Source organism: Urtica dioica, chromosome 7, assembly GCF_054948205.1.
Source record: "Urtica dioica subsp. dioica isolate 48M chromosome 7, U.dioica_male_clone48M_v1_H2, whole genome shotgun sequence".
NCBI classification, from domain to species: domain Eukaryota; kingdom Viridiplantae; phylum Streptophyta; class Magnoliopsida; order Rosales; family Urticaceae; genus Urtica; species Urtica dioica.
Genome location: NC_142762.1, coordinates 46,092,707 through 46,150,786, shown reverse-complemented (window position 1 = coordinate 46,150,786; position 58,080 = coordinate 46,092,707). Strand labels below are relative to the sequence as shown.

General features: G+C 35.4%; 9 protein-coding genes across 9 annotated transcripts; 5 read left to right on the top strand and 4 right to left on the bottom strand.

Moving 5' to 3' along the window:
• Window positions 1-6,359: 6,359 nt before the first annotated feature.
• LOC149392190 (protein OSB1, mitochondrial-like) lies at window positions 6,360-8,302 on the bottom strand. The gene is made up of 5 exons (XM_089620474.1): window positions 7,861-8,302; window positions 7,516-7,654; window positions 7,211-7,292; window positions 6,807-7,115; window positions 6,360-6,731 (listed from the first exon to the last, which is right to left on the bottom strand). The coding sequence occupies exons 1-4, from the start codon at window positions 8,196-8,198 to the stop codon at window positions 6,826-6,828; spliced, it is 849 nt and encodes a 282-aa protein (XP_089476600.1). The 5' UTR covers window positions 8,199-8,302; the 3' UTR covers window positions 6,360-6,731; window positions 6,807-6,825.
• A 4,404-nt stretch (window positions 8,303-12,706) lies between these two features.
• LOC149392189 (mitogen-activated protein kinase kinase kinase 5-like) lies at window positions 12,707-16,582 on the top strand. Its single transcript, XM_089619068.1, has 9 exons — window positions 12,707-13,137; window positions 13,232-13,702; window positions 13,768-13,855; window positions 13,935-13,997; window positions 14,408-14,571; window positions 14,677-14,752; window positions 14,838-15,023; window positions 15,109-15,303; window positions 16,064-16,582. Exons 1-9 carry the CDS (start codon window positions 12,905-12,907, stop codon window positions 16,202-16,204), a joined length of 1,617 nt encoding a protein of 538 aa, XP_089475194.1. The 5' UTR covers window positions 12,707-12,904; the 3' UTR covers window positions 16,205-16,582.
• Window positions 16,583-20,985: 4,403 nt separating this feature from the next.
• LOC149392188 (uncharacterized) lies at window positions 20,986-25,985 on the top strand. Its single transcript, XM_089619067.1, has 18 exons — window positions 20,986-21,122; window positions 21,190-21,249; window positions 21,335-21,450; window positions 21,537-21,800; window positions 21,879-21,976; window positions 22,069-22,231; window positions 22,357-22,467; window positions 22,559-23,521; window positions 23,605-23,757; window positions 23,835-23,934; window positions 24,009-24,103; window positions 24,299-24,484; window positions 24,569-24,625; window positions 24,707-24,778; window positions 24,895-24,993; window positions 25,149-25,280; window positions 25,381-25,551; window positions 25,634-25,985. Exons 2-18 carry the CDS (start codon window positions 21,228-21,230, stop codon window positions 25,754-25,756), a joined length of 2,925 nt encoding a protein of 974 aa, XP_089475193.1. The 5' UTR covers window positions 20,986-21,122; window positions 21,190-21,227; the 3' UTR covers window positions 25,757-25,985.
• A 1,893-nt stretch (window positions 25,986-27,878) lies between these two features.
• On the top strand, window positions 27,879-34,720 carry CTC1 (conserved telomere maintenance component 1). Its single transcript, XM_089619651.1, has 16 exons — window positions 27,879-29,077; window positions 29,190-29,308; window positions 29,471-29,545; window positions 29,650-29,728; window positions 29,837-29,908; window positions 30,006-30,080; window positions 30,276-30,440; window positions 30,680-30,784; window positions 30,950-31,225; window positions 31,347-31,811; window positions 31,929-32,537; window positions 32,628-32,719; window positions 32,817-33,018; window positions 33,173-33,272; window positions 33,772-34,109; window positions 34,544-34,720. The coding sequence occupies exons 1-16, from the start codon at window positions 27,980-27,982 to the stop codon at window positions 34,718-34,720; spliced, it is 4,047 nt and encodes a 1,348-aa protein (XP_089475777.1). The 5' UTR covers window positions 27,879-27,979.
• Window positions 34,721-35,171: 451 nt separating this feature from the next.
• Window positions 35,172-36,196, top strand: LOC149392186 (uncharacterized). The gene is made up of 2 exons (XM_089619653.1): window positions 35,172-35,358; window positions 35,611-36,196. Exon 2 carries the CDS (start codon window positions 35,711-35,713, stop codon window positions 35,999-36,001), a length of 291 nt encoding a protein of 96 aa, XP_089475779.1. The 5' UTR covers window positions 35,172-35,358; window positions 35,611-35,710; the 3' UTR covers window positions 36,002-36,196.
• A 929-nt stretch (window positions 36,197-37,125) lies between these two features.
• LOC149392185 (Thioredoxin superfamily protein) lies at window positions 37,126-38,833 on the bottom strand. Its single transcript, XM_089619652.1, has 3 exons — window positions 38,646-38,833; window positions 37,870-38,327; window positions 37,126-37,526 (listed from the first exon to the last, which is right to left on the bottom strand). Exons 2-3 carry the CDS (start codon window positions 38,266-38,268, stop codon window positions 37,368-37,370), a joined length of 558 nt encoding a protein of 185 aa, XP_089475778.1. The 5' UTR covers window positions 38,269-38,327; window positions 38,646-38,833; the 3' UTR covers window positions 37,126-37,367.
• An 838-nt stretch (window positions 38,834-39,671) lies between these two features.
• Window positions 39,672-43,073, bottom strand: ASP5 (aspartate aminotransferase 5). Its single transcript, XM_089618983.1, has 12 exons — window positions 42,958-43,073; window positions 42,769-42,841; window positions 42,574-42,645; window positions 42,285-42,479; window positions 42,170-42,208; window positions 41,991-42,080; window positions 41,791-41,899; window positions 41,584-41,693; window positions 41,298-41,441; window positions 40,743-40,909; window positions 40,388-40,652; window positions 39,672-39,997 (listed from the first exon to the last, which is right to left on the bottom strand). The coding sequence occupies exons 2-12, from the start codon at window positions 42,838-42,840 to the stop codon at window positions 39,866-39,868; spliced, it is 1,395 nt and encodes a 464-aa protein (XP_089475109.1). The 5' UTR covers window position 42,841; window positions 42,958-43,073; the 3' UTR covers window positions 39,672-39,865.
• Window positions 43,074-44,904: 1,831 nt separating this feature from the next.
• LOC149392183 (large ribosomal subunit protein eL39x-like) lies at window positions 44,905-45,572 on the bottom strand. Its single transcript, XM_089618984.1, has 3 exons — window positions 45,491-45,572; window positions 45,253-45,356; window positions 44,905-45,159 (listed from the first exon to the last, which is right to left on the bottom strand). The coding sequence occupies exons 1-3, from the start codon at window positions 45,491-45,493 to the stop codon at window positions 45,111-45,113; spliced, it is 156 nt and encodes a 51-aa protein (XP_089475110.1). The 5' UTR covers window positions 45,494-45,572; the 3' UTR covers window positions 44,905-45,110.
• An 11,169-nt stretch (window positions 45,573-56,741) lies between these two features.
• Window positions 56,742-57,753, top strand: ESE3 (Integrase-type DNA-binding superfamily protein). The gene is made up of 2 exons (XM_089621335.1): window positions 56,742-57,016; window positions 57,097-57,753. Exons 1-2 carry the CDS (start codon window positions 56,934-56,936, stop codon window positions 57,557-57,559), a joined length of 546 nt encoding a protein of 181 aa, XP_089477461.1. The 5' UTR covers window positions 56,742-56,933; the 3' UTR covers window positions 57,560-57,753.
• The last annotated feature ends 327 nt before the right edge of the window (window positions 57,754-58,080 follow it).

Sequence of the window (58,080 nt, the reverse complement as noted above, 5' to 3'; positions counted from 1 at the left end):
ATTACTATGATATCAACACACATTTGACCATCATTCCATGTTGTACATGTAGGTAAAAAAAATTATTTTTTTTCTTAAGAAAGGGCCAGGAAGCTTCCTGTTATTAGAAATAATATCCTCTCCCAAATGATGTGGTAACTATGTGGCATTATGAATATGAAATGAAAGTTAGATGTTATATCAACTCTCTTAAGTCACCTTTCTCCAATCTAATTACGTATGCAATCACGGAAGCAGAGCTAGAAAGTCAAAACATTCAACGTCTTAAACTATAGAGTCTATAGTATAGACTGCCATATTATTTCACTAGCATGATTTTCTTTAGGCACCCAAAAAAAAAATTAGGCAGTACAATAGATGGAGTTTCGTACTTGGTAATCAACGACAAAAGGGTGTTCCAATCAACCAATTCTACTGATAAGACCTTCAAATAATACCCGATTGATTCGATAAAAAAAGATTATTTGAAAAACTCAAAAGAAGTAAAATAAATTAGACCGTAAAATTTTGTTAATCTGGTTTTGTGGAATGTTAGACTAGTAACACACTAAATTCAATTTGTATCCTTTAAAAAAAAAAAATTCAAAATACAACTCATTGAATCAATATAAGAATTATATACCCATTGTTTCGACTTTCGACCTATCCCGGAAAAAAGAATGGCTGCATCCACTTAGTCATAATTTTATCGATTAGTTTGGTCTATTGAGTCATATTTGTTGTGTTTGACATTTTTGGAATAAAAATAGATTTTAGTGGTATTAAACATTTTTTTTTAAATTATCAATTTATTGCAAGGTTTTAAATGTTGACGAAAATCGGCGACTTTCATCGGCGCCGCCACCACCAGTGGTCTAGCTGCCGACGAAAACTTGTGTCGCCGCTGCCCGTGGTCTAGCGGCCGACGAAGACTTTATTTTTCATTTCACCTTAGAATGTCGTTCGATAATCGCCGAAACGACGTGTCGTTCCGTCAAAAAAATGACTGAACGTCTTCGTTGTATATAAATGATAAAAATTGCATAATCTCGACTAAACGTGGCTTACCGGGAGTTACCGCGCCTCCCGTCCCGCCCCCGCCCGGACTCCCGTTAATTCGCCGAACGGGAGTCCCGTCCCGTTATATAACGGGACGGAGGCGGTAAATGTCTAACGGGATCCGCGGATCCCGTTAGGCATTAAAAAAAAAATTGAAAAAAAGAATTTAAGAAATAAAATGAAAGGATTAAAGTGAAAAGATTTGGAATAAGTGGGTAGAAATGAAAAATATGAATGTTGTTAAATAATTAAAAATGAGTAGAAAAAAACAATAAAGAAGAATGTGAAATTAAAAATGGGCCTCCTAAAAAACCTCACCGACCCCTAAAAAGGTGCGACGGCGAGGAAAAAGAGCACATCTTTCCTCGTTAAATGTTTGAAAATGTATCCCGGACAAGGGCCGGGATATCCCTTTGTTATACACGATACTTTAACCATTTATGTTTACGTTTGCAAAATCAACTTCAAAATCGTCTAGAATATCGAAGCACATGAATGTTTCTTGTGCTCGATTTCGATGTTGAATCCAATCTTTTCCGCACGTCAATGCTTCAACCATCTCCGGTTTCAGGCTGCATCTTCTATCGTCGATGATCCGGCCCGCGCTGCTAAAAGCCGCCTCAGAGGACACAGTTGAAACTGGGATGGTGAAGATGTCTTGTGCCATAGATGACAAGATCGGAAACCTCCTCGCATTCTGCCTCCACCAAACCAAGAGGTCGATGGCTTCGTCGTCCGACCTGACCCAATCGTTCCTATCGTACTCTTGGATCTCCGGATGGGACCGTGCGTCGGTTGCGCTTGACCTCGTCTGACTTGTCCCAGCTTCTTGTTGTTGAGGAGACGGGCTGTACGCGGGCGCGTTGACGAAGACATTCGTGTATTGGTGTCTTCTCGGATATTGCGTCTGTGATTGAGAAGGTTGCGCTCGGTATTGCGGTAGAAGTTTCGCCTCGTAAACCTTGAAAAGATCAAAAAAAGCTTGCACGATCCTCGGAAGATCAAGTGCAACGTAATCTTGGTCCACAAAATGGTTTCTTATGTATTTCAAAAAAAAATTTAAACCTCCAATTTTACATCGGACGTCTAGAATGGCTCCAAAACCGTATAGTAATGGAACCTTTCCAGCCCCCCAATATTTTAAAAACTTTGCTGTCATTGCTTGAATAGAATCTTGAAAAATAGTTTCGTTTTTATTTTTATCAAGATGCACAGCTATTGCGGTCATAGTATGAAGACCGAGAAAAGAAGTGGGAGTGTAAACAGCAGAAAGATAACAAGTTTCTTTATAAAAAATGTCGAGAAAAGAAACAAATGATTCAGCCATCCTAATATCCAAATCAGATATAGCGTTTTCGACATGTACGCTGTTAATGTAAGAAACAATAACATCGACGTAACGCTCGGATAAAAAGTTGGTCAGCATAAGAAAGGTTGAATTCCACCTAATTTTGTTATCTAGGTGAAAGGTGCGTTCTTGAAGGCCGTTTAGTCTAAGCCGTCTCTTAAGCTCATCTACTCTAGAGGTTGAACTATTTATCCAACTTATGTAATTCATAATCTTGTTTATCGAAGGGTCGTAACTAGCGGCTCCGACTTGAACTATGAGGTTGATGATGTGGTAGCACAACGTTGATGTATAAGGGTTTCGTCTGCGTTAAGTTTTTGGGTCAACTCCCTAATCATGGCGTTGTTGCTAGTGGCATTATCTAAGGTCACAGATATAACCCTATTGTTCAAACCCCACTCAGCTAAAACACTAACTATGATATCTAAGATGTTCTCACCAGTGTGAGAACCTTCTATCCTCCTAAACGCTATGATACGTTTGTTCAGGTTCCAATCGTCGTCTATGTTATGGACTACAACGCTCATAAAGTCCATCTTAGATTGACCGGTCCATATATCCGATGTTAAGGCTACGCTATATCTACCAGAGGATATTGAGTCTTTCATTTGTTCATTTTCTCCTAAAAACCATTTTAGGATATCGGATCTCAAGGCTTTCCTAGACATTAGTTGTACGTTTGGAATAAAAGAACTAATGAATCTAACAAAGCCTTGAGATTCGATATGACTAAAAAATTGATCGGTTGATACAAAATATTCAACTAAATCACGTCTAAATCTTAAAGGATCGATGTTACTTACTTGGGTTGTAGAGGCTCCAGATTGTGTCCCCCCCCTGGCAGTGTCTGTGATGACTCCACAATAGCGACGTCCCAACTCTAGTGTTATGAGCGCTAAAGATTTTGCCACAAACGTGACATTTTCCGGCTTTTTCACCGTTGGCAATCACCTCTTCAAAGAACGTCCAGACAACAGACCTCGCTCGACGTCGTGGTGCTTGTGCTTGTTGAGGTTGTTGTTGTTGTTGCGGTGGTTGTTGTTGTTGTTGAGGTGGTTGTTGTTGTTGTTCTTCTTCTCGGGCACGTCGTTGTCGTCTTTGTCGGGTATCCTCTTGTTGCTCACGTTGTCGAGGTCGTGGAACTTGAGTTCGAGGCTGAGGTGGTGGTGGTGGGACGTCTTCTTCTTCATCTTCCTCCTCCTCGTCATCATGTTGTTCATTCGGATCTTGGGTTTCGTCGTCGTCTTCTTCTTCATTTGGATTTTGGGATTGATGATAATGTTGCTCGAACACTTGAAACTCTTGAAAAGCGACTTCGGATGGCGGTATTTGTGCTTGATATGCTTGCTCGGGATCCATTTGAGGATAATATGGCATTTGTGTGTTTGGAATTTCGGTGAATTCCGTATTGTGGAAAGTAGGAGCAACATAATTTGGATCGAAAGAGTATTCGGTGTTTGGGTCGGGGGCGTTTTGAGACAAATGCAACCAATTTTCTTCAAAACGGTGCATTCGTTCACCTCGGGAAGCTCTTCCCCTTCGACCTCCTCGGTTGTGGGATGATGATGCCATGAGAAAATGAAAGCTTTAGAGAGTAAAATTGAGAGAGTTTGAGAGAATTAGAGAGAGAGATTGAGAGAATTTGAGAGAGTTTGAGAGAGTTTGAGTGAAAGGTGTGAAGAAAATGAATGAAATGGGGGGGTATTTATAGATTTTAGAAATAAGTGGGAAAAAAAAAATAAAATAAAACCTCATTTTCGCTCAAACGGCTATAATCAAACGTTCATATTCAAACGGCTCTTTTTTTTCGGCCGTTGGCTCTTTGATCCAACGGCCGAGATTAAAAAAAAAAAAAAAAAAAAATATGCAACGGTCGCTAACGGGATCCGTGGATCCCGTTAGCTTCAGTAACGGGACGGGACTCCCGTCCGTTAGGCTTAACGGGACCTCCCGTCCCGTTACCTCTATTACCGGTAGCGGGGATTCCGTCCCGTCCCGCTACCGGTAAGCCACGTTTAATCTCGACGATGACATAGGCATTTTTTTCCTTCAGTGGGATTGGTTTTTTTTTTTTTTTTTTTTTTGTCGAAGAAAACACTTTTTGTGTTTTAGAGGAGAGAGAAGATTGTCGGCTTTTAATAATTTTTTTTATAATAAAAAATCAATTTTACATAAGTTATGTCTGCGTGGAATGACGACTAGTCTGACCATTTGCTCACAAAAGCCTATAGCTACTACCGTATACTTATTATATATTTATTTTATTTTATAGTAAAAGAATCTATTTTATTTTATATTAAAACAAGTTGTATTTTGTTCAGTTGTATTTTGTTGTTTGGGAGAAAATAATAATAAATTTATGACGTTATGCCAAACCAAGCCAACCAAGCAAATATACAATATAAAAAATTATAGAAAACAAAAAAATATAAATTTATCATATATTATGAATTAAATATAGTAATATACAAATTTTGGACCATATTTACAAATATCTTTCTATTTTTTTATTTTGCAATATTATTTTCATTCGATTTTTCATCGACATGTCGTTTTTTTTTTTTTTTTTTATGAAAAATGGCATATCAATTTCCTACTTTCACATTTTTTCCGTTCGATTTTCCGTCGACGTGTCGATTTTCCGTAAATCATGAGACTCAAAACGGCGTCGAAAACGCTATTTTAAACCTTGATTTATTGTAATATTTGTAATCTTACACTATACATTAGTTTACACACGCAATAATTACATACAAGAGGTCACCCAAGGACAAGGTTTTGTCACCCAAACCAAGTTAAGCCACCCAGGCTTTTTGAACTTCTAACTCCGATGATGTCAAAATTGAAAGATAATATAACAGAAAATTAGACAGACTTTATATCCCAAACTCCTATGATGCCCCCCAAAGACTGAGTTTGTCTAATTCTCTCACCAATCAGTCAAAGCTGTGCGCGAAGTGGCAAGCAAGAATTATTTTAGACCCACAAAGTCGCACACTCGCACCCACACATTTTCATTTGCTTGCCCGTTTCACACCAAACGCCGTGGTCGTATTTCTAAGCCCTACTATGGTTTAACTTTTAAGTACCTCGTCCGAGCAATACCAGCTGTTCTATTTTTTTTTTAAATAACAATAATAAGGCAACTTTATGGAGTCCTTGGAATATAATTATTTACCGAATACAAAATTAATGTATGAAAAAAAAAATCAAGAGGGTTACGGGAAGAGTCAACATCCACCCACTAAAAGAGCTTGCCTCGGTTCTGTGTACCAAGAAAACTTTTGATAACAAACTAATTTGTTACTAGCACACGTTTATGTTCATTTACAAGCTTTTTGTTTCAATATGCTGAGCCAATCAAATGAAACTTTACGTTAGTCAAAAAGAGGGTATTGAGGACACTAAATCGGCTAATTGGTCATCAGCATTTGTTATAAGGTCATAGAGACTTGAGAGGTCAATCAAGAACGTGCATTGACTTAAAAAGTCTTTGCCTTCCTGGCTCTGTACCTTTATATGATATCATTAACAAAGGTGAAAGAAAGACAACAACAACAACAACAAAAAAACTCTCATTGTATACCAAAATATAGAGCATTGGTAAAACTAAAACAGCCAGTCTATTAGCTTAAAAGAATGAGTGAACAAGTGTGATACTAAGACTTTGGTAATCAGAACTGTGAATTTGGATATTTCGGGAGCTCCGGGCAGTTCAAGAGAATAATCTCAATCTAAATGTTCAATGCATTTCTCTCATAGCTATCCCCTATTAAAATATTCTACATTAACCCATAACTATCCATCATTTATTTCAACCACACCCCTAGAATCTTGACATGCAACTCTAAAAAACTGTCAGGAAAATATATTCAGCGCTTGGTTCGACAGTCGATTTCAAATCCAAATATAGTTGCAGAACGAACGACAAAAGGAAGAGCTAGTTATCGGTCACTATCATTTTAGCCAAGAGGTCTCGGGTTCGATTTATGAGGTCTGATTCCCACTAAAAAAATATATATTTTCGAGTCCTTTCCTCGTAAGATTGTAGAGTTTGGCGGGTCAAGTCAAAAAATAATAATGATGATAAGAAAATGGAGAACTACTGTTATCTTCCCCTTTATTCTATCTTTCTTTCACAACTTCTTAAAAAATATTCCATATCAGCAATATATTATACAAAAACAAATAATGTACACAGGTAAAGCATTGAAACGCCATTGAGTGATCCGATAGAATGCAATTTGCTGTCTCACGGGAGCAATGAAACATACCTGGCAGAGATTCAACACAGAATTCATGATATCTTTCTGTACTTGAGGGGTATCCAAAGACCACTGTAACTCTGAAGTATAAAAGAAAAAATTATCCTCCTTTCATGAGACAATTCGAATCACTTTGTATTGACAGCACTACATACTGTGATTCATGGGTTGATCTTATGCATCATCATCATCATAGTCCCAATGAGAGAGACGAGCTCGACGACCTACCGGTTCACCCTCACCTCGTTCTCCCAGTCTTATGTCATGTAGTTCAAGTTGCTTCTTAACCCATGGCGGATCAACTGGACTCAACCAGAGACATTCACCGGTATCCTTGTGCCGAAAATCAGGACTTCTTGAACTTTTTTTACATTTTCTGTTATCCCACCATTCATATGGGCTGTAAAAGAAGACTTGCCACAAGTGTAGCCGATCTCTGTGCTTCTCGGCGATAGTGGACCCACCTGAGAATTTATCAACACTTTATTCAAGCCCGAAGAGTAAATCTGACCACACTGTATGTATAGAACAAAGTAGTACGGATATATTCGCTATACACCTTCAACAGTTCGCAGTTCTTGGGTATTTTGAGGTATTATATCCTGTGTTCTGGTCACATAATTCACTTCATTCACTATTACCTGAGAGATGAAAAGAAGTATGAACAAGACAATTATCTAATTGAATATAAGGCGAGAACAAATACCAGGTTCAAGCAACATCCTAACAGCGCTAGAAATTTTACAAAAACATTTTTATGCAAGATGTTCTGCTAGACGTACACACCGACACGTTCTACCAGAAAGGCAAAGACTCGTGAACAAACATTACAGAATCCTCAAAATCATTTGGCAAGTCCCGAACCTTGTAGAATAATCTTGAGTTCCTCTCAAACTCGGGCTTGACATCAGTTTGGAGACGACCCGAAACATAAATATAATCATTCTCCTTCAGATAGTCGAGACACATTTTTGCCATCTCACCCCTCATCTGTAATACTATCCTGTTCAGAAAAGTAACGTCTTAGTACCAAAACTAGCTTTCCTTAGATCAAAACACACAACCATATTTCATTCAGTCCACTTTCCAAAAAAATTAAAAATTCATGCAATCTGATAATCTTAAAACAATACCACAAACTAACAGAATCTAATGTCTAAACAGAGCTAAATTACTCATCGAAGATCAGACAATACATAGAGCTATTACCGAAAACCTCCTTTGGACTGAGACGATTCTGGAACGCTGAGGACAGTGTAAACTGCACCACTTTCTAAGATCTTGAGAGGTTGAGCAACAGTGCCGATGAAGCTCGCAGAGTTCCACCACTCGCGTCGCCATGGGACCGTACTCGGGCGCTGGAACTTGAGCTTGCGCCTGTAGACCGCGCTGTTACCTTCTTCTTTTTCGCCTTCGAAGTCTGAACTCGAAACCCTAGGATCGGCATACGAAGAAGAGGACAAGCAGGAGAAGGGAGCTAAGAGAAATCGTGGAATCTGAATCTCGAACCGGAGGCTATGACGAATCGCGATCTGGATCGCCCTCATGCTCAGTCGGACATCGCCGCCGTCAACATACCGGCGAGTTGGATTTCGAGCACTTCCTCGCCGCGGTATGAATGAAACGGAGGTTTTGGCGGGTTTTTTTTTTTTTTTTTGTGGATCAATTGAGCCTTTTTGAAGTTGTGAGTCCATGATAACCTATTGGATTGGGCTCAATATATCCGTTGACATTGGGTTTTAGTGGATACTTAGTTGGGAAAAGGACATAAATATTTTAAAGCTAAAGAATTTTCAAATATACAGCAGCTAACTCTTGAAAATTTGAAAGTATCGATTTTGTTTAAAATTTGGACGACTTTATCTTGCCTAAATATCATCGGCGAGCTCTTTGAGCTTCGTAACTCAGCTTCTATAAAGAGAATATGAGACGACATAGATATACAAAATGTTATGAGGAGTATGGAAAATCGGTGTTTCAAGAACTAAAATTATTACGATGGTATTCCTGAAATTGAAGTCAACAATTTAATGATGGAGATTGTTTATACTTTATACTAAACGTGTTATTTTAGATTTCACTTATTTTTGTTGTTAAAAATTACTATTTTGTCATCAGTTGACTGTTGAGTAGGCATTCACAATTTTTTTTTTCCCATGTATTTTAGATTTCACTTTTTTTTTTCTTTTTGTAAAAGTTACTATTTTGTGATGAGCTCAAAACACATTCACAATTTTGTTGTTGTCATTGTTCTGCCTCCTCTTTATTGTTGTCATTGTTCTGCTTCATCGTATTATCCTCGTCCTCTTCTTCTTTCTACTTTTATAATTTATTATTCTAAAATATGGTTTTGTATTTTTATTTTTATTTTTATGGGCAATTAATAATATCTATAATATCAAAGAACATCAAATATGAAGATTCAATGTCCTTTCGAGGGTCTAAGCTTGTATTTATAGCTCCCTCGGCAAACGACATTTGAGTATTATGATGTGGTTGAATCAGCCTTCTCCAGTCAGCTCGTGACACGTGTCCTCCACGACTTGAATTGTGCCCAATGGTTTGAACAATATCTTTCGACTCAGGATGGTCTTCCGTGAAGGCTGTTCTCTTTTTTATTGTGTCCTTAGCTCGTATCTCGAGACTCAAAATATCCAAATTCGAGCTTGGCACACATGGCTCGAGCTTTCTCTTCACGATGAATCAGACTCATCAAGTCTAACTCGGGCTCGCGGGCCTAATTAGATCATGAATTCGAGATTGTAATCATAAATTTTTTTTTTTTTTGGGAGAGGCAAAGATCTACACCAATAATACCAAAAATGAAGATTCGATGCGCTTTTGAAGGTCTAACAAGTCAGCTCGCGACATGTGTTCTCCTCGACCCGGATGCTGCGTAGTGGTTTAAACATATTTTATTTCATCGACAAAGTTTGTTTCTTTATCTATCGTGTCGTTAGCTTATTATCTCGGGACTGAAAACGTCAAAACTTGAGATTGACACTTTTGGGACTAGCTCAATCCTCGTGATAACTTAATGAGTTCAAGTGTGAAACATTTATATTTGAATTTAAGTGTAGAACATCTATGTTTGATGATCAAGCCCGGCTTGATCGCTAGGGAGATCAAACAATTGCTTTAGGCTCCCATAAATAAAAGTTTATATCTTGTAAAAAAATGCATAAATTTAATATATTTTAGGCCTAAATTATGTAGAAAAGACCTAAATTTAATATATTTTAAGCCTAAAATATATCTTTTTTAGGCTCAAATATATTAAATAGTCAAAATAAAAGTTTAAAAATGCCTAAAAAAAATGCGTTAGGCCTCAAAAATCTTAGAACCGGACATGTTGATCGTATGTAGTGTTTATTAGAGTTTTGAACTATATTTACAAGTATGTTTTAAATTGTTTATTAATCATGTAAAATTATTTTCGTGCAATTTTTCATTAGCATATCGATATTTCATGGAAAACAGTAAAAAAAAAAAAATTCAATTTTTTATGATAGTATTTATTGGCTTTGCAATTTTTTGTAAATCAACAAGTGCAAAATGGCGACAAAAATGAAACAGATCTTCTTTGGTTCAAAACTTTAAACTAAAGATTTGAATGATTCACAATATTTTTCTTTTCACGCACGTTGAAAAAAAAAATGGATGCCGTTTGGGCTGCTCTACTGGACATGCCTAATACAGGCTAGGAGTAATAGACTTGTTTCTCATTTATTTTAAAAACTAAATAAAAAAAAAACAGTATAAATTTTCATAGTTCTTAAACTAAACCTAATCATGACAATGACCTTAAAAAAAAAAAAAAAAAAAAAAAAAAAAAAGCGCACACACACATTTCGCATAGTCTTTTTAATTTATTTTACACCCTAAAAAACGCAGTAGCGTCGTATTGGCGCTGCCGTTTCATATCCATGTTTCTTTGACTAAAAGTTAATTGTCAATTGTGTATATAAATTAAAACAGAAATACGTTTATTTCCACACGTAGACACTGTAGGTGTGTATAGCTTGTGGTATACCATATACAATCATAATCAGATGGTCTACGTGTGGTAGTATTCAGGGTTGATTTTTTCCTTGTATATAATTAAATTCAAGGTTAGAGAAAATTTCATTGAAGGTTCCAAATATTGTATTAAGAGTCCAAAACAGCGCGTTGTCAACGGTACGGTTTGGATAGAATTTATAAAATGTTTTATTTTCCACGATCATCATCTCTGATGTTTGCTTCGTGGAGAAATTTTGTTCCTCATTTCGATTATATAGACTTCCGTTGCAAATAAATTCCATGGTACACTAGATATGGCGATTCGCCATTGGCTTGAAATTACACTATAAAGTCAAATAAACATTTTTTTTTTCAAAGATGCCATTTGTCATAGCAGCATATAAATTACACACAAGTTGTTTGATGGTATTTGTAGAAATGGATAAAAAAAAAAAAAAAAATTGCACCGAATCTCATAAGCCAAATATAATGTTTTTCCTTCATGGGAAAATTTATTTATTTATTTGAAAAGCCAATATTGTTAAGATACAATATTTGAGAATTACTCTATTTTTTATTTGAGAAAATATTATAATAGCCATAAATTCAATTTTTTAAGTTTTGTACTTAATTTTCCCAGTTTTGCACAAAATTTCCAAAGTTTTGCATAATATTTCCAAAGAATTGGGTAGTAGTACCATATTTTTGAAGTTTTGAACTATTTTCGCAATGATAAACTATGTTTTGCAATTTTCGAAGTGAAAAAAAAAAATCAAAAGTTTGACAAGCAATGGAAACCACGACCCCAAAAAGAGTTGTTGATGTCAATAAATAAAAACACTTGAATTTTTCTAACGGGTACATAGAATGGTTTGTATCCTAACAACATTCAAGATGATAATTTTACTCACATACTTGAGTGAATGGATAATAGATAGGGTATGGGAATTATATGTTAATAATTATATGAGTATAAAAAAAATATAATTTTTAAGTACTCTACCCAAAATCTTACGCATATTCTATCCGTTTATAATTATTACTATTTTTATAATTGTGTGCATATATATCATTGTGGTTTCTAAAATATTGTCCTTATAATAAACTATTTCTTACACACAATTAAAAAGATACTATCTACAACATAACTTAAGTATTTTCTTATGAATTTTAAGTACATTTGGGCACATGGTTTATTAATTTAATTTTTTTAAAATTTTTATGTTTATTTGATTAAGAAAAAATTTATTATTAAATGAGTAACAAATTAGATTCATAGATTTACCCTAAACTTCTAACGTTTATGTAGAGATCCAGGGGGGAAAAAAGGTCTAAGTAGGATATGATTTTTTTCTTTGGTGCGTAAGTCTAATTTTGTAAGAAACTACCCAAAAAAAAAAAAAACTTGTATTTGGTTTATCAAGTACCCACTATTTGTTGTTTTATAATAAATAAATAAATAAAAAACAAAAAAAACAATAGACCCTCTATGAATAAATTATCCACCCCTCTCTCAAAAAAATAAAAATAAAAAATTCATCCGTGGACCCAGTCTATTCAAGACTCAGAATGTCACTATTCGTAAACTAAATAATTAATTAATTAACAGGAGAGCTTACCTCAACGTTGACCCAAGATCGTTGTCTCTCTAAAGACAAAACTCAGTAAACACATATCCTAGTTATTTTATTCAGCAGATATCAAATAAGCAACATAAATATTCCACCGAGTGGCAATTGGGTTAAGTTTGACAATATCAATGAAAACAGAGATCAAATTACGCACGCGACGTACAGGCAAATAATAATTAAAAAAATGTCAGAACTCAGAATCAATTACCACAAAATCATTAGTGACTATTAGTCTGTGTTGTGTTGTGTCCGTGAGACACGTAACGAGTAAGAAATGCATGTCACGCTAACATTACAGTAAGAAAATATGTATCGTGTTTCGTACTCCCAAACAATCATCAAAATTAGTTAATAATACTGAATACATAGAGAGGAATTATGTCGAGTCTCAATCCCATAAATGTCAAAACTGTTGACTGAGCAACTTTTTCCCACTTCGTTTTTGTTTTTTTTCTTTTTACATATATATTGTGGCTAACTAATAACTTAGCCCATCTATTGGGTCCGTTTCCTGTATTTTTAAGGACGAGGTGGATTGAGAAGCAACAAAGGAATTTCGTTTCCGCTTAATCTTATTTGAATGGGCGAAGAAGAAGAGTAACCACACTGATCTGTTAATTATGGGTGTATCGAAACGATCTCAGCCGTCCGTTCTCTTGCAATCCCAAGTGCCATCTCCGAAGGACTCTTCTTCGCCTCCGTCGTGGAATCCGCTCACCGAGGCCAACGCGTCTCTCGCGCAACGGAGACTCACGCGCGTGCGAAAACTCCGCCACGTCACAGATCACGAGCTCGGCCGTGAAAACTCGTCCTTCTCCGGCTTTCCTCAGCCGCTTCCTCTCCCCGCCGGCAGGTACAATTCACACATTCAATGTGTTATGCTCTTTTTATTCTATTTTAGGTTTTAGGTTTTCTGACATTTATTGTAATGCGTTGACTGGTAACAGTAGTATCAAGAGAGACGTTGACCAAGTCACGAGAACAGCGAGCAACCGATGCCACGTCAGATCACCCGCGATCTCCGTATCCCCCACGATTCGCGTCCGATCGAACGCCGGAGAAATAATCTCTTCTTTTCACGCCGACGAGGAAGACGACGATGAGGAAACGAAGCTAAAAGCGAGCTTTCCCTCCCGGAGCGCTCCGACCAGTCCGCGGGGAGCCTCCGACGCCCCGAAGCTCTTGATATTCCCCGGCGGAAATGCGGCGAGAACCGCCGTCTCCGGCGGAAGAACGCAGAAGGCGATCTCGTTCCCGGTGTGTTACAAGAACTCTTTTCCGGCGGAGCCTCCGAGCTCCGGAGCTCATCCCCTGCCTCTGCCTCCCGGATCCGGAGGTCTTCCGGTGAAAAACCAGTGGCAGAAAGGGAAGCTCATCGGCCGTGGAACTTTCGGGAGTGTTTACGTCGGATTCAACAGGTATTTTCAATTTATTTAATAAATAAAGGAATTTGTTTGTTGACTGAGTCTTGTAATTGTGGCAGAGAGTCTGGGGCTCTGTGTGCGATGAAGGAAGTGGATCTTATTCTCGACGATCCTAAATCCGTCGAATGTATTAAGCAATTAGAGCAGGTTTTATTCTGAAACATCCTTTTTTTTTTTATTATTATAATTAGCGTCACAAATTTCTGAGATTGAAATATTCTCTCAGGAAATTGAAATGCTGCGTCAATTGAAGCATCCAAACATCGTTCAATATTATGGGAGTGAAGTAGTAAGTCAGAGAGTCTTTGGTACCGTTTGGTTTAGTTTTCTAAACTCGTTTTCTGTTTTTAAATTCTGTTTTCTGATTCTAATTTTTAAATTTAAAAAATAGATTTAGAATTACGTTTCGGAATATTTTAAATGTTGTTTGGTTATGTTTTCCATTCAATTGTATAGAGATAAAATAAAAAACAACTTTTCATTGTTTTTTGTTTTCTAAACAAATTTCAAAGAAAACAGAAACATGATTCTAAATCTGTTTTCTGAATTTATAACCAAACAGTTTTTCTAAAACTGTTTTCTAGAATTTAGAATCAGACAACAGGAATGGAAAACTTAACCAAACGGGGCCTTTGATTCACCTCTGTTTAATTTATTGTTATTATTTTTGTGACTGATTGGTGACATTATTTGTCACAGGTTGATGATCATTTCTACATATATTTGGAGTATGTACATCCTGGTTCAATCAACAAGTACGTGCGCGAACATTTCGGAAACGTGACCGAATCCGTGGTTCGGAACTTCACACGCCATATCCTATCCGGACTCGCTTATTTACACACCAGAAAGACTGTCCACAGGTCTGCAATGAAAACGCTTTAATCCCATATTTATATGTGTGTAATTGTGTATATATATGACAACCATTTTACTGTTTTTTGCATTGTTAATTTCTTTCTCTGCAGGGATATCAAAGGTGCGAATCTACTCGTGGACGCCTCCGGTGCGGTCAAGCTAGCCGATTTCGGGATGGCCAAACATGTGAGCTCAAAAACTCAAAAATTGTTTTGTTTTATTTACTTTTTTTTCGGAATTGATGACTCAATTTTTTTTTTTTTTTTTTCAGCTCACGGGACACTCATACGACCTGTCATTGAATGGGAGTCCCTATTGGATGGCGCCGGAGGTAATCAAAGCCGCGATGCAGAGGAACGCTAGCCCCGATCTCGCGTTGGCCGTCGATATCTGGAGCTTGGGTTGCACGATCATCGAGATGATCAACGGAAAACCGCCTTGGAGCGAATTCACTCCCGTGCGTAAATCCAACAGAACTTTATTTGCTCGTTCTAATCAAATGCTAATGTTATCTTCTTCTTTTTTTCTTTTCTTTTCTTCAGCCGCAAGCGATGTTCAAGGTGTTGAACTCGACTCCGCCGATACCAGAGAGTCTTTCTTCGGAAGGAAAGGATTTTTTGAGTTGTTGCTTCCGGAGAAACCCGGTGGACCGTCCTACGGCTGCAAAGCTGCTCGACCACGCATTCGTCCGGAATCTGCACCCACACAACATGTCGCCGACCACACACAGCATCATGGTATATTTTGTTTAGCAAGAGTTTGACGTAATTAAGAAAACAAAAGAAAAAAAATAATAATAGGACCATTATTTTGTTTAGCAAGAAGTTAGACACAGGAAACTTGTCAATTGCATTTTAACTAACGTTAAGTAAATAATTGAAAATTAGCCATTTTGATTACATGAAAAAGTGATAATAATAATAGGAGTGTAAATTAATTAATTTGATGACGTGATAATTTAATCAATAATAAGAGTGGCTAAGTTCTAATTATTAAAATAAATTTTTCATGTTTCAAGAAGATTATATCTCCACAATATAATAGGCGAAAAAATACTTTAATCCTGATTAATTTAATTTGTAGGGCAATTAGCTCAATAGCTCAATAATCCACCATCTTTTTAAAAAATAGCTCAAATTTTATTTTATTAAAAAAATAGCATATCAGACCGAAGTTAATTTAATTAACTTTGAATCGATAAGCTATTTTCCTAATAAAATGAAAATTGAACTAAATCTTAAAAAAAAAAGGTGTAGATGATTGATTATTTACAACAAATAATTGTTAATTTATTATTATAGTTAATTTAATTCATTTAGGAATTTTCTCTTGTCCACACGAAGCTCAGGGGAAAAAAAATCAATCAATACTAATTCGCATGAATTTAAAGTGATAGTTTCGAATAATCATTAGAATATTTCAAAGTTATCAAATAAAACAATGAATTATTATTATTCCCTAACACAGGTGTGTATTTTTTTTTATTTAATTTAATAGGAAAAACTACACATTCAAAGAGACCGCAGAAAAGACGCTTTTGACTTAGCCGTGGCGTCTTCGAGCGCCAGAGTGAGGACTTCAAACGGAAGCCCGCCTTATGGTGTAGACACCTCTGCCACGTGGACACTCTCGCTGTGACCGAGTTTGGTCATCATTTGAGTGACCCAAAAAAAAAATCACAAAAAGTCAATGTGTAAAATGCCTCTGTTAGTCATTGCTATTCCTTGATTAGTCCTAAATAGGCTCTAATTGTGTCCCGTCAAAGAGTACTGAATTGGAGATTCTGCAATTCTGTATTTGCCAGGTTCTCAGTACTCAGTGTTGTGTACATATATCAATTTATTATTAATCCAATGTGGAAGATATATCTAGATTCTGTTGTATTGCTGCCGTGAACTTCTGAAACAGTTTTTCCACTTGTTTTTAGTTCCACATCCCGATTTTTAATTTTTTTTATGTAAAATATTTTTAAAATTGATAGTGAGATTAATTATTAATAGAATGTTAAATTATTGATGATAGTGGTTTGATATTGATTTGTGAATACTCAAATGTTTTTTGAAATTTTGTAAACTTGAGTATGGAAGTTGTGTTATGTCAGTAAGAATCAAATTAACACACTTTTAGCTAAAGATTAAATTACCACTTACTATTTAATCATATCGTGCTTCTGATCATTTCACTCTGGAGGATATGATATACGTTGACGTGGTCTCGACAATCACTAAAAATTACAGTTTGAAGATTTCGTTATATTTATACATGGATGATGGATCTCGATATTTCTTCGTATAAGAATTAAGATATATATATATATATATATATTGATTATAATCATATAAAATGAAATTATGAAATATAAAATATAAGAGTTTGCGATGTGATAGAAATAACAAATGTTATTGATTTGGCAAAATTGTATAATTGGTTGAGCTATGACAACTTGATTATAGAGGAGTTGAGCTAAACAAATAAGCAATATGTTATTCTATGTATAATTGTATGTTATTCTTGTGAAATAGGCTTAATTTACAGGCGATCGAAATCCGTTTCGCCTCATCATTCTCGGCTGCGTGTCATGATACATGTCATCTTGGATATAAGAAACATCGATGAACTAGTGATTAAGTCCTGACGTATACCAATTCTTCCAGATGAATATGTGCGTTACACGGGCTCATTAGTCGAGTGGACCAGCTCGTCTTCGGGGGAAAAACTAGGAAGGGCTTTCAAGCCCAACCAAAATAGAAGGCTTTGACCTCATGGGATTTTTGGTCGAAGGCCCCAGAAATTTAAGTTAAAGTGAGGAGATCGATTTCTACACCCACACAACAATATACAACTGATAATTATCAAGAATACATGTAACATTTATTGTATAAATAAACTACAAAATAAAAAATAAACTGCGAAGTATAATAAACAAATAATAAAAAAATTATATATTTATATATCTTAAATTCTTAATATTGATATTTGTATGAAAAATATAATATATTATATTTACATGTCATTAGTAATTTGCATTTGATAGTTTAAATAAATTTATGATGAAAGTATAAGATTGATGAGTACACTAAAACAAGTCTATAACAGAATTGTTTACTAAATCAATAATAAAAAAAAATGTTACAAAAAATGAATCAATTAATGGTCAACATTGTATATATATTTTTAACAAATTTATTTTATTATTTAGTTAATTAGTCAAATTGAAATTTGAGTTTTGCAAAATAGCCAATATTTGAATTTAAAATAGTCATTAAATAATTGGCAAACTTACAAGTTAGCCATTATCACACGTTATAATTTCAATAGCCAACAATTGAAATTCTTTAATTAACTACCGCATCTAATATCAGTCGCATCTAAACAAACTTCCGCATAAAGGCGCGAGCACCTTATAAACGACATTACATGCGACATCTAGATGCGACAATTGTCTCTCTAAAATCAGGCGAGATGTCTCATCTAAAATTTAGATGCGACATATCACATCCAAAACCTTTAGACGCGACAATTGCCGCGTTTAAATGACTTTTAGACCCGACAATCAGACTTTTAGATGTAAAATGCACATAATTATTTATTTTCATAAATTAAAAAAGAAAGTAGTTAGAATCCCACAAAATAATTAACTGTTTTCCTAATAAACGTAATTCATATTTTCTAAAAATTAAAAAAAGAACTCATTAAACACCACTTTCTCTTTCATTGAAAAAAATTAGAATTGCCACTGCACCAAAATTAGGAAATGTATAAATTTAATTAAAAATAATTAATGAAAAATTAGCGATGATTCAAAAGCAAAAAATCTGAAAGTCATACACAACAAACACCTATTAACGTTAATTAACACAAATTTACTGATGATTTAGAAGTAAAAGAACCTAAACTCATACAGATTAGTGCCTATTAACAATAACTAACAAAAATTTACTGATTCATAAGTATAAAACTTAAAAATTATACAAAATCAGTACCTACTAATGATAAGTAATGTTAATAATCCCAGTTGGTAGAGTTTAATTATATTCTCATCATTTTGAAGTATGGTATAGATTCAATGAGCTTCAAATAAACAAAGTGCTCTTGAGTTTCCTACATCGGATAGATTACTAAAGCTTAAAAGACATAAGCGTCTATATAATAACAAAAATTCATGCCCATCTCCCTATCTGTTATCACTTACTAAACCATTTGAATCACTTGCTTAAACCATTTGACTAAAGTAAGTGTAATATTATTGGATATATTAGCTCGCATGATATTATTTTTTTATATACGCTATTGATTTTCATCAACGCTGACAGCGCTGATGTGTCATCATTTAATTCATTTATGCATTTTTGGTAGTCCCACATCATTTTAAGATTTTACACATTAATTGTAGCGCTGATAAGAGTGACAAATAACATTACTCTTTTATATATGTTGGGAAGCGAATTATAATATTGCCCCTCTTTTCTTTGGGTGGGGGTTTATGCCCCATTTAACTTTTGTCTTACTTTAAATCCCAATTATTTGTTTAGAAATACTAAATTAGTTAGGTAAAATTGATTTTTTTCCTCTATTTGGTCTTATGACCTGTAGATATCTCTGTATAACCCCAAGCTTTTGAAAATTGAATCTCTACATAATCCATACTCATTTTCCCGTTCAATTCGTTTCTCATTTTTCCGTTCGCTTTGTTTCTCTGAATAATACATTGAGGTTTATTGACTTGATTTATCTTTGTTTGAGTGGCTTTTTTGGTTTCTTTGCAAATATTTTTATTATGTGCCTTGAACTTGTAGTGGTTACAATCTTTACTACTAGTCTATGAAAGCTTATTCATCTATACTCAATTGCAAACAAATAGCAGACTATCATAAGTAATAATTAAAAATTAGTGTAATATTTAATATCCAAAATTTTACCCATAAATTGATAATTTCACAAAGTTTTCATTAATCCAAAACAACCGCATATAATATAAACCTAGGCTTTTAAGACAATAGTATTAGACTATAAAAACAAACTAAGTAAGCGCACTAAAGATCCGAAAAATTCAATTTAGATCGGAGCCTATTTTTTTTTAACTTTTGAAACAATAATAAATTATTAGAGAAGACAATGACAACAAGTGAGTGACCACAACGCCGGACCGGGGTCCGTTTTCTTTAGGGTCCCTACACCAGTACGTACAAAATTGGAATTTTCTTTGGATTTCGAGGAAACCCGGACATGAACCCTTCCACTTTTCCTCATTCCGATGTTTTTCGGGGAATCATTCCACTATCTGGTTGTCTTCATGCAAATTTTCACTGCATTCCGATGAAAACTTCGCGGTAAGTGGTCAAATAACGATAATTCTTAAATTCTGATGTATTTAGTGTTTTTCATGGAATTTGTTATTAGTTTTGATGGTTTAGTTCAAATTCTTAGTTTTTAACTTCATTATTGTGTTTAATATGAGTTTGTATCCAATTTTTTTGTTAGATTCAAAAATAGGGTTTAGATTTGAATGTGTTTTTGGGGTTTTTGTTAATTAAGTTGTAGAATATGAATGTTTATGTATAATTAGTTGATTTTTAACATGAATATTATCATTATTTTGATTTTGTACTTTGTATTAAACTATTTCATTAGACTTGTGTTAGATTTTTGTTAAACTATTATTGTAGACTTTCTATTTTCATCTTATGTTATGCATATATATTTTTTTAAATATTTGTTTTCATCTAGGCTCGAACGCGATCACTTGGTCCGGCCTTGAGTCGAACTGTTCGTGTCTCTAAATCGTTGTATAAAAAACGAGCGACAACACACATAATCAATCAAATCTGTTTGTTCTTTTTATTTTAATTTTTTTTATCCGTAATGTATTTACGATTATTTACACTTATTAATTATTAATAAATTAACTTTTATTTACAAGTATTTACTCTTGTCCATCAATTTTGTTTTTTTGAACTATGAGATTCAAAACATGAAAATTTGGATTAAAAAAAATAAAAATATATGATCCGTGAGTTAATAATTCTAAATAATAGTTAATAAACATCATAAATTGGTTATGTTAATAGTGTTAATAGCGTTTACGAACAAAAGTTTAATGAAATTGAAGATAAAAAAACGTGGAAAACTAAAGTAATTTGAAATGAAAAATTTAAAAGAGTAATCAACGTAAATAATAATGAGAGCAAATGACAGAGCAAATGACTCATTTTGACCTTGTAAATAAAATTTGGTGATTATTTATTTAAAATTTATAAAAAATTTAGCTAATTGGTGATTATTGATTGACAAAATTTGCTGCAAATATGTACTCTAAATTCTGTTGAGGAAAGAAGAAAATAAATAAATAATAGCAGCCAATCACATCCCTCCACGTACTTTGACCTTCAAATTTCAGCATTTACCTCAAAAGAGGTCCCAAAAAACAAATTCAAATAAAAATAAATAAATCTCTGCGCCAAAAGCTAATAGCACCGGTATGTCGGACCCGGCGACGGAAAGGATCTCTCGAGGCATACCAAACTATTAACAAAAAAAATCACGGCATTACGATCAGGTACGAAAATAAAAAGAATAAAATTAAAAGAAAAACCCTAATTTGAAGTACATTTTTTTTTTTGAAGGAGACACTGTGCTTGGTTCGAAGCTTTTCTCCATTACTATGGGAAAGCCTCTCTTCTATGGTATATTGCATTTTTCCCTTTAAAGTTTCCAAATCATACAATCACTATCGTCACATTGATTATTGATTTCAATTATGATGATTAGACGCTGGGAAAATAGAAGTTTCTCAGAGTTTTATCGATAAGATCTACAATGTCTACTCTGATAACATGCATTTCGGAGCACCGATTTCCTCTTCGAAGACGAACGAACTCGACCTGGTAATATCACTAGTTACAATAAGTTTTAATATTTTTTTTATTCTCTTAATTAATCTGATCGTTATTAGTGAATTCTGGTGTGAAAGGTACGAGCTGTGCTTGAAATGCTACAAGGCTTATCTAGCACCATATTCTACTGGGACGATGAAGAGAAGCGATTCTGTTCGAAAACGGGGATTCACTTATCGCACCTTTCGCTGAAGAGCCTCCACTCGGTCCTCAACCGGTTCATGTACGCCGCGACTTGCTTGGAATTGGTCGAAATTGTGCTCGCAAAGGTCGAGAAATGGACGAGAACTCCTCCGCCGACTCTAAGAGCCTTCGCTTCCTCCGCTTCTGCTTGGCTTCGAGTAATAAAAAAGTTTATTCGTTATATATCGGAAGCTACGTCGATGTTTTTTTTAATGGCGTGCTTGTTTTTGTCCCAGAGATTGCGCGATATTTCTCTGAAGGAACAAGTGAAGATCGCAAATTGCGGTAGCAAATTTACTCCGACCTTGTTGGAATTGGTGAATTCTTTGTCCAGGTTCGTTATCGTGCTTTTTATTTTTTATTTTTTTAAAGGGTATTGAAATTCTTGCTAGTGTTGCTGATAAGTGGTTGCTGACGCGAAACTAGTGTTTGCTCGGGAGCTGAATATTTATTGCACATTGTCTGCGGTGCCATTCCTCAAGAGTATTTCGACTCCGTTTCTTCGGTTCTGGACGCTGACGTGGCGGTTCATGTCCTTGACTATCTTTACAAGAAGCTGGATGAAGTTTGTCTTGTGCAAGGCAGTGAGGTTGGCCGATTTTTTCGTGTCATATTGTTTACTGTCTATTGTTACTTATGAATAAATACCTTGTTATACAACGAAAACAAAATAATAAAGAAATATAAAGAAGAAGAAAACGACAATAATTTCAGGAAGAAGAGTACCAGAGAGTGCTTCACATGTTTGTTGGAAGTCTCTTGCCTTACATCCAAGGTCTCGATTCATGGCTTTTTGAAGGCACACTCGACGACCCTTTTGAGGAGGTAATTTTGATGACCATCTTGATCAGTTGTCTGGTTTGTAAGATTTTATTCTCGTTGTAAATTTGTGAATAATGCTATATTTGCTTCGCAGATGTTCTTTTATGCTAATAAAACGACCTCTATTGATGAGGCCAATTTCTGGGAGAAGAGCTATCTATTCAGGCAAGCGCAGGGTCCACAGTTAGATTCCGAGCTACCGGCCGCGACTTCTTCAAGCAGCCATGGTACTATGGCAGCCGAGAAAAGAGAAAGGAGCAACACGGAATTCCAATCATGCCCTTTGTTTATCAAGGATATGGCTAAGGCCGTTGTTTCTGCTGGGAAATCGTTGCAGCTAATCAGACACATTCCAGTTTCCTCCACCGTAACTAATACCAAAGTAAAGGATTACAACTCAAAGGAAGCTTTCGGTTATGGTCAAAACATTGCAGGTTTATCATTGTCGGAAGCTTTTTGTGTGTCGTTAGCGGGTCTTATAGGCAACGGTGATCACATCTATCGATATCTTTGCCAAGACGATTGGCGTAGAATCAAGAAAGCTCCACCGTTTGGACTTTCTGCCAAAGAAAAGCTCTCGAGCGACGGACATGAACTTCTACAATCAGTTCGCTCAGAAAAGATTTGGTATCAATTTTTGATTAGTACGCTGTCGGAGAAAGGGCTTGTTGATCTTAATATTACCCGTGAAAATGGAAGCAATTTAGCTGATACAGGCGAAGATAAAATGACCATGGAGGATGAAAGTAGACTGACCCTTTTGCAGTCCTTCTGCCCAGAAAATCCAGCTCTTAATGTGTGTCGACAGAACCTTTCTAAGAACAGGGACGCCTGGAAAACACTAAATTTATCAAGGAATTTTTATTTGCCCCCTCTGAATGACGAGACTCTACGAACGGCGATATTTGGCGAAGAGCGCGGTTCAAGTTCTGCAATGGAAGGAACAAATTATTCTTTTGGTTTTCAGTTTGGTGAATCGGACTATCGTCGTTCACGTCACGACTGTAAGATATTAGAAACACTGTTTCCTTTTCCTACTGTTCTTCCCTCCTTCAAGGTACTAATAAACCATTTCCTTGTTGCCCTGTACGTATATACTTTGGTTGGTTTCCTAAGCTAACTGTAGAGATCTTGAAACAGGAGGATTGTCGTCTGTCAGAGCTCTTACCTTTCCAGAAAAATAGCACCCTTCCTTCAAGAGTTCTGAACTGGGTTCAGAATTTCGAGCCCAAAAACAATGTTCTTCCGGTGGTCATAATACAGGAATGCCTAACCGTCTTTATCAAGAAGCAGGTAAAGTGTCGCACTAAGTCTAAGTCTTGCTTGTTTGAGCACCTTTTGTGTCATTGCAAAAGTTCATTTGCTCTCAGGTAGACTGTATTGGTAGTCATATGCTGTCCAAGTTAATGAACGACTGGAGATTAATGGACGAGCTTGCTGTTTTGCGTGCCATTTACCTGTTAGGATCAGGTGAGTGATATAGGAGGTTGTCTTTGTTTGATCGTGAGCTAGATTTTACCTGACTTGTGATTTGCTGTGTGTAGGTGATCTGCTACAGCACTTTTTGACTCTGATTTTTAATAAGCTGGATAGAGGCGAAACCTGGGACGATGATTTCGAGTTGAACACCATATTACAGGTGCGTTGACTTGCTATAAAATACCCAAGTTAGCTATCATGAGCACAATCAATTTTCTGATAAATGTTACAAAGTTTTGATATTTTTATTTTATGATTGCTGAAATATTTTGCTTTTAGAGACATGACCCTCTTTGCTTCTTCAGACTGCTTCTACTTTTGAAAATCTGATAAATCTCTACTTATCTTGCCCCAGGAATCAATTAGAAACTCTGCTGATAGTGCGATTATAAGTGCTCCGGATTCATTAGTCGTATCACTCAGCGAGAATCAGGGTTCAAATAGCGATGAACAATCTAATGCCCTTCCCTCAACTTCTCATGAAAGCCGTGGCCACATCTTTGGAAAGGATGGCCTTGATTTACTAAAATTCACATACAAGGTCTATCCCATTGTCAACGACCCTTATTCTTGTAACCCATTAATGCCTTTTAAACGTCTAAATGTTTTTTCTTTATCGAAACAGGTCCCATGGCCACTTGAACTCATTGCGAATACGGAAGCAATAAAAAAATATAACAAGGTAATAATTTCAAATTTTGTTCACGTCTCGTGCTTTTTCCTTCAATTTCTTTTTTGACATAGAATCGTATATCTGTTGTAGGTGATGGGGTTCTTGCTGAAGGTTAAGCGAGCGAAATTTCTGCTTGATAAAGCTCGGAGATGGATGTGGAAGGTTTGAACTTCTACTTGTTTACTTTCTTCACTTCACACCTATTTGAGCGCAATAACCGAGTATGACCGACTTTTTTCACACAAAAGTTTCACTTAATTTATTCTCTTTACTTGCAGGGAAGAGGTAATGCTACAAATCACTGCAAGCGTCACTGGCTATTGGAACAAAAACTACTTCACTTTGTAGATGCTTTTCACCAATATGTGATGGACAGAGTAAGGCAATCGTTCATCTTTCCCAATATATACTTTTGGTCCATGCTAGTCATCTTTCAGCTATATGTCCATATGCTGTTTACTTCAAAAAAAGAAACATAAAGATCTATAGGCAGTTTTTTTTTTTTTTTAACTATTAATTATTTTATCATCAGGTATATCACAGTGCATGGCAAGAACTCTGCAAGTCAATGTCAGAGGCTCGTTCTCTCGATGAAGTTATAGAAGTACACGAATCCTACTTATTGTCGATTGAACGACAGTGCTTTCTGGTCCGTGATAAATTGGTAAGAGGCTCGTGCTCTCTCTCTCTCTCTCATGAAACCAAATGCCTGGAATTTTTATATGTTGCTGATATTTTTTTTTTTATTTTTTTTATTTTTATAGTGGGTTGTGATTGCTGAGAGAATCAACAGCATTCTCAAGTTAGCATTGGACTTTTATTCAATTCAGCAGACCCTAAGTGGCGGGGCAGTTTCTTCAATCAAGGCCAAATGCGAAACGGAAATCGACCGCATCGATAAAGATTTTGACAAATGCATCACTTTCCTTCTAACAGTAATATAAGAAAAATCCATTTCCGGTTGCTCAGAAAGATTTTTCCAGAGCTGAGTCTCATTTGTGTTGTGTTTATTTGCAGATTCTGTCTTTCAAGCTCAACGTCGGAAACTTTCCACATTTGGCGGATTTGGTTACAAGAATCAACTACAACTACTTCTACATGCCTGATAGTGGGAACCTCATGACTGCCCCAACCTCGTAAAATGCATAATCCGGAGCCCGAAAAGGATTTGTTGGTAAAACAGAATTATACTATTAAAAAAAAAAAATTATAAAAATCATTATGAGAACGTAGTTCAAATTCTTTTGACTGTGCTTTGTCAAAGAGTACATGGGCATTAGCTTGTTGTATCTGTTCAGGGATTTCTGTAAATAGTTTATATGTTAATGCTTGTAAATAGTTGAGATATCATTTGAATATATATATATATATATATATATATATATATATATATATATATATATATATATCATAGCTAATTCTTATGTTATTAGGTTTTCATTTTCAAAGAGAAAACAGCAAAAGGATATCAAAATTCACCACTCTTGCTGTGGCTTAGCCTCCATCCTAGCTTCTTCTTTGCCCATCAACTAGCCTTTTGTTCTCTTTGATCGAAATCTTCTTTTTTTCTTCTTCTGCCGCTGCTGGTTTTTAAGGTTTCTTGATGAAATTCTCAATTCAATTTTTGTCTCCTTCCTTTTGTTATTCTTCTTCCTCATCTCATGCAATCATCGTTTTTCGTCATTTCCGTTGATTTTTTGGTATTTTATTTTAGAATCACACAGTTGCAGTACCCTAAAGGGGAGATAGTCTCAGGTGCAAGAGGAGAATGAATACAATATGAAGACCCGCTGTTTTTATGGCGTAAATAAATTCAATTTATATTTATTCCCCTGCAGTTTGGGTTGATTTTAGGATAGTAGACATAGAAACTATCTGGATTATATGCATTATAATGGCCTGCTTCAATTAAAAAAACGGGCAGAAGCAAGTTTGTGGTCGTGCATCTACAATGAAAGCATATATGGTAGTTCATCTTCATCCGAAGGTAATAGAAACATATGTCAATGTTGTGCCAATGACGGATCTTGAAAAGCTTATCAGAAGTGGGGTTAATTTGTAAAATTTTAGGGTAATTTTTTTAAAAAAAAAATGGACTAAAAATGTAAAAAAAATCGAGGGGGTCACGTGACCCCCCTGGATCCCATGTAGATCCGTCACTGTGTTCTGCAATAAAAAAATTTAGAGTCATGAATGAGAATCTTCGGTGCTTGCTCTCACCGAGATTGCGCTCCTCCTCTGGTCGTCGGACTTCCTCGGGAACGATTTATGTCGCTCGTACGAGTCATGCTCCGGCGTTGGCTATGCTATGTAATCTTATTGGATTATCCAATGAGATCATTTTCTTGCGATGACATTTCCACAAAACCAGGTTCAATATTAGCTACATCGTGGAATAAAAACTAGAGAAAGGCCAATAACAACTTGATTATTATAGATGAATAACTCTTTGAAATTGTGAAGATAATCAATGGTGTTTATCAATGGTTGTATGCTACTTTCAACTCAGAGATGGCCCAAAGCTGACTGCCCAAAGCTTTAGGTCACTAAGGCTTCACCGATAAAAAATAGGATTTTTTCACATTTGTTTTTGTGTAATTAAGTCAATAGTCCAATAGCTCACTGTACTTTTAAAAAATAACTCAAATTTTATTAAAATAAAATAACACAACAAGCTCACAGTAAATTAATTAATTTTAATTAATTAATATATTGCAGATTTGGTGAGTTATTTTTTTTAATAAAATAAAACTTTGATTAGAATCTTAAAAAAAACTAGCTAATTAGAACAAATATTCTTGTTATGTTTTCAATTTTATATGTCCATTAATAATATTAAATCATTTTTTTTAATTTAAAAAAATATATTTATAGAGATATAGTTAAACGGAAAAAATAAAATGCAAATCAAATACACAGATATTATTAACTTCAATTTTTGTATTTATCTGTCGGTTACCTATCAGTTTCAAACTTCAATTACTCTTTTTGTATGCTTGAGATATATACGGTCAATTTACCAATAAAATCAGAATTATAGTAGTAAGCAGTAACTTACTTATTCTCTATTTCTCAAGTAGTTATATATTTTATTTTAAGTCGTCTATAGAAAAATAGAAGAAATAAAAATTGGATTATAGTAGCGTACCTCGCACGCCTTCTTCTCAATTTTCATTGACCGGGTACAAGTAAAAAAAAACATATACGGTATCGGGTTAAAACCCTAATGAAAATCGGATCCTATAAAAGCCCATTTCATTCTCGTTCCCGCTCAGAAATCCCTACACATTTCCGCTTTTTATTTCCCCTCCTTTTTCCGGGAACGCTCTGTCGTCTCTTTCTCACAACCATTCCGTCCGTACAATGGAACTGGAAGGACCGAGAATTTTCACACTTGAAGAGCTCGTCCATGGCCGTCGTCCTCTCACCGCCGCGCATTCTCTCCACTTGCAACTCCGAAGCAGGCCAGCTTCTACCGAATCGCGTTCCGACCAATCATCGAACTCTTGCTCAAACCTTTGTTCTAATCCAATCCCTAACCCTAGGGTACTGAGGCCTCTCAATTTCCCGGCGGTCATCGTCGGGACCGTAACCCTACCGGTCGCAGTTTCGGAAGGTAATTCCGCTTCTGCTATGTCAACCTTCAAATGTCCGTATGGTTCTTGCTTACAGTTCTCGGATGGCTCGGCTATGATCTGCTGCGACGTTCTTGAACTGGATTTAGGAATCATTGGGAAGAAAATCCGCGTTCTCGCTTGGAATTTCTTTCCCATCAAACGTGGTGGTGGGTTCTTGGAGATCATTAGATGGAGTTTCTCGGGTGCGGAGGTTGATCGTCCTCGATGTTCGGAAACCCACTCTTTACAATTGGATTCTTCAGCTTCCCCTGGCTGTGTAGTCAATTCAAAGTCACGTCATTGTCTCCAAGGGACGTTGGAACTAATAAGCCCGATTTCGGTAAATCCTTGCTCGTCCGGGGTTAGCGATTCTAATCCAGCTCCGCATCTCCGAGGGTTTTTGGTCAGACTTAAGATGTGCGAGTGTAGACTGTGTAGTTCTGGGAAGTCGATTCAAGATCCGAATAATCATTGTTTTACCAAACCCATTATCGTGTATTTTTGCGGCTCAGCTTCATCCTGGCATCCCGTGATCACAAAACTCGTGGGAAGGGTTGTGAGCGTTTCAGAATTGAAGAAGAAGTTGGTCTGTTTAGGAAACAAAGAGTCCTGTTTAGTGTATGTTACCGCAGAGAAGTCTAATCTCCACCTTCCTAGGTTCAAGAAGAGTTTAGTTTTAGGTGAGAAAACGTGTATTGAGGGACAAGGAGAATGTGGCTCATACACAGGCGTGGTAAAAGGGGTATACTTGCAAGGGATGATTGTGGAGCTCGACAATGAAGTCTGGCTTTTGTTAACAAACCATCTACTAAAGGCACCTCACAGTCTAAGGGTTGGCGCTCTTGTAAGTTGTTTCTCTCTGTGAATAGTTAGCACATAAATTCGCTTTTATTCTTGATTTTATGGTTTGAATGGTTAAGAAAGAAGTTTCACTCTTACTCCCGATGCATCTGTAGATATCTGTGAGAAATGTCCATTTCTTGAACCCTAAGTTTTCGTGGTCGAAGATGCTTATACTCGGTGTGTGCTACAAGACTAGCATTATGGTGAAATGCTTCTCTCCTGGTATGGCTGGGTATGTTTACTTGTAATGGAAATCCCTTTGTTTGAATTCGATGCGGTTTCTATTGATCCATTTTAACAGTTGATCCATTTCTTTAAATTAAAAATAATCTATAAGATATAACTTCCCAATATGCTTATGTAGGGAAAATTTATATTTTGATTTATGTGACAGGTGTTATGTACTTTCACATTCGGCAAGTATGTTAGGAAAATTCATTGAATCCGTAGCATTTTCTGCCAGATTATGGTATTCACTTCAACACTTCTCTGGTCTGAGAAATCTGGCCGGCACAAATTATTTAAATGTATTGTTTTCTGTGGGACTTATGTGGCTGATTGATTTAATTTCAGGGTATTACTTATTGTTTCATGTTTCCGCAAAAAGTTTTCTGGCGTACTATCTGAAAAGGAGATTTTGGGAACTAAAAATGTAACTCATTCTTCTTGAAGTTTGAATATGTAAAAGGTTTGTGCTTACTGCTATAAATCTCTTACTATCTAATTAGCTGATGTTTTTTTAATTGCAAGGTGTAACCAGAAGGAAGGCTTGGTTCAGATGTATGCTAGTTTACAAATACCTTCTAACTTGCTTCGATCCTCAGAAAATAAGGTAATTTTTAACCATGCAAAGTTTGGAGTTTTATTTTCCTGTTCTGAGTTCTGCCTTGCAATTATAGATAAAATCTATGTGAAATTCCTTTTAGCAGCATGGAGTGTTCATGTCGCTGTGCACGCAAAGTTTATTTTGTTGTGAAGGACATAATGGGAAGAACCTGAATTTGGTAAGCGCATACCAGTGATCTTTTTAAGATGATTCTGATAGTACATATTGGTTCAGTTTAGTACTTCCCATAGTTGAAATTTAGTATACATGCACATCATATATGTGGAAATGGATGTAACAGATTTTTATCATAAGTATGGCTAGAACCACAAGCTAATCCAAATTCTTATTGATATCCTTTTTGTTATTACAGGTTTTGCCTATATGTACTTTCATCCATCGTTGTAATGCCAGGTGGATGAGAACAGTTGGATTGGAAAATGACAGAATATTTTGTGAAGGGAGAATGTATGGTCGGTTAATTAGGAAGGTTTTCTCAAGTGAGGAAATAGGCATTGTTTTGATTGGAAGCCTTAAGGTGCGTACTTCGTTCTAATCGCATTTCTCAGAATTCTCAAGTTTAAATCTTTTATTTTATCAGCATGTTTTGAGGTGCGACGTCTTGCACATTTACATTACTGTTGCTATATCCTTCGAAATTATGAACTATGTCATATGCAGAGCACGGATTTCAATTTCTGAAGAATTGGCTATGGATTATCTTTTTCCTTTTTGGTAATCATAAAGACCAGCATATCCAATTATTTGATTGTGCAGATTTCTCCATCTTCTGGAAGATTGCAATTGGTTGATGCCACAGGTGAAGTTGACATCGTAATACCAGATCTTCCGGAAAGCTGGAATACCAACGAAATCTATGAGGTCATATTTTTATATATTTATATATATATATATGTATTTTTTCTTTTTCTAATTGTGTTTCATTCGTTTGCTTGTGTCCCATCCCATTTGGAACTGGATATATGCTACCTGATATGTTACTTCTGTTCCCTCTTCTAAGTAGCCAAGTTCGTTCCTTCTTTTTAGGTAGTCGACTATAGCCTTGTCATTGAAGGCATTCCCGGACTTGTGGATTCTTTGGGGCTGGCTGACGAGCCATTTTCGTGTAGAAGTATATTTAACTTCATCCCACCGGCAAGTGAGCTAAACTTGACAGTTTATGTTCATTTTTATCTGCGGAACACAGCATGCAGAAACATATTACTTTATCCCCGTTCTGAACTCGGAGATGATTTCGAAAGGCTTAAATATGGAAAATATCATCTACTTCAAGTGACCCATAAATTTTCTGTACTGAAAAAGGTATGTTAAACTGTTGTATCTCCATATCAGTCTTGAAAGGCAAAGAAATATGTTTCATTGGCAAAATTCTATTCTCCTACTACTTTGGCCATTGAGTAATTCACTTATATTGATTCAACAGTTTAGGAGTGGTTCAGCTATATCAAATACACCTACTGTATTTGCTGAAGCTGTAATCTATGGTTGTAATTTGTTGCTTTCTGGAAATGATGGCTTTGTGCGTGAGACTAAAGATTCTGATCTGAAGAAGCACAAGGGGCATTATGGGGGTGTGGTTCTCGAAGAACATCTTTCAAAGAGACGTAAAACCGATAATGCGTCAAGGACGTTGTCAGGCTCAGTAGACATTCCTTGTACAACAGTTAGGCAACTGAGTAGCTGTTCCAATTGTGATGCAGAGTCCAGTGAGAAACACATGAATGAAATTTCTTGCTCTGCAACAGTTCGAACTGCTAAGAATCAGAGAGTTGTCCATTCAGCTACGTTGTATTACACTGGATCCAACTTAAGTGGTTCAGGTATTAGCAGACCCACTGCACTGAAGGTGTTGCTGGAATTTCAGCATGAAAGACTACATACGTTTCAGGTGTGTGCCAATGTCTTCTTTTTGTGATTTCTTACCTAATACAGTAAAGAGAAAATATAACTGTGATTAACTTTCAATTTTTTTTTGGTCTTGTGCTCATTTTTATATTCATTCCAGTCATTGCAGATCGGTTGCTATTACATCACTGAACATAATGACAAAAAATGTTTTTGTAAATATAAGGATTCTAATAATATCGGCGGTATCAAGATCCACGTTTCTCCCGAATCGCAATTCTGGAGCCTTTCATTTGCTCATGATGTTCCTCTCGGAAGTGACTTATCTAGTCGTCCTTTGTCCGATGACAATTGCTCTGATAGTGACAAAGTTTCTTCCGGGGATCACAATGAACTACGTCTCCACATGTTGGACAGTGATCATTTAGAAACCTCTTCAGATGTTTTTCTTTCTGTGCCTGCAAATAGGATTGGTATTCCAAAGGTAAATAATGATAAACTGGAAGAGGGGATGATAAAATTAGCAGAAAGGCACAGAGGAATTCACGAAGTCTCTGCTTGCTCCAAGAGCGTGTCATCTGCTTCACCGCTCTTGCCTGATAATAATTTCCTGCTACCCGAGGGAAACTTAATATCTCTGCGTGGGCGTGTGATTGCTACACATAATGTTGGTTCTAATACAAACTGTCAAAACCATGGCGATACACTCCAATCAAGAAATTTCAATGGCGCAAGTTCTTGTATTCATCTCTTGGTTCATCAGCGAACTGTAAGCGCTCATTACTTTCTGTAGTTCCTCATTCTTTCTTGTTATGTTAAATTCACCTGACATATCTCCTTTCATTATATGAACATACAGGTGAAATTATTTGGTTTTGTTGACAAACAATTTTTTCCTCCTGGATTCTGCCCCGGTGTAGATGTTACATTTCATCGAGTCCTTGAACTCAGGTATGCAATTTCATTGTGGATTGACTAGTATGTATTTATCTCCTGAAATTACTGCATCATTGTAACCTTTCAAAATTGTTTTTTTTTGTTTTTCCAGCGAGGAAGATAGATGGATGCTGACCCCTGTATCATTCATGGTAATAAATTCCTTAAGGCTAGCGGACACACCGCTTACTGAAAGGTTCTCGAGCTCCGTTGTAGAGATGAACGGTGTCACCTCTCTTGAAAATATGTCTCTCTGTCTAATTTCAGAGTTAGTTGAGCACCTTGATTCCAAGCTAAGGCGGCTTCGTTGCAGGGTAACTTTAATAATGTACTTGAGGCTTGTAAGCAGTTTAAATATTCATATTTTATTGCCATTCTCACTTCTCTTCAAGTCTGGGATTTGTGATTTTTATCCTTGCTATACTAGTTCCTGACAAGGATGTTCCATCTGTTGGTTTCTTGAAACAGGTTGTCGCAGTCAATATCCTTGTTTTTGAGATTAATCTTCAACAAAATTCTTGCTCAAGCAAGTCGCAAGTTGACATTCCAATTGCGGGTTTTGTGTTAGGTAAGTTACTTTATGGTTTAAAATGCTTGGTTTCGATCAGTACACGACGTTTCGAGCCTTAAATACAACCAGCTCTATGAAGGAATAGATGTCGTGTTGTATAAACGACACTTGCTTTCTCTCCACTTCCTTTTCTTCCTGTCGTTGCCTACGTGGCTTAGTCTGTTATGTTAGTTAGCCTACAGTACTTGTATAAGTAGTCATGCGATGTATTCGTTTCACTGTGTAAATGAATCTCTTCATTCATTCATTGTATCCAACACATTATCTTCGTTAACAATGGTCTACCTTAAAAATTACTAGGCATGAGTGGCTCATACTTTTTTAACAAATGAATCCTTTCTCAACTTGAGGCTAGAAATCTTGCTGCTGCTTCTTTTGGTGATTATACAAACAAAACCTCCATTATTATTTCGGTAGAAAGTCTCAATATCCTAATCTCGATTTTTCTTCTGTGATATATCAATTGTTAAATACCTATGCTTCTTATCATGTGTAGATGATGGGTCATCTCCGTGTTGTTGCTGGACAAGTGCTGAAAGAGCAGCAACCTTCCTAAGATTACATGAAGAGCTCCCAAAGAAAGCTTCTAAAAGTAGTGACCGGAGATTAAATGAGAGGGCTAAGATGGAAAATAATACTTGCCATTCCATCGAATATCGTCTCAGAAGGATTTTACAAAAGCACACCAGGATCACAGTAAAAAACTTTGGATCACTGCTCGATTCTTCTTATCAAGAACTTGCTGTTTCTGTAAGTTCCGGTAACACTCTCAATCGGTCAGATGAGAACTTTCTCAAATTCTTAGTTTTCAACGCTTGCGCTGGTCCATCTTGGGTAAGTTTCTTTTTCTAATATGGATGTGAACTTTTTGGCATAATTTTTTCTTCTTCTTTACTTGCTTCTGAAAATATACATGCAATAGACCTTACTCGAACTCTCACCGATGTTTAAGTGATGCAAGTGAAATGTAATTTTGGATTGATGAAACATAATTGTACAAAATTTACAAGTTAGAGCCAGTCTTGTTTCAAAATGTTATAAGGGATTTCACCGGAATGTTTTTAAATGTTGGTGGTCAGTTTCATATGTGCATGGATACGAACACTGAAGATTATTTGTATCATAAATTAATTTTAAATTGCACTGGTTTGTTCTTCTCACCCTTTTCATGTGGTTTCTGTTTATTTTTCATTTTTTTAAATTTAGAATTTGTGGGGGATTATACGGCCACGCAAGAAAGGTTAATGAAGCAACTTTGTTTTTTGCAGACTGTAGTGGCTTCAATAATGGAGTCAGACACTATTAGTCATTTGGAGAAGCAACAAAATCTGTTACAATCGGAGATGGATACAAGTTTCATGCAAAATATATGGGCCAAAGAAGTTCATTTCACAAATCCTTTCACCGAAGCTAATACCATAATTCAAGAACTTATGGGCAGGTAAAAAGCTTTGACTACTCATTTCACTGTGCAACACATTACGTCATGAAACAAGTATTTCAGTTTGTGGAACGAACTCTGGCGCAAATTTCTTCAGATTATTAGTTACGTTATGTTTTGGTCACACAATGAATATTTTTGGTCAAAAGGATGTTCAGACTCGTGATGATGATTACCATGTATATGTCAGTTGGTGTTCAATGCTAGAGATGGTTTGCCCTAATAGGAATTTAGGATATAGGACATTACTTATTTCTGTTGCATCGAGTTCCCTAACCTTTTTTTTTAAAATAATTTTTCTTGTACCACGTGATGCGTAGTTAAAGCAAATTTGCAGCTTTTCTTGGGCCATAATACTCTGCTAACTTTGCCTCCTTTTGCAGTGGTGGTCCAGTCAAGTACTAACTCTCTGTGGTTTTGATAACACCAATGGCGACACACAACAGTCACAGCCACAGCATGAGACTATTTCAGGATGAAATGAAACCTTCTCATTGGAGGGTTTCGAAAAAATGGCTTTAAATCTCTCCCACGCTTGACGGGTCGTTGTCGAAATAACGTTATGATGGTCGTCACAAGTCGATTGGGCTGGTCGTACGTTTTTTTTTTTTTATGATGATGGGGAATAATAACTCTCAGAAGGTAAATGTTATTAATTCCAAATGAATAAATGTCCCTCTGAGAGCCTGAGACCTCCGAATTACACCACCACCCCCAACGTCTTTGTCATCATTATTATTTCAAACCCACTTTCTTTCACCAAAACTTCGAAGCCAATTATAATGATTACCATTTTTAACTCTTCTCTCCCTCAGATTCGTTCGTACACAAACCCCAAGACCCCCCTTGAGCTAGTTTATGTCCACGTGCTGACCTGTGTCGCATCATTTGCAGGTGGTGATTCTTCACAGAGATTAAATACGCCTAGGAGTGCCATTTCACTTCTATTGAAAGCCCGTCCTTGGGTGAGTGTATCAGTGAGCTCTGGGCATCGATGTCGTTGCAGGTGAGCCAGGAAGGTCCTCCGGCGAGCGTGGGAGCGTCTCATCATCATCACGGGTCGGTGGGTCCGGTGGTGGCGGTGCTGGTGGTGATAGTAATCCTGGGAGCCATGGCTGTGGCGGTCGGAAGGCTTTGCTCCGGGAAGAGCATAATGGGGTACGGACAGTATGACTTGGAGACTTGGGTCCATTCTAAATGCTCCTCTTGCATCGACGGCAATGTCGCCGCCGAGCCCAGATTCAACGCTTCTGCCACCGTATCGACGCCGCCGCCGCCGGTTTAAGAACACAATTTCTCAAGCTTGTTTTTTTTCACCGTCGTATTCTTTGTATCTCTTTTTTTTTTTTTTTCTTCTTTCTTTATTTGACCATTGTTGAGTCCGGTTGTTGCTGTTATAAGGAGCCGTTGCACCTTCACCTTCCTTTGATGGCAATTCGGTAATCTCTTCAGTTTTGTAAGTTTTGATTTTTTTTTGCAAGGGTATTAGTAAAAAAACATCAAATGATATTATTATGAACGTTTGACTAGTTTTCAGACGTTCTCTTTTTTTTTTTTTTGAAATACGTTTTCAGTCATTTTCAGTTGTTTCAGTCTGGCTCTTTTCTTTTCAAGAGTTTTGCAATTTTTTCTTATCAGAAACTGTAAAAAAATTTAAACGTTGGAAGGAATCGTCCGTAAGCATTTCGTGAGAGTTTTTTTTTTTTTTAAAGCATCAACTATTGATTTACTTAACACCAAAAAGCAAGGCACGGCGACCATGATAATTGTTTTTTTTTATGTAATTAAAAGTTTTTATATCTTTTTGCGTCAAGTATAGTGTATACGCCATATTATATATGGTAATTGGTAAGTATATACACCTGAGAGGCTCACATGGTGGTTTGGGCATTCGTGCTCGTCTTGAGAAGGCCACGCGTAATGAGAAATGCAAGGGAATGATGAGGTTTCACGTGAGAGTGATGAATGTTTCACGTGAATTCAGGATAGTGTTGGTTCTCTCAAAGACGATCCTGGGTTCTGAAATAGTATTACAGAGCTGTTGGAACATGCTACGAGGCAATCAATTAGTTCCCAGAAGAGTTGACGAGCTTTGCCCACACACTCTGACACACAATTTGCACTTTTGTTTGCTTCATTTTTTTTTTTTTTAAGTTTTCACCCAAGTAAAAATATAGCCTTGAAATGGCATTAGTTACAACTTACAAGGACGAAAAGCTCTATAACACGAATACTATCAATGAAAAAAAAAAAAAAAAAAAGTACCCCCCCTTCTAATCCAAGCTACCAAAGTAAGATCAATATTTATTTGGCCCTTCATTTTGTTTTTCATATGAACGAGATCGACGAATCAAGTGCAAATGAAACGGATATACAAAATGGATAGTACAAGTGAGTGCGAGTCTCATATGATTGATATCATATTCATATCCACCATGACGCCCATAAAATATTGGACTTCTTGGGCTGTGCTAAATACATGGAGTGGGTCACAAGAAAAGAAATCCAGAATCACAATTTCTACCCATATGTTGTTGGGTGGCGGTGACCCTAATTCAGGGGTTGAAAAACTTGCCACAAGAAGAAACTAGCACAATCAACTTAATAGTGTCAGTGTAGAATAATAGTCATAAACACAAGTGGTGTCGGCGTTACTTTTGCGGCGGCTTGGGGCGCTTCTTGTTGAGGAGGTGAGAGATTCCGGCGACCACGTGCAGACGACTGCTGGGAGCGCCGGTCTTGGCAATGGCTCTTCCGTTCTTGTCGATCATCACAAAGCACGGCACATATCTTATGTCATAGTAAAGAAGCTGCAATATTAACCCCAAAACACAATCACCTCTTTACCAACATCTTAACCCACAAAACAACATAACGCTTTAAATTCGTCGATGATTAAGTCCATCAAAGGCCGTTTACAATTACAAAGGGAATTCGGTATAAATAGTTTTTGGAAACTCCGTAGAACAGATTTATTGAAATTGGTTACGATCTCTGAACCGCGAAACATATCTAACACAACTGGGTTTTTGTTGTATGATTTGTATATCACACTATGGTAGAGTAAGAGAAACAAACCAATTTCTTTTCCAAAATCTTCTCTATTTGCACTCGAATAGATGATAAATTCAAGCAGGAAAGTGAGAGAGATACCTCAGGCAGCCATTTATCATTCTCGGCGTCGGCCATAACGACGTTGAGCCAATCCGAATTCCTTCCCTCGATCTCCGACACGAAGCCAATCATGGAGCTGCAAAGCCTGCATTTGGGAGAGTAAAACTCGAGAATGGTCGCCTCTTTACCGCTCGCCAGCGCCGAAGCAAACGCACTCTGCTCGGCCTCTCCTTGCTCCTCCGCACTCAGCCTCGGCTTCGACTCTCTCGCCGCTCTCGCTATCGAATTCACAAACTTGTAGGCCACGGATCCGACGGTTTGTACGGATCTGAAAATCCACGGAGCCTCGAAAGTGCACTCGCTGAGGTTCTTAGGGTTTTGGTTCAAGTCCCATGGTAATTTGAAGCAAAATAATGGGGGCTTTGGAATTGAACCCATTTTGCTTTTCTTGGTATGCGATTGCCCTGAGTTTGTACTTTCTACTCGAATGTAGATCGCTGAGTGAGATACAACACAAATATGAAACTTTTTTTTATATAAAATTATTTATTATCATAAAATCTATATTTCTTTCTCATTATAACTTGAAACAACTGGGTAAATGAAGTTACGTAACTTGATAAGCCATACCCTTTTATACTAATTTAAACTCTTGTTCCACTCAATCGGTTCGCAATTACAAGTTCGTGTTTATTTTCCAACTTTGATTTTTTTTTTCTTACCCAAAAAAAAAAAAAAATTAAGATTATAAAAACTAGTTACTGTAATTCCAGTTATTCAACATAGCGTGAAAAACTGTGGATTCAAAGACGTACCTTTACAGTGCAACTCGTGGATTAAATTCTTAGCGAAACAAAGGATAAATCGGAGCTAAATTCCTTGTTAAGAGACGTGAGAGTGTTCAAAATAAAGAATAAATCGGAGCTAAAATCCTTGTTAAGAGACGTGAGAGTGTTCAGAGACGCACAAATCCACTTCTGCAAGTTCTCCAATGCCGGTCTGTTTGAGTTTGACGACATTGGGATTTTCGAGGTCTTCTTTTCCGTCGTTTATTATATTTATTGTCGTTTTCAGCACTACGATTTGTCGTTTCTGTGGGCAAGTATAATTGAGAAATGGACACATCTGACCAATTTTTTTTAGCGCATTTATCCCCAAGTTCAAATTTGTTTGATGTCATTTTTTAGTGTAAAAGTTTTATTTGAGAGTTCATGAGACATTCCTAAAAAAACATGTAAATGTAACATAGAAGCATACCATTTTTAAACACTCTAAATTAATGCATTTTTGGAGTTTTTTTTTAGAGAAATTGTTCAATTTGGCACCAATTTCATAATATTTTCTCATTTTCCACCAAAAGACTAATTTTTCCCAAAATACCACCATCTATGTCAACAATGTTGACATCTATTTTTGCCCTTCACTATGAGATGTCAACATTGTTGACATCTCGGTGTCATTTTGGGAAAAATTAGTCTTTTATTATAAAGTGGGAAAATGTTATAAAATTAGTGGCAAACGAGACAATTTCTCTTTTTTTTATTCTTGTAATTTATCATGCCATTCTAATTGTATTAGTTGGAAAATTCAAAGTTGCACAAAACGCTCGGGTAACCTTCCTCATCAAAACAACTCTTGTTTTTCAAGTCTAAGCATATGCAGATGCAAACCTTACAAACATCGGACTTTTGGATTTTTTTAATTTATTTAAATTCAGAAAAACTGGTTTTTCTACCGAGTTTTTCTTTTAACTGAACAATTAAATAATGGTTGAAATCCGGTTTAACCGGTTATCCCATGTTTAAAAAGCATCTAAAGAATCAACAATAAAAAAATTCATCTAAAATCCAAAATTGTTCAAGAGGATAATCCCTCTCAATAAACATATTCCACAACTAGCGTGCGGAAAATATTCGGGTCGAAAGTTCTCAAACATGCTACGATAAAGCATGCTTTCATAAAATTATTGCAGGATTTTAACAAAATCGGACTATAAAACACTGAAGTGCAGATCAGAAAAGAATCCCCAAAAAATTTAACTGACATTGTGGTATGAATCAATAATCGCATCAGCGAGGTATTCGCATTTGGCCAAAGATAAGCCGGCCAGCGATATTCTTCCGTCCTTTGTCATGTATACGTGCCACTTATTTGTCATGTTGTCACTCTGAAAAGAAAAAAAATACACAAACACAAGTTCATCATTGCAGAACAAAAACAAGGCCTGTCGGTATGTTTTCTCAATGATCTAGATGCCAATAATGATCATTTAAGAGCAAAGTCATCAAGTTAAACAAAAGTATTTGCACAGGTCAATATTCATATAGGCCATTTGAATCGGTGTTCGGAACTCTTAGGGGCAAGACTTATGATAATAGTAACCTTTAATAAGAAACATGAACATATAATGACTTTCTATCTTCAAAGTTTTAGTCAATGAACAGAAATTAACTTGATTAAAAAAAAATAAAAACCAATGCAATATTCAGCAACAGTAGCAAAACGCTGATAGTTTATATATATATTTGTTCTAAATGCTATGAAATGTTTGAAGTACCTGAGATTTGCTGAGGCCGGTGAATGAGAACATGCCAATCTGCTTGAGAACGAACGACCAATCCTTCCCACTCTTGTCTTTGGCACACAAGCTGTCGTACAGTTTCTGCCTCACAGTCTTAATCCTTCCGGCCATCATTTCCATCTCCGCCTTCCATTCGTCGAAAAGTTCTGGCTCTCCGACCACATTCGCTACAATCCTCGCCCCGTGAATCGGGGGATTCGAGTACATTGGCCGAGCAATTCTTTTTAGCTGGCTCTTCACTCTGGCAAAAAAAAAAAAAAAAAGGATTTGCTTGCAATTAGATGATGATCATTGACACCATTTCGGTTTCTCGCGTGTATTCATAACCCACCTCGATGCCGCGTCCGCTGATGTACACACAACGTTCATCGCTCCGATCCTTTCAGAGTAAAGGCCAAGGTTTTTGCTGTACGATTGAGCCACGAAAACTTCCATACCTCGTGCCACAAACAGCCTCACCGATGATGCGTCGGCATCAAGGCTTCCACTTGCGAACCCCTAAAGTAAAAATGGACAAACTAGTCAAAAATGTATTTCAGAACTTCCATATTAATTTTACAAAGTCAGAAACACAACCTGTAGAGGAAATACATAAAAAAAATAAAAAAAAAATAAAAATAAAAAATAAAAAAAAAACCTGTTTGGAATAGGTAGGAAAGCTCGAACTACTTTTATTAACATATAAAACTGACTGTTTACAGAGAGAAATCTAATTCTCCGAATTCTATTTGAATTTCGAAAGCAGCCTAAAACTGAACAATTAAATTTTCTTAAAAATAATATACTACAACAAGATAACTAAATAATTCAAATCCACTGCTTAATTTCCTAGTGACTAAAAAAAATCGAAGCTACAAAAAAACATTACTGATTAGATTAATGGTACCTGGTAAGCAACATCAAAAAATGGAATATGGTTCTTCTCTTGAATAACATCAGCAATCTTCTCCCACTGTTCAGGGGTGGGATCTATGCCAGTCGGGTTGTGAGCGCATCCATGGAGCAACACGAAAGACCCTTCCGGGGCAGCCTGAAATACAAGACAAACTAAAAAAAAATCAATAAAAATTATCACGCTAAGAACGTGATAAATAAGTGCGTATACGTTCAACCTCAAATCAAACTGTTTTACCAAAACCAGAGTTGTAAATATTTATAAAATGAATTCTTGCCTTTATATCAGCTATCATCCCCTCGAAATCCAAACCAATTGTTTTGGGATCATAGTATCTGTATTCAGACCATGGAACCTTGGCATCGTTAAAGATATTCTTGTGATTACCTGCAAAAAACAAAAAAAAAACAAAAAACAAAAAAAATGTTGGTATGAAAATTATGTGGTGAGTGACCAGGGAAAATTCCAAGGAAGTTTCTCATACCCCAAGTCGGAGATGATATCATGACTTGAGCCCCGGGAAAATATCTCTCTATAAGAGCCCCAGCGAGGCGGAGAGAACCAGTTCCCGAAAGTCCTTGAATAGTTGCTACCTAAAAAGAGAGAACAACAAGCTTGTGAACGATCATTATTATAGCAAAGTCCAAATCCTCAAGTCATCAGTTTTAAATTTTTTGTACAAACTTTTTGTTCTTTTATCACCGGGTTGTCTGCTCCGAGTAACAACTCCGCGGTCGCCTTATTAAACGCCGCCAAGCCTTCAATCGGAAGGTACTAGAAGATTACCAAATAAGCAGTACAGTTAGCGAATCGAAACTCAAAAATCAAGAGATATTCAGCACCATGGTGGAGCTAAAAACTACCTCTTTGTTGTCTCCTCTCTCGAGCATAAGCTTCTCAACCTACAAAAAAACGAATCGTGTGAAATTTCTGATCCAACTCATATCCAGATTGTAATGAGGATCGGAGATATCAAACCTTCTTGACTACTTCGAGCACGTAAGGGTTGAGTTCTTCAGTCCGATAAGCCCCGACGCCGAGGTTTAGCTTCAGATCGTTAGTGTCTGCTTTGAATGCCTCAGAGACTCCAAGAATCGGGTCCGGCGGTGCCATTGGAATGCCTTCAAATCTAGAAGCGTTGACTTTGACTACCATTGATACCCGGCCCACACTCTGCAAAATTTTATCGGAAACCAGAAACTAAGACACCAAAATTTCACATCGGAACATCGAACTGAACGCAAACTAAATTTGAGCAAGTATATACCTTTCCATCCGAAAAATGATTAAATTTTCCCTTGGTAAAGCTCAAACCAGAGTTCTTAAGCTTCAAATTTCCCTGTTGAATTATAAATCACACAAAAAAATAAGAAGATAAAAGAAAAGGAAAAAGGCCAAGTTTAAGTTCAACAGATAGTTTTGATCGAATCACATTATTCGTATTATAGAAAACAAACGAAACCTTGAGAGAGTCCGAGAGCGATGATGAAGGCGAGAGAGTGGCGGAAGTTAAAGAGAGCATCGACGAAGCCATTCTGATTCCAAAAAACAAAAAAACAATTTTTTTTACAGACAGAACGCAATTAAGTTAGTATTTTGGATATCATCGAGAAGGTGAAGTTAAGAAGCGCGATTAAAGAGAGAGAATTACTTGAATAGTAGAGTTTTTTTTTTTTTTTTTTTTTGAAGTGTTTGAAACGAAGACGACGATCTGATCACAGACTGAGAGACGCAATTCTGGCGGTGTCGACGATGTAAACTCTCACTCTTTTTTTTTTTTTTTTTTATCGAAAATGTATAATCTCTCACTCACTCTCTACTTTCGCCGAGTTTCGACATCAACTGTTACCAGATTGCCATTTGTCAACAAGTTAGTGGCTTAATTATTATGGGCTAAATACAGGCCACATCTGGGCCTGGGCTTTATCCTTTCTCAATCCGTGCTGGTTCCTTAATTAACTCAAATTTTTCAAAATCAGATACATACCTCTTTTTTAATTTGCACATGATTTTTTTTATTTTTTTTATTTTTTATTTTTTATTTTATCAAAGAAACTGTAAACAACTAAACATCGAAGAAAAACTGTAATTGTTGAAACATGTTTTGAAAGTGAGGTAGTTCTGGTACTTATATGAAAATGTTTACAGTTTAAAAATAGAGAAATATGCTACGTGAAGATATTATTAGAACACCCACTATTTTGGAAATATTGCATTATCAGACCAATATTTCTATCTTTACTCGCAAGTTATTTTCTTAAAGAATGTAATATTTGGGAACTTGATTTTAACTTATTAACTTTAGAAGTGATATTAAAACATAACTTTAAAAGTGAGATTTAATTTTTTGCATTAAACCCTCATGAGTCTCGCTTAAATGACATTTAGTTCTTCCGCTTGTGCAAAGACATGAATTCAACCACCGAGATCGTAAAAACAAATAAAAGTTTGAAAGTCGTTTGTAATTTATACTTCAATATTTAATGTATCTGGACATACATTATGTGTGTGTGATGTAAAAACGAAATATAAAAAAATAATAATAATAATTAAATCGCTTGTCTTAAAATTTAAATTTATTTTATTAACAGTTAGTAGATTTACAGCATAACAACTTCAGTAAAATTATTTATTTCTCATGCATGTAACTAAATTTATTTTCTTTTGTCGTGATTTCTATTAAACACTGGTAATTTTATTTCTCATTAAAACTGTGTTTAAAACAAATATTTTCCATCCCATTTTCTAAAATCCAAACATACTCTAAAGATAATCACTCGTATTACCCATCAAATAAAAATTTATGAACCTTTTTTTTTAAATGCTGGAAAGAACATCCTTAAAAAAACAGGTAAAAAAATGATGGCAGCAATATAGACCTTAGGCTTCCACTTCTCCAGAGTTTTATTCAATACAATGAACTCGATAGACCCCGTCGTTATTCCTATTTGTTTATTTGGAAAAGGGGGAATTGGCCCAAAAATTGGATAGACGTAATATACAACGAAGGGCGTAGAATGTGCCGTCTGGATTCATAGAGATTAATGAAGACGACAATGGAGTACGCTTCAGCATATACCAAGGTTCACCATAGAAAAGGAAGAACGTTCATCCGATAAAGAATTATAAGAGTTCGCTATTATTTGGACCCCAAGACAGAAATAATCCATCCGCAGAGCTACGGAACCATTCGACATAAAAAGGAAATTCAAATTCAAACTAAAGCAAAACACTAAGCAAATATTAGTAAATAAAACAAAGGACTTCCAACGTTTGCATCGAAAGCACCCATTACGGAGAGTCGTAATAGTCATCTTTGAACGAAGAAGAATAATAACATTATGGCATTCCATTATGGAGAAAACTATGAGGTTATTTTTCTGTTTTGGAAAGAACAAAAAAAACTATGAAGTTATACGCTTCCATCCCCAACTATTTACATTTAACTTGAATTTGATGTAAACGCAAGTTTCAAACTTTTAACTTAATTGAGTTACGAGTTGTAGTTTGTAACAAAATCTTAATTGTTTAGTCAAAGCATCAAGCTTATTGACGTCTGGAAAGCTTACGATAGTATTTGTAACAATGTAACATCAGATGAGACAACCAGCATTTCATAATAACACCAAACCAAGAAATTTCAGTAAACAAGAAATGAATCAATTCTAGGGAGAAAGTATGTGATTAAACTGCATATCATTTTTCAAAATTCAAAAACAAAACCTGGACTCTGATTGAGCTTTCCTTTGAACGGGCTATCGAGAGAATTACAAAGAGAATCCGAAAACACGAAAAAAAAGAAGCTTAGAATCCAAGCTTGGTGCGACGCCAGTGCCTGCGCTTCGCATTGTACCTGAGAATTTTATTTCAAAAAATCGATTATTGAATAAAGATCAACATTAGACCATATCAATCGATATAATTACATGAAATTGAAAGAGCGAACCTGATGGTATTATCAGTGCGCATGCGAATCCAGTGAGGGATAGGCCTGTTTTGCCTCATCTTCTTCGCCAGCTTCTTCTTGATCACGAATGTCTTGTGCGAAGGCTTTCATGACCAACAATAAGATAACCAAATTCTTATTTATTATATCCACAGATATATTCATGCATAATTAATAACCACAGGTGTAAACTTTTCGTTCGTTCGTTCGATCAAAAGAAACAGAATTAGAGAGATACCATTTTCGTTGCTCGGAGATCGCCGCTGCTTGATAGAGACAGAGAGGACTAAGCGAAAACCAAATCCAGAAACCCTAATTTCAGAGACGAATTGCTTTTATATCGGAGGGATTTAAGTTGGTGTCGTTTCTGCTGGTAGTTGTCGTTTTATTTCTTGAGTTGCTGGTTCAGTGGGCTGTGTAATCATTTAAAGCCCATTATATATTTTGCCCAATACCAATTGTTTGAACTTACAGATCTGAGCTAACGAATATGGGAAATTAAAAAAACACATTGGTTTCTATGCTAATTCTAAAAATACCGATTTTCAAAAGCTTTTACAATTACTAATTTTTAAAATTGAATAGGTAAGCAGCCACAATTCTAAATAAAAGTATGAACAGTAAAAAAAAACTAGATTTAAACAATAAAACAACTATAGACATCAAGGAAAATAAAAGAATGGTAGAGAATCAGTATTTAATGAGATAAAACTTTTTTTGAACGATACTCGTGTAATAAAAATAAATTTAGGGTAATAAAATTGAAAAATACGACTAATGTATTAGTTCTTTTACACACCAAAATACCATTAATACTTGGAAAGAAATTTCATACATGTATAACATTTAAAAAAAATGGCTTAAATAGTGAAGGTCCTGCTAAGAGTTGAATTTTTAACCAATTTTCAGTGCGAAAGCTAGTAATATTGCTTATTTAAATATTTTATGCTAAATAGTTAAATTTTTTAATATTAAGAAAGTACGAATGCACTATATTATGGTAAAACTATATATGAGTTGAGTTATATTTTTAATATTTGAATAGTTGGGTTATATTGTTCATCCTCTTTTCTTTGATCCAGCTTAATGCTTCTTTAGTAGACGTAGTTTTTTTAATCAATTTTTGTTTTAGACGGCCGACCCGACACTTCGATAATCTGCCTTCATGGCCACGAGAAGCAACAAATCCAATGCCAAATTTTCCTTCATCTGCAAAAGAGAGGTTTTATAACATTAATTTTCAAAACTCAATTATCTGACTTCATCCACATGGTAGCAACATCCGTCGGTAACGATACCTATATCGAAGACCCTGCATTTTTCTAATTTGAGTTTCACTCAACCGGTTTAAAGCTTGATTCACTATATCCATAACATCAAAGTGCGTTATGCTATGTTGCTTCCAAATCAGTTTATTTTGTGCTCTCTAGATCGCTCAAGTGACCGTGACAATCTTCTCCCATCGACTCTAAATTATAGATACCGTTAGAAGTGTGGGTTTAACTTACACTGAAAAATTAGTTCAAAATTCTCGTGGATGTTCATTTTCACAAACTTTACGCTATGATTGTATATCATAGGCAAGACAGGGTGTATTAAAATGTCTCACATCGATTGGGTACTCTAGCAATTGCTCAAGTACTCGATGTGGGATATACTAATAAGATATAGATTTATAAAGCATACTACATGTACGTGATATAAAAAACTTAGCACCATGCAGATATAATTATAATAATAAAAATAACAACAACAAAATCAATAAATCAGTATCAAGAAAAGAAGATAAAAAAAACATGTATTACCTCGATCGATTAGAAATACAGTCAAGATAACGTACTCGCGGTGACCTTTTAATTTGCCGTTAATTTTGGTGTAATCAAATGTCAAAGTCCGAATGACAGTAACTTAAGCTATTGAGTCACATGGTTTAAGGCTTTAATTATCTACTATTTTAAAAAAAAAAAAAAAAAAAAAAAAAAACCTACGTTTAGCCTTCAAACATGTGCAATGGCTTGACTTAAACATATCCGAGGGACCCATTGTTTCATTTTAAGTCTCTTTCTCTTTTTTCCTATTCCAAGCTTATTAGCTGTGCCCAACTGTGGATAAATTTGCTAACCACAATTACACACACATTTCATTTCACTTCTCAAAAAGTCACAAATCCTATATACAACCTTATATATATTTAAGTCCCTCAATCTAGATGTGTCCCTATTAAATCTTCATCATAAAAAAGATTTGCTTGGCTAAATTGTCCCTTTGAACAATGTCCAAAATCGAAATAAGTCAGGACAGATTTGATTAGGATATTATCCTTTTCAAAGCTCGCTCATGATTAGTTTTTCTTCTTCATGGCTATTTTAGGGATTGTTCAAAAAGTTTGTAAGATTAAATTAATTATTATACAGTGACACTAGATAGTGCTTAACAAAAATCCCATGGACTGCGGAGGAGATATCACATCATGGCTGATCAGAACTTTTAACGTCAATTGGTTCAATTTTCTCTTCAGTTTTTTTCTTGCTTGGTAACGAAACCGCGTGAAGACTTTCTTGGTATTTTTGGGTGTCATTAATCTGTCAACTACACACATTTCTTATCCTTTTTTGACCATAGTCTCTCCATAAATGATGGATAAAAATATTTTTTAAGAAAATCCATTTATTTTCCTTCCCGTAGAATTATGATCTGTGTGAGACAATGTATGGTTTTTTGCTACTTTTCAATATCCCAAACAAATGCGTGTCGTTGATGTGTTAATAATACAAATCAAACTTTGTTCTTTAGAGACTTTAGCATACCGTTTATTTAAATACAAATAATTTTATGATATTCATGTTATACAAGCAATAACCCCACCAGATAATAATAAATATTGGACTGAGCTGTATACACCTTTTAATCAATAATTCTGAATTCTATGTGGTATTTGCACCATCGAATTTTTCATTAGTGTAGATTTTATTCTATAACTCAAATCTTAGATATGTCTTTTATTTTTATTTTTATGTGGATCTCCGTCGGACAATTTTTCAAGAATGCAATTTACAAAACGTGAAGACACAGTACCTGCCGGTGGCGTGTGATACTTGGGAAATATTTAAAACTCACAGTTATTTGTATTATTGTAATTTTGTTCGTCGTCTACTTTTTATCCCTTTTTTTAAGAGTTGAATTGCTCACTGAGCTTAATTTATTGTAATCTTAAAGTATTTTAATTTCTATTAATATGTTTTCATGAAGATCTTCTTTATATTATAGAAAATAAAGTCAATAAGAAAAAGGAATGGAACGGATTGGCGAAAACTTTTTCTCTCTACTCAAACCCTAACCGTCAGAAACTTTTCCTTTTCGCCGCTCCCCTCCTGGGAGGACGCCGCTGGTCGGCTCCGACTTGGGGGGGAGGCTGTCCTATCTTCTCATTACCTCGGAAATAGCTTTTATTGATCCCGCGTCTATGGGTCTCCTTGTCCTCGCCGGTGTTTCCTGCAACAACCGTGCTCGGCCGTCCCAGCTCGGCCGACAGGGCCGCAAAGACGTCGCCGGAGTTGCTGAATCTCGCGGCCTTGCAGGCCTCGAACGTCTGAGTCGGCCCGCCCGAGACCGAGGTCGCGTCCCACAGCTTGACGTCCGTGGAGCTCTCGAGAGCAGAAGCTGGGCAGCCTCGCCGGAGGAGTGGTGGTAGGACTGCAAGACCGTGACCGGAGTCTGGTGGCTGTGGCAACTCTCGATCACGCCGCTGGTGTTGGTGTCAAAGATCTTGAGCTCGCCGGAGTGGCTTCCGACCGCCACGAGCGAGGTGTCGCGGAGGAAGGCGATGGAGGTCAGCGGCGCGCTGCTGTCGTCCCGGCACGTCCGCCACAGCCGGATGCCTCCGTTGCGGATCTTGAGGGGTGGGACTTCTTTGAGGGCTTTTTCTTTGGGCATGATGAAGACACTTTTAGTTTAGATTCAAGTTTTTCGTTGTATTTTTTGGGGTCCTTGCTCCGACTTTTTTATTTTTCTGCTCGGTTTCTTTTGGTAATATTTGGACTCGGATTAGCCGTAGTCTCTTATCCCGTAGTGGATTTCCTGTTAGGTTTTGATCTATGCAGGTTGAAGAGCCATCTTATTCGTGGCCATCGGACCGAGGTTGGTTGGATTTCTCCATCGCCAATCTTTGGGTTTTTGAACGAGCCTCTCGTGTGCTCTATCTGTGCTTGTAATTCTTCCCGTTGTCGGAAGTTTGCACATAACGTACTTTTACCGGAACTTAGTGTTAGATTCACTTGACTTAGGTCTTGGTGACTCATGTACTGAGGTGTCTTTCTCCTGTATTGATGGGTTTTTTACCCAATTTTAATGGAAAATCCGTTCTATTCAAAAAAAAAAAAAAAAGAATGGATTGTATAAACCTATAACATATGACTACCAAAAGAATAAAAAAAATGAAAATATAATGGATAGGAGAATAAAGGCAGGGGTGCCACTGCCAAGTCATGCGTACGACAATGAATATGCACTAAAACTACTATTTACATAATATGGTTTTTTTTTTTTTTTTTTTTTTACTTTTTTAAAACGGATTACAAATATATAAGGGTTTGAATATTTCATAAACTTAGGAAACACATGCATAGTTACTACGTACTTCCAAATAGAATTTTGAAGACTTGGTCCAAACCTTATAATAATTTAAATATTAATTTCAATTAAAACTAACACGGGAAACACTTGAGAGAGAGAGAGAGAGATTATTGGTATAGAAATCTGCATGTTATGTTTGTTCATGGCCTCGTCGCATCTTCCAAATTAATATGTGACATTTTGGTGCTTATTCAATGAATATATATGTTTTGCATGTGAGTCTTTGACGTGAAGTAGACCGTTGAAGTTGCACAATCTTAGGGCACAAAACCGTGGAAGGTTTTGCAATATGGAATAAATAGCGACAAATACCAATTGCATAATATATATTTGATAGAGGTGGGTCCTAATTGCCGCGTTCTTATGTGGGCCCATCTTAAATTTGATATGATCTTTTTTGGGCGGATATTAATATGGTCTTATTAGTGTTTAGCTGTAATCCAAGGTCAAGGCAAAGTTATTAGTGTTTATTATCACTGCATTATATATATATATAATATAACATGCTATTTGCTATCTTTCCTTTTCTGTAACTTTCAAAGTGGAGAAAAGGTAAGACAAACATATGTCTTATTATCCTAAGAAGAAGAGAAAAAAAAAATTGTAACTAACGGTAGTACATTATGAATCTTATAAGTTTTATGTAGTTTCGATTCTAATCCATTTGAACTAATTAATTATTTAATATATGTAGTCTATGGTGTGACCTAATTTACATTTCGTTTGCGGATGGCATAAATGATAAATATATACAGATCTTATAATTAGGTTATCCTTAATTATCTATCTTAATCATTCCTAAATAAAAGAAAATAAAAAAAAAAAACTTCAACACATTGGGTGTGTACAACAAACATCGCGCTCTCTTCTAAACTCTAGCCACCACGCTCTCTCTCCAAAAAAAATAAAGACTCGTACTTTCAATCTTTTGTATTGTTGTCTCCTTTGAGATACGGAGACTCCGATGGACTCGGTCAATGAAGGACTCTTGACCTAAGCGAATGTATTTTTTTATCTATATTTCGTTTTTATGTTATCAAATCTGGCTTTTGTACCAGTCGATCTTTAATTGTAGTGGTTTTGAATATTTCTTCAGATCTGAATCTTTTTTTTTTTTTTTGCGTAAATCTCAATCGGACAAGACTCCTAAAACCACAATCTGCAATAGGTGAAGGCCGGCATTTCACTCGTGATTCGTGTAGTAATCTAATAACGACTGGTTACTTACTTAGACAGGTAACTCATAAGTTATTTTGTTGTATTAATGATTGTTTATGGTTCATTATTCTTGTAATCTAAATCTTTTTTACTTTTATATTTATTTTTTTTAGCAGTCCTTTATTAATAAAAAATTAGGTTATTATTATGGATTGATGATCTATTCTTAATACCTCATTTTTCTTTTTGTTAATTCCTCTACTTTAATTCTTCTTTGACGTTATAGTATTTTGTTTTCCTAAAAAAAAGGTTTAATAAATTTATCTTGCAAAGAATATAATATAGTATTTAAACGAGGACATTGCATATTTTACCACGAATGATAAAGATATAAAATTTCAATTATATTAAATAATGTTTAAAAATAAGTAGCGATCAAATTATATAAATTTCTCTTGCATTTTATATATAAATATAGTATTTGAATGAGCACATTCCATATTTTAACAAATTGTAAATATATAAAATTTGAAGTTGAATATAACTTTTAAATAATAAGTGAATATCAAACTTTATATATTACTAACTAACAAGAAGAAAAAGTAGTAACTAACTTGGTCTAGTGGTAATCACACACATATCTCGATTGAGAGGTCCTGGGTTCAAGGCTCATGTGCTGCAGAAACGCATACATCTTTACAAGTAGAGAATTTATACTCTTTCAGACTAAATCATATAATCCTAATCAAGAATGTTACATGTATTTGCACTGCTATGTAATCTTGGCCAATAATGTCGCATCTAAAAAAAATAACAAGAAGAAATACCTTAAATAATTCAAAGAAAAGTTTTTTTCACTAAATATATAACATTCATTATGTTAATATTAATTATAAAATAATGATTAATATCATAAAAATCAATTGTCAATTTCAATAAAAGCCAATAAAAAAGATCAAATTTATATAATATCATTTTTTCTTTAAATATTTACAATATAATATTTTACTTTATATAAGCCAAAGACCAACTATAAATTTTAATTTTAATTTATAATATATCAATTTTATACTAAAAATTTGACATTTCTAGACCAAATTGTAATATTCATTTGAAAGTACTTCATTTTATAAATAAGCCAACAAAAGACTTAGTTAATAACTTTAGTCATATGTCCAAGCTTGTTTGGGATAAGTGTTAATACTACTATATGTTATGATAGTACGAACAACATTGCTCCCATATTTACTAAATTATGGAGTGTGTTTGTGTTTGTGCTGTAGTATTAACAATGTCCTCCTAAAAAACATGTCATATGACTCATATCTCGCTATGATCACAACTGTAAACGACAACCGCAGACTGGCTAGATACTGAAAGCGACGTATTAAGTGGTAATGCATGTAAATGAGTTATCTATATATTGGAAGACATCGAGAGAACAAAACGCAAGTAATCGCGAAGGAAGAAAATCATGTTATTTATATGAGAGGAAACAATCAATACAATTGCAATGCATGTGCAATCTTTCTCGTATAAGGAACCAAATAAAAGGTCAAAGAAAGCAGCTGTATTATTTTTTGCCATACTCTTTCTTTAATTCTTATCTATAGCAATATATATATATATAGGACCTATATATACATATCGCTCGCTATATCCATATATGATATATCCATATATCTATATGTTACTTAGAAACGGGTACGCAACATTTTTGGTCAGGTTGAGAGAATACACAAAACACTGGGGCATAGAAATGATACCCACCCCAGAAGAAAAAAAAGCACAAAGAAAAATGTGTGGGTTTGTTTACTTTAAGACTTTAATAAATTTACATACCATGAGCCAATGTTTTTCCATAGTTCATTTGGCATGAGAATACAACCAACTCGGCCTTCCCCACAAAATCAAACACGGACAAAAAGGCCAAGTTATAAAAAATAATAAATAAAAAAATAGCAATAACAATCAAACCTATAGTCGTACTCTCCCATATATTTTTAAAAAAATAATATTCCAACTTCCAAGTATGGCATGAAAGTGCATGCGGTTTAACTTTCTTTTTGACTCATTAAACTTTAGGCATTTTACATATTTGCCCTTTATTTATTTATTTTTTATTATTTTTACTTCTTTTAAAAGGTATTTCATTCATAAAACAAGCACTTAGAACTACAAGTTTTGATGAAAGACTCTTAAATATAATATGAATTCTGACCCTTGAATCCATCCATAATGATGTATGAAAGTGTACGTGGGATGTTGACAAATGTCGAGTTCTGATAAGTTGAAATCAAAATGGCTCATGACTAATCGAGCACACATATAACTCTTTCAAAGACACATTTACGATCGATGAGCATTCTCAAGCGACCGAGGCAAAAGCCCTATATAAAAGAGACTAATCTAAATTAAACATGGAAAAAATTGGTGGGTAACAACATAATTATAGACACAAGAATATCTAGACTCAATATAAATCAAAAGTAAAAATAAACATAAAAACAAAAAGGTAGCCCAAATAAACAAAAAAAAAAAAAAAAAAAAAAAAAAAGTAAAACTCGTTAGTTGCAGCGCAGTGACCAAAACAAGGAAGCAAAACGGCACTGGAGAGAGCAGCTCGCTGCGGCTTTGATGAGTGATTCCTCAAAGTCGGACTTGGGTTTAGGCCTTCTGTCAAAGTCACACAAGTCATGACAAAGAAACCAAAGTAACACGACTCATGAGAGCCTTGCCAATCAAGTGAGCCCTTCTGACTTTGTCACTCCGACCACCCATGTCTCTAGTTTCTGCTCCGTCATATCTGGTCGCTCTGCCATTCCCACCTCCGTCTCTGACCATCAATTTCCTTTAACAGTCACCATCGACTCCATGCACCCTTCAAAGGAATTCTCTAGAACCTTGACACTAGAGAAAATAATTTTTTTTTTTAAGGAAGAGAACGTTTATATTTTCTTTTACTTAACAAATAGACTACGAACTTTGTAAATTTGACACATGTTACCTCTTTCAATTTTCTATCATTTTTTACAAAATCTCACGTCTGTAACATGCATCTTATTTTTACATCATCGTATTTTATGAAAAAAATAATGTGAAAAAGGATCACCAAATCAACTTATACATGCTACAGCAACAAAATACGGGAGTCGCACACTTGATATAATGTTAACATTAAATGAGTTTGTAGGAAATCAAATGATTTCTCCATCTTATTCCACATTAATTATTTGTTATATTTTTATTTTGAATTATTTATAAATTATGACCTCTACACTAGTTTAGGACTAAAATCCAATAAGTCTAATTTAATCCAAAACTATGACTACTTTGTACTTGTTGATACAAAACTACCATCAATAAAATATATTTTAATTTTTCTTTTTTAGTTTGTTTGCCTAATTTATTTACATGATCGTCAATAATCTATCCAGTTTATTGACATTATCAACATTACGATTTTTTTTTAATTTGAAAAATCTTGATGTGGATTCAAAATTCCAAGCAAACCAATCGAAAATAAAAAACCACACATCTGAAATCAATTTCGTTTTAAGCTTCTCTCCATTTACCCGCGAGAATTTAGGTTTATTGATCATGGTTTTAACTTTAGGGTTTAGGTTTGGGTTTTAGTGTTTTTTTTTTTTTGACATTTTTGGTGGAGAAGATTAGAAAATAAAGGAGAAGAAGAAGAAGAAGAAGAAGAAGAAGAAGAAGAAGAAGAAGAAGAAGAATCATCTTGAAGGAGAAGAAGAGGAATCGAAGTGGAGGTAAAGATATATATATATATATATATATATAGATATATATATATATATATATATAGAGAGAGAGAGAGAGAGAGAGAGAGAGAGAGAGAGAGAGATGTATATCCATAGCAACGTGATTCACGATTCCACTCCTTCCAAAGCTTCCTATATATAAACCTAATATTTTGAGAAATCTGAAGAAAAAAAATGGGTTTGAAAAATCTGAAAATTCGTCTGTAGATTTATTGACATTTTGTCTTTTTATTGACATGAATGTCAATAAATCTTCAAATAATTCTGGAAAATTCTTTGAAGATTTATTAACATCGTTGTCAATAAATTTTCTGGATGTCAATAAATCTTCAACATACCAAATTCTTTGAAGATTTATTGCTATCCAAAATATTTATTGACAACGATGTCAATAAATCTTCAAAGAATTTCCCAAAATAGTTTGAAGACAAAATGTTAATAAATCTTCAAACCTTTTTTTTTTCTTTTTTTTTTCAATTTTTTTTTTTTTATAAGTTTACATACCGGACAACAAATGATCTATAACTTTGCTTTGTGACTATTAAGTAACTAACAAAAAGTAAATACAAAATAAAATAAAAAATATTTTAATAAGGGTATTTTTGTACCAACACATATAATGAAGTCATACTCTTAGATTAATTTTGACTTATTAGATTTTGGTCTTAAAATATTAAAGATGTCATAATTTAAAAATAATCCTTTTTTATTTTAGTCGGCCATATTCTTTTTTGAGTCTAGGCCCATGTTTAATATCGAAAAATGAAGATATATAGTCATTAGTCAATCTCAAATTAGGGGCGTTTATCATAGTTTTTTGTCGAATCACGTGACCTGAACTTCAAGATGTTTTTTTTTGGGTAGTTGGTTTCCGTAGTTTGGTTGAGTATTGTTTGATTTGTAAAGATTTCTATCATCTTGCATTTTCTAAGAGTTTTACTCCATATTTGGGACATAAAATGCTTCGAACAAGTCTAATAATTAGAGTAAATTTGTGCGAGGTCCTTGTGAGTTTGTGTGTTTAATGATGTCTAAGAAATTTTATCATTAATATTGGTTTAATGATTTATTTATCTTTAGCAAAAAGAAAAAGGTGGATGGTATTTCTCTCTCACTATGCTAATATATCGATGCGGTAATAGTAAAGTAGGAATTTTGATTAAAAATGATTTGGATTCATAGGGGTTATTATTGTGGTCCACTATAATTGGATTGACCCAATCATTTTGATACGTAGTAATTGAATGCACATAGGCTTTCATTATTTGTATAATATTTTTCTCATGTGTAGGAGTGTATTATTTCATGGCATAATTGTTGTAATCATGATTGTTTATCTCTCAATAATCCATCTAGCCAATTCCCAATTTTGCCAATTTTTTTATGTTTGGAAACAATGAACTGAAATCCCAAGATTCCTCTAAACAAAAACAAATTCAACAAATTACAATAGTTTAGTTGACATTGTAAATTCATCGCAACAAAAGTAATTAAATTGATTCCCCGTTGTTATATGATTGAGAGGTGGTTTATGTTTTAAGTTTGTTTTTTGTCGTTATGTGCGTCTAGACGAACACTCGCACGAGGAATCTGTCGGATTATGGCCTTAGATTTTCATATTGAATAAGCGGTTCGAAGAAGAAACGATCTCACCTTAACACGAGTCTCTTTGTATATTGTTTTGTCCTTAAAAAAAGCTTTCGTCATAGCCATTACTCATGTGAATTGAATTTGGTCATTTTGAAATTTTAGCATCATCTATGTATTCTATATTATAATAAATAAATAAACTGTAGCGGTAAGTAGTAACTAGTGAATAACAAAACAAAAGAAAATATTGTTGGACTAAAAAATCCTAGTGGGACCCAAATTCATAAATATAGTTGCCAGTTTGGCAGTTTGATTAGAACTTGGAAGAAAAACAGAGAATTGCCCACTACATAAAACCCCATCTTCTCCCCCAAAACATAACATTGAAATTGATCTCAAAACTCTCTCCCTCCATTTCTTCTCTCCTAGACATTTCCACAAACAGTTCGCGAGCCTAAAAGTTCCTAGACAAACAGACTTACGTAAAAACGTTTCCTTCTTACAGAACAAAGAACAATGGCGAGACCACAACAGCGCTTCCGAGGCGTCCGACAAAGGCACTGGGGTTCCTGGGTATCCGAAATTCGCCACCCATTACTGTAAGTTCAGCTAAAAAATATAGGTACACAATCGAAACGTTTCGTGTCCTAAACTAAAAACGTTTCGGTTCCATTCACAGGAAGACTCGCATTTGGCTCGGAACCTTCGAAACGGCGGAGGACGCGGCGAGGGCGTACGACGAGGCGGCGAGGCTGATGTGCGGGCCGAGAGCAAGGACGAACTTCCCTTTCAACCCAAACGTTTCGCAGACCTCTGCTTCGAAACTCCTCTCGGCCACGCTGACCGCGAAACTCCACCGGTGTTACATGGCGTCTCTGCAAATGACGAAACCCGCAAATCAAATCCCCCAAAACAAACCCACGAAACCGAACCACGAACTCGCCGGAGCTCCGTCGCATTTCCCCGATGAAAAATCAGCCTTCGATCGAGTCTCGGTCTCGGAGTCGAACTGGAAAGTCAAAGCAGAGACGAGCTATCAAACGACGTCGTTTATGCTGCCAGAGGACGACCACCACATTGAGCAGATGATCCAAGAGCTCATTCACTACGGCTCAATTGAGCTCTGTTCCACTTCTATGTAACGCAACAAAACCCAATATCAAACCCATTTTCATTAGCTAATTAATTTTTTTTTTTAACCCAATATTTTTCTTCATCCGTCATCATCACCTTAGAGTAGCTACATTATATTTATATTAATCTCGTCACGCTTCTATAGTGTACATTACAATTTAGTATATTAATATTAATATGATAATGATCATAATTATATTGATGTCACTCTCAGTTATATACCTTTTATATTTTTTTCTCTTATTTTAAAATCTCAGTCATAGAGTTTTGGTCGTTCGTGTATTTATGGTAAAAAAAAAAAATGTCTTTTGCAATTAATCTCGTCACGCTTCTATAATGTACATTACAATTTAGTATATTAATATTATTATGATAATGATTATAATTTATATCGAGGTCACTCTCAGCTAATTACTTTTTATTTTTTGTCTCTCTTATTTTAAAATCTCAGTTATTGAGTTTTGGTCGTTCATGTATTTATGGTAATAAAAGTCTTTTGCAAGTGGGCAGTTTTCTAAGAGTATAGAGA

Bases quoted from the DNA above. Each gene is read 5' to 3' on its own strand.
- LOC149392188 (XM_089619067.1), top strand. From the start codon at position 21,228: ATGGGAAAGCCTCTCTTCTATG. The intron at 21,451-21,536 runs GTAATATCACTA...CTGGTGTGAAAG, and splicing joins AGACGAACGAACTCGACCTG to GTACGAGCTGTGCTTGAAAT. The intron at 25,281-25,380 runs GTAAGAGGCTCG...TTATTTTTATAG, and splicing joins TTCTGGTCCGTGATAAATTG to TGGGTTGTGATTGCTGAGAG.
- LOC149392186 (XM_089619653.1), top strand. From the start codon at position 35,711: ATGTCGTTGCAGGTGAGCCAGGAAGGTCCTCCGGCGAGCGTGGGAGCG.
- LOC149392183 (XM_089618984.1), bottom strand. The intron at 45,160-45,252 runs GTTCGCTCTTTC...TAAAATTCTCAG, and splicing joins CGCACTGATAATACCATCAG to GTACAATGCGAAGCGCAGGC.
- LOC149392190 (XM_089620474.1), bottom strand. From the start codon at position 8,198: ATGAGGGCGATCCAGATCGCGATTCGTCATAGCCTCCGGTTCGAGATT. The intron at 7,293-7,515 runs GTTCGGGACTTG...TTCATCTCTCAG, and splicing joins ACTCAAGATTATTCTACAAG to GTAATAGTGAATGAAGTGAA. The intron at 7,116-7,210 runs GTGTATAGCGAA...ATAAATTCTCAG, and splicing joins AGAACTGCGAACTGTTGAAG to GTGGGTCCACTATCGCCGAG.
- LOC149392189 (XM_089619068.1), top strand. From the start codon at position 12,905: ATGGGTGTATCGAAACGATCTCAGCCGTCCGTTCTCTTGCAATCCCAA. The intron at 13,703-13,767 runs GTATTTTCAATT...TAATTGTGGCAG, and splicing joins GTTTACGTCGGATTCAACAG to AGAGTCTGGGGCTCTGTGTG. The intron at 15,304-16,063 runs GTATATTTTGTT...TTAATTTAATAG, and splicing joins CGACCACACACAGCATCATG to GAAAAACTACACATTCAAAG.
- ASP5 (XM_089618983.1), bottom strand. From the start codon at position 42,840: ATGGCTTCGTCGATGCTCTCTTTAACTTCCGCCACTCTCTCGCCTTCA. The intron at 40,910-41,297 runs GTACCATTAATC...TTTTTACTTTAG, and splicing joins TTTTTGATGTTGCTTACCAG to GGGTTCGCAAGTGGAAGCCT. The intron at 39,998-40,387 runs GTACTTCAAACA...TTTTCTTTTCAG, and splicing joins CCGGCCTCAGCAAATCTCAG to AGTGACAACATGACAAATAA.
- LOC149392185 (XM_089619652.1), bottom strand. From the start codon at position 38,268: ATGGGTTCAATTCCAAAGCCCCCATTATTTTGCTTCAAATTACCATGG. The intron at 37,527-37,869 runs GTATCTCTCTCA...TTAATATTGCAG, and splicing joins ATGATAAATGGCTGCCTGAG to CTTCTTTACTATGACATAAG.
- ESE3 (XM_089621335.1), top strand. From the start codon at position 56,934: ATGGCGAGACCACAACAGCGCTTCCGAGGCGTCCGACAAAGGCACTGG. The intron at 57,017-57,096 runs GTAAGTTCAGCT...TTCCATTCACAG, and splicing joins GAAATTCGCCACCCATTACT to GAAGACTCGCATTTGGCTCG.
- CTC1 (XM_089619651.1), top strand. From the start codon at position 27,980: ATGGAACTGGAAGGACCGAGAATTTTCACACTTGAAGAGCTCGTCCAT. The intron at 32,720-32,816 runs GTATGCAATTTC...TTGTTTTTCCAG, and splicing joins CATCGAGTCCTTGAACTCAG to CGAGGAAGATAGATGGATGC. The intron at 33,273-33,771 runs GTAAGTTACTTT...TATCATGTGTAG, and splicing joins AATTGCGGGTTTTGTGTTAG to ATGATGGGTCATCTCCGTGT.